General features: G+C 46.8%; 2 protein-coding genes across 4 annotated transcripts in view; one reads left to right on the forward strand and one right to left on the reverse strand.

The window, feature by feature from the left end:
- Positions 1 to 4,820: 4,820 nt before the first annotated feature.
- LOC140720945 (NACHT, LRR and PYD domains-containing protein 3-like) lies at positions 4,821 to 60,532 on the reverse strand. Its single transcript, XM_073035791.1, has 18 exons — positions 60,394 to 60,532; positions 52,507 to 52,672; positions 49,623 to 49,697; positions 48,977 to 49,095; positions 44,843 to 44,935; positions 23,961 to 24,048; positions 21,637 to 21,803; positions 20,556 to 20,727; positions 20,406 to 20,456; positions 15,368 to 15,460; positions 14,335 to 14,501; positions 13,365 to 13,536; positions 13,200 to 13,265; positions 7,186 to 8,923; positions 6,216 to 6,302; positions 5,890 to 6,060; positions 5,600 to 5,767; positions 4,821 to 5,435 (listed from the first exon to the last, which is right to left on the reverse strand). Exons 5-18 carry the CDS (start codon positions 44,933 to 44,935, stop codon positions 5,348 to 5,350), a joined length of 3,321 nt encoding a protein of 1,106 aa, XP_072891892.1. The 5' UTR covers positions 48,977 to 49,095; positions 49,623 to 49,697; positions 52,507 to 52,672; positions 60,394 to 60,532; the 3' UTR covers positions 4,821 to 5,347.
- Positions 60,533 to 66,962: 6,430 nt separating this feature from the next.
- LOC140720936 (uncharacterized) overlaps positions 66,963 to 72,089 on the forward strand; it is a 184,325-nt gene continuing 179,198 nt past the window's right edge. Inside the window, exons 1-2 of one of the 3 annotated variants that reach the window (XR_012097283.1) lie at positions 66,963 to 67,013; positions 69,268 to 69,435. The gene's annotated coding sequence lies outside the window, so the exon portion shown is untranslated. Of the gene's footprint in view, positions 67,014 to 68,022; positions 68,131 to 69,267; positions 69,436 to 72,089 lie in introns of those variants that run through there. The other 2 variants (XR_012097282.1, XM_073035788.1) reach the window with 2 other exon arrangements.

The raw sequence follows: 72,089 nt of genomic DNA on the forward strand, positions 1-72,089 counted from the left end.
AGAGTTATTGATGGTGCATCAATTAATGCTGCCCGCCCAGCTGCATTCATCCAGCAATTCCCTGTGTGTGTGTGCGCGCGCGTGTGTGTTGCCTTGGATTTTCAGCATCTGCTGAATTAGTTGTGTAATAAAATTTGAAATGGATGAAGTCGCACACACGAGTGAATTATTCAGAAATAATTCACGCAATCATCTCTACTCACAATCTCTGCAGGAATAAAATTCAGCACAAAAATAAACAAAGGTGTATCGCGTGTTCTGCTCCTAACAGTGATGGATTTTATACGAACGACAAAATACCCTGTAATAACGCAATACCTCACAATGGAGGGGCACCTCAAAATAAAACAGAAGCTGTGACACTTTACCAGCCCAGGCTATTTCAGCTTACGGAGTGGTAAAGAAATATTGTAAGTAGTGTGCGAGGAAGCGGAGGCTAGGTGAGAGGGCAGGAGTCCGTACCAGGAAAAAAGTAAGCCCGAGCCAGCCGGCTCTCCCGTCCATTCCGCTCTCAAATGGACATTAAATTGACTACACCTGTGGCAACGAAATACTCCGCGGGAGTACAGAAACGGACGGAATCCGGGGCGCCGCCATTCAGCTGATTTTTCCGTTACAGATTTGCCCCCAAGCCATCCGACTACCAACCTACTGACCTCTGCTGTGCCTATTGTCTTGTTTATATTTATTGTAATGTCTGTACTGTTCTGTGTACTTTATGCTGTCCTGGGTAGGCCTGTAGTCTAGTGTAGTTTTTGTGTTGGCTTACGTACTTCAGTGTAGTTTTTGTATTGTTCATGTAGCACCATGGTCCTGAAAAACGTTGTACCGTTTTTACTATGCACTGTACCTGCAGTTATGGTCGAAACGACAATTAAAGAAAAACAACTTGAACTTGCAATCTACCAATTTGTAATCTCTGTCCCACAGAGCAGAGTCATCAGATCCGAATGCAAACAAGATCAAAGGCGAATCAGCAATACATCCCGGCAAAGAAACAGCGCCCAGATGGAGCAATGCGAAACATGATTTCAGCATCTTAGGCTCCAGCACCGCGGGCCGAGAAAGCATCTGTGGTTATGGAGCATTTGAGTCTGGCTTTAACCACGACAATAATAAAGCTTCACGGATGCGGAAACAAAAATGTGTTGTGTTGAAGTGTTTCTCATTCATCCCCGTGCCGCTGAGAACTTGGATCAGATTCCCACATGGCGGATGGTTCTCTCCCTGCCACTGGCGAGAATTCGGATTCTCTCAATTCGGATGGCCCATTTAGAAACTAAATCATTTCGAAAGTGATACCTGGAATATGCGGGATTGTGTTCCACAGCTAGAAGTTTCAGCCAATTTTCCAAGTAGAGTGCGGGGAAATATTTTATAAATTATGGGCAAATCTACCTGAGTTTCGCATGTACAAGTTAACATAATTTGCATTCGAGGTGAAAATTGCAAATCACTGGACTAGTAAATTGGGCAGAGAACCAACTGGATTGTAAACGGCATAAACCGTGTCACGAGTACAGTTAATTTAACCACTTCCGCTGTAACGACGACAGATACAAGAAACAAGAGGCAAATAGAGGGGTTGCATTGGAACCAGTTGGACACAAACATAATACCTCAATGGCCAGACCAAGGGGGCCGTATTTTCATTACTTTAAATCATATGTCAAACTCAAGGCCAAATTGGCCCGCGAGATAATATCTAATTACTATTAAAGCTGGCCCCAGTAATCGAAGCGCCTATGGCGTATGATATGGCTAATGCTGAGTTTATTCAGGTACCAGGTTTTCAGGGTTTTTAGTGTTTATTCGGCAGTCTTCTTCATAAGAAACGGAATTTGTAAAGTGAAACACTTTGTAGTTATAGCCCAGACTGAGACACATGAGAGCAGGCTGAAAAAACGGAGGCAACGAAAGCTGCGTTCGCACGCGTCCGACTGATCCGGCCCGCACGAAGCTGCATTTTGCTCAATCCGGCCCGTGAACTAAAATGAGTTTGACACCCCTGCTTTAAATAGTCAATCAGATATAGGTTTGAGTGGGAATCTCTTCACTGTGCCGCAGTAACGGGAGCACCATATTTCATACAGTATTCCTCACAAGGGTTCCAGAGATTTCTGTTTTACCCGATTAGTTGCGAGGGTGGAATTGTCCGCCTTCCAGACACCAATCACACTAGTTTCATCACGTGATGCCCGAACTCAGGCACCCGATTCAATCACTGAGCCACTCTCCATGCGGAAAAGCACGGAGTTAGTTGGTCGAAAGCAAAGTCGGTGCATCATACCGACTTCCCCCATGTCTACATTTCAGAAGGTCGGTTGTTCCTCTGTGGTTTTACATTACTTTCACATTCCGCAATCCCGTCTCCGAAAGTGACAGGATTTCCTGAACCACTGGATCTGCAGGTCGATTCCTTGTTTTCCTGGTCACAGCCTGTAATTCAGACAGTATCCTGGTAAAACACTCTTTCAAAAGCTGCCGCATACTCATTTCCCATAGGGGTAGAACCAGACAACTGCAGGCTGACAAATGTGATTCCTCTGTTCAGGAAATGGGGAGAAGATAGCACTGAGAATTACAGATCAGAGTCTTACTTCAGCGGTGGCTGAATTATTGGACGGACAGGATTTACTAGTATTTGGAGAAACATTGTCTGATTAAGGATTGTCAACATGGCTTTCTAAGGATCATGTCAAGAAACACGAACCTGACGAATTCTGTGATGATGTGAAGAAGCAAATTTTTTTATTATTTTTTTTAGATTATGAGGACACTCAGTCCTCTTTTATTGTCATTTAGAAATGCGTGCATGCATTATGAAATGATACAATGTTCCTCCAGAGTGATATGACAAAATAAAAAAAGGACAAACCAGGACTCACACATTGATGAAGGTAGAACAGTGCAGGTGGACTTTAGTAAGGTGTTTGATAGGGTTCTCCATTGTAGGGTCAGCCATAAATTCTGGTGGCATACGAGCTGAAAATGTGGCTGTGTGAATACAGAATTAGCTTCCACAGAGAAGTCAGAGGATGGTAGTATTTGGCGAGTATTTCGCTTGGGGGTCTATGACCATTGGTGTCTTCAGGGAAATCTGCTCTGAAACCACTGTTGCTTGCGACTTTTAAAAATGGCTTGGTTGGGGTAGTGGGGGCGGGATTGAAAGTTATCAGACGATATGACAGTTGACTAAGTGGTCGTTAGAGTGGAGGAATTTCATTTAGTTGGACCGGAACATTGCTGATCGGTTCGAGCATCAACGGATATGGGGAGGAGTCAGGCGAATGGGGTTGAGTGGGATCTAGGATGAGCCATGATGGAATGGCAGAGTTCACGCAATGGGTTGAATGACTTGATTCTGCTCCCATGTCTTATGGTCTGTACGGGTTTGATAGAGGCACGGTCGCTGTACAGAGAATGTGGGGTGCATGGACCGCTCCCATAGAGGCGGATACACTGGGGGCATTCACAACTCTTATTTAGGTACATTGGTGATATAAATAGCAGGCTGTGTTGTAGCGGATGGTTCGATTTATCTTAGGGTAGATTCAAAAGTCGGTACAACGTCGCCGGCCGTTGCGCCTGTGATGTGCTGTCATGGTCTATGTCCTATCCTCCAAGTAACTGTCATTGAATACAAAACTGTAACTGAAATCCTACCGAAGGTTTATATGAATTCCTGACTATTCCACTCACTCACCTTCCCACTGATAGCAAACATGCCACATGCGCTTATAACATCCGGCCAGCTTGCGTACACACTGTCAGTGAGCTCGGTATTTCGGCGGACAGATTACTCTGTAAAGCAATAGTGGGCAATTCTGTTAGCGGTCTGTCATTGATCGCATACCTTCACTTACAGTAGAACTCCAAGGACAGCCCCCGCACTTGCCTGGATTCAACTCCATCAGGCACGTCCAGAACTGATCTTTATTGTCTAAATACCAAGCAACTGGTTTAGCAATTTGTTACCCCTGTTCTCCCTCACACAACATTTATTAGCTAAGTTTGTCTTTCATTTCAGAAATATCTGCTGACCTTTATTTTTCAATCCATTTGACGTCATTCACATATTCTGTGCACTCTCCGATATATATCAGCTCCCCGCTTCCATCAGTGATTACGAATGGAAGGGAGAGGCAGGCTGAACAGAAGAAGAGTGCACGAGCAGTGTGTCAAAAGGCGTCACACGCCTACGTTGGTGTTCATTTCAGTAATGACTGATCTTTGCCGGCATGCATAGTCTTTCGATGCCAGTTCCAAAAAGCTCGCTATAGCTCTAACTTCAGGTTTTTTTCCAATGTGTACGGGCTGTTTCTGACGATCTGCTTCTCAGCGAACGCGGTGTCAATGCAATTCAATTAAAAGCAGGTTTTAGTCATGATGAGGTCAAACTTCAGTTGGAGGAACAACACCTCATCTACCGTCTGGGTAGTCTCCTGCCCCTTGGTATGAACATCGAATTCTCTAACTTCCGGTAATACCCTCCTTATCCCTTCCACCATCCCACCTTCACTCTGTCTCCTCCTCTAGCTGCCTATCACCTCTCTCATGATTCTGCCTTCTTCTACTACCCATAGTGTTTTCCCCTTAGATTCCTCCTTCACCTCTTCTGCCTATCCCCTCCTTGCATCCCCTCCCCCAGCCGTTGATCTTTGCTCTCATTGGTTTTTCACCTGGCACATTCCACCCTCCCCCCACCTTCTTTATAGGGCCCGTGACCCCTCCTTCTTTAGTCCTGACGGAGGGTTTCGGCCCGAAACGTTGACTGCTCCTTTCAACGGATACTGACCGACCTGCTGAGTTCATCCAGCTTCTTTGTACGTCAGAGATTTTATTGACTTCATCTTGACAAATGTTCAAAGCTAAATTAAACAATGTGTGAGCTGCTGACATGCGGGAATAAATAAGTTGCTCCCGACTCACTCACAGTCACACACAATTAACTGACCGGCGACAACGAGTGACAGTTTGAATAATCAGTCCCGTTTCTCACCATCACTCTGCATCGGGGAACCGATGATTATAAAATCACACTTCAGGGTCGTGTCTGGGATCGCTGCAGATCCAGGGTCACTGCCGAGGGATTTGTCAATTTAACATCATTAACATCATTATATTGGCCAGGATGTTCTCAAAGTGAGTAAAATGATTCTCTCCCAGGGACACTGGTTTCCCAGATCTAACCCGGCCCCCCGGGCTTTTCCTCTCTGTGTAATTCCCCGGCACGCCATTTGGAGCAGCTGTTGAATCGGGACACGCGCAGCTGGATAGGATGCGGAATTGCATCACTTTGGACGTCACAGAGTGTGCAATTGGAGCTAGTTCACCATTCAGATGTTCACAGATCAACTGTCAGTCCGGGTCTGGGTTCCTGCAGAGATCTCAGTTCCTTCCCCCCGGTCTGACTGAACTGATTCCTCCACAAGCTAAAACAGATGGAAGAATAAAGATAAAATAAACAGAATACACAACAGTGTCAGTAACAGTGGACTGGGGTTAACGTTTCAACAAAACTCACAGACAAATATCACCAGAAAACCCGCGGATCCACTGATATTTTATTACATTGAACATTAACACAGATACTCACTCGATCAGCTTCAGACTCGGGAGGGCCAGTATGAGACGGCGGAGAGCGGGGACAGATCGGTCCGTGAGCGAGTTGAATCCCAGCTCCAGCTCTGTCAGTGATGGGTTGGTACTGAGAGCAGAGGCAAGATCCTCGGCACCAGAATCTGTGAGACCGATATCCCTCAGTCTGGAGGTGAGGATGAAGGACACAGAGCGACAGGAGACTGTAACACAATTACTGATCACATTAATGTTCAGTGTCAGACACCCAGTGACTGTAAACACAATCACCCACAGTCTGGTACTTACCCCAGTTTCTCTATTCCACACTTGAGGTTTGTCAGAGCCACAGACACCAGCTTCACTCCTGAATCTCCCAGTTTATTATAACCCAGGCCCAGCTCCGTCAGTGATGGGTTTGTACTGAGAGCGGAGGCGAGATCCTCAGCACCAGAATATGTGAGACTGACATCCCAGAGCCTGGAGATGAGAGAGAGTGAGGATGAAGGACACAGAGAGACAGGAGATGGTACAAATCCCCAGTGTTTATTAGTAACACAATTACTGATCACATTAATGTTCAGTGTCAGACACCCAGTGACTGTAAACACAATCTCCCACAGTCTGGTACTTACCACAGTTTCTGTATTTTACACTCCGGGTTCCTCAGAGCCGCAGACACCAGTTTCACTCCTGAATCTCCCAGTTTATTCTGCCCAAGGCTAAACACAAACAGACAAATTGATGAACAAAGTGATTCAAACCGTGGGTCTGGGGGAATTTCTCTCACTCGGATATTTCAGGAAACATTCACCCCTTCAGCAAATCACTGATCGGAGTTCCCATCACTCTCAATGTCCCTCACTGCCCAGCTCCAGGGTATTCACCGAATATCAGTAATGTAGTCTGTCGGTGTGACCCTGTAAACTCCACATATTCTGTCTCATTCCCCGATGGCTAGAAAAATGTTCCTGATGTAAGAGCGTTGGGAGGGGCAGGGGTGAAGGATGATAGAAAGTCCCACAGTGAGGATAATTTGTGAAAGGGAAAGTGTCGATGGGAGTTGGTGGAAGAGACCCCACCTGAGGAAAAGAGGTAGGAAGAGAAAACCTGTAGGAGAAAGAGAGGAAATAGGAAACATCCCATAGGAGGAATGAGGATGAGGATGAGAGATTCCGCAGGAGTAAGGGATATGGGGAAAAGAAGATCCCGAAGGGAAAAATGAGAATGGGGAAGAGATCCCACAGGGGGAAAGGGGATGGGGAATACAGATCCCTCAGGAGGATACCAAAGGGAAGAGATAACTGCAGAAGATTAGAGGATGCAGAAATAGATTTTACGGGATGGGTCTTTCTGAATTGAGGACAACAATCGGGAGGAGATGCCCAAATGATCTGATGAAGTCTCCAACAACTGTTCACAAGGAACCACAGAACCCCCACCCCCCCCCCCCCCCCCGTCTTTGGAGAATTACTGACCGATCCCCTGGGCATTTGTCACTATTTTTCACAATCTGATTTACGACTGTTTAACCCAAATTGTTTTACATTGAAACAACACAATGGGACAGTTTCACAGTTCAGAGTGAGAGATAAATCAAGTTACCTCAACTCCTGGCACTTGTGGAGCCCGGGTCCCAGCCGTTGGATTCCTTCACACTGAAGGTGACAGCCCTGCAGGTCGAGGTGTTTTATTGTATCACAGAGTCCGATGACATGAGACAGGACCACGCAGTCAATCGGGGTCAGTGTCATTCCACTGAATGAGAGTTTTTTCACAGATCCCAGTGTATCTTGAGTCAGTCCACGATTCTGAGACTCAAACAGGTAGTGCAGTGTGTTCAGGAGGCTCCTTTTACCAGATGCAATCCTCGTGTTTCCACTCTGGCGTTTAACCTCCTCCTTCACCCAGTCAATCACCCGGCACGTTGTTTGATGAGGAAATGGACCCAGAAACTCCTCCAGGCCTCGAGCTGTCATTGGGGAGGAGAGACCAGCAACAAAATGGAGAAATACCTCAAATCGCCCATCTGTCGTGTTGTGAGCTTCAGAGAGGAATTTCAGGATATCCTTGGGATGTAGGGTCAGGAATTGTGCGACTGCTGCTACAAACTCTTGGATGGTGAGGTGTGGGAATGTGTACACCACACACCGGGCAGAATCCTCTCTCTCCAAAAGCTCCATCAGGAACCCGGACAGGAACTGGGAAGGCTTAAGATTGTAGCTGATCAAATCTCCATATGTAAATACGATCTTCTTCTCAGACACTCCTCTGAAGGCCATCTGACCAACCCTGAGTAACACATCACGGGGGTTCTCAATCTCACGAACGTGGTTTTTCAGGATGTTGTAAATATAGTAGGAGTACAGTTGGGTGATGGTTTTGGGAACTCGCTGTGGGTCCCTGTCTCTTTGTGTGAAGAAGGGGCCCAGTGCCAGAGCGAGGATCCAGCAGTAGGAGGGGTTGTAGCTCATGGTGTACAGGATCTCGTTCTCCTTCACGTGTTTGAAAACAGCTGCTGCCACCGATGGATCTTCAAAATACCTGATGAAATATTCCTTCCGTTCCTCACCAACAAATGCCAGGATTTCAGCCCAGACGCTGATCTTGGCTTTATCCAATAAATGCAATGCAGTGGGACGGGTGGTCACCAGCACTGAACACCCTGGGAGCAGCTTGCCCTGGATTAAACTGTACAAAATGTCCGACACCTCACAACACCACTCGGGATCTGGGCACTGGTGCTTGGGTTCTGTATCTCTCCGACTGTCAGCAAAATCAATTCTGTGCTCGAATTCATCCAGACCATCAAATATAAACAGCAATCCCTCTGGGTTCTTCCAGACATCTCTCAGGATATTCCCAAAGTAAGGATACTGATCCTGAATTAGTTGCCTCAGGTTTTTTCTGCAGTTAATAGTGTTTAAATCACGGAATTTGAAACTGAAGACAAACTGGAATTGTTGGTATATTTTCCCCATGGCCCAGTCATAAACAATCTTTTGTACCATTGTTGTTTTCCCGATCCCCGGGACTCCGGCCACTGCTGCCGAACTCCCAGATTTGGTTTTCCTCCGGGAAAAGCTGCTCTGGAACAACTGATCAGTCCGGATTTTTTCCAGCTTTCCGCGGAGATGTTTCTCTCTCCACTCCTCGTGGTCTCTGCCTCTTGCCAGCAGCTCATGTTCCACCAGTGTCCGATCTCGAAGAGTAGAAATGACCGTGAGCTCAGCGTATCGATCTACCAGCTGGAAAACCTTCACCTTCTCCCTCATCAGGATCGTGTTCGCTCTCAGTTTTTCAGTTTGTGCCCGCAGAGTCTCCTTGTGTTTCTGTTGAACATCTTCCATGGGAACAGACAGTGGACAAACTGTTAGATGCTTCAACTCAGAACTCAGTATTTAAGTAGCCAAGGATTAGCTCAAAGGTTTTGCATTATTTGAACTCATCACTGGATTTTCTTACACTAAATTAAGTTTGATTAACAGACCCCAAAGTGGATGGAAAGGCATGGGCCAGATAATCATCAGATCATCACATTTCCACATTAATTGTTCAGTTAAGTTGAGTTTTCCCTGGTAGTTTACTGAGCCCCGACTAGACAAACTCCCACTACTGCCACTTCTATCATGGTTCTGTGGAAAAACTTTCAAACCCCAGTGTTGATGTGGTCTTTGGAGATTGAGAAAATGATAGTGGGCATTCTGTCAACGGAATAGGTCACGGGAATCACAGCTCCCCCTCCCCTCTCACCATCACGGATTCAAAATAAAGAGAAATACATTTGTGGATCTGTGGTGTGGTAGAAGATTGGAAACTTGGAAAACCAACAGCACAATACAAGTCCTTCGGCCCACAAAGCTGTGCCGACCATGTACTTACCTTAGAATTTACCTGGGTTTACCCATAGTCCTCTATTTTTCTAAGCTCCATGTAGCCATCCAGAGGAGCCGTAAACAATCCTATCGTATCCTCATCCACCACCACCGCCGGCCGCCCATTCCATGTACTCACCACTCTCTGAGTAAAAAACAACTTACCCCTGACATCTCCTCTGTACCTGCTTCCAAGCAACATAAAACTATGCCCTCTGGTGCTAGCCATTTCAGCCCTGGGAAAAAGCCTCTGACTATCCACAAGATCAACGCCTCTCATCACTTTATACACCTCTATCAGGTCACCTCTCATCCTTCCTCGCTCCAAGGAGAAAAGGCTAGTTTCACTCAACCTATTCTCATAGGGCATGCACCCAATACAGGCAACATCCTTGTAAATCTCCACTGCACCCTTTCTGTAGTTTCCATATCCTTCCTGTAGTGAGGTGACCAGAACTGAGCACAGTACTCCAAGTGGTGTCTGACCAGGGTCCTATATAACTACAACATTACCTCTCACCTCTTGAACTCAATCCCACGGTTGATGAAGGCCAATGTGCCGTATGCCTTCCTAACCACAGAGTCAAACTCCGCAGCAGCCTTGAGTGTCCTATGTCAACCTACTGTCCATGCCAGTATATTTCCTGTAACGCTATCAGATTTTATCTTGTTAAGTAGACTCATGAGGTAACTTATAATACGCCTTATGAAAACCTAAATGACATCCACTGCATCTCCTTTGTCCACTCTGTTTGGAATTTCCTCAATGAACTCTAGCAGATCTATCAGGCAAGATTTCCCTTCATAGAAACTATGTTGACTTTGACTTATTTTATAATTAGACTGTAAATACCTCAGAACCTCAATCTTAATAATACTCTCACACTTCCCCAACCACTGAGTTTGGGCAAACTGGTCTATAATTTTGCAATCAAGAGAGAATCTGTAGATGCTGAAAATGCAGCAACACACACAAAATGCTGGAGGAACTTGGAAGGCCAGACAGCATCTATGGAAAAAAAGTATAGTTGACGTTCCGGGCTTAAACACTTCGGTAGGTCTGGAAACAAAATGCTGGGGAGTAGAATTGAAAGGTGTGGCGAGGGGGTGGGGGGAGGAGAGGGGAGAGAGAATTGCCAGACGATGGGTGAAACTTGGAGGGGGAGGGTTGACGCAAAGGGTTGAAGTTGATTGGTTAAAGAGACAGAAGGCCATGGAAGAAAGAGAAAATAAAACAACTTTTTTTATCTTATTCCTTGGCTTTTACCCAGTCACTAACTGTCTCCTAAGGTTCCCTTTACATTAGGCTCCCTGATAAGATCTGGATCTCACAATGTATCTGAAACCTGCCAGGGGTATGTGGCTTCTCTTAGTTTGTCAGGACCCAATCAGGGTTGTGTGGGGTCTCACAGTGTGTCAGGACCCTGCTGGGAGTGTGTGGGGTCTCACAGTGTGTCAGGACCCTGTCAGGCGTGTGTGGGGTCTCACAGTGAGTCAGGACCCTGCTGGGAGTGTGTGGGGTCTCACATTGTGTCAGGACCCTGTCAGGCGTGTGTGGGGTCTCACAGTGTGTCAGGACCCTGCTGGGAGTGTGTGGGGTCTCACAGTGTGTCAGGACCCTGCTGGGAGTGTGTGGGCTCTTAGTGTGTCAAGATCCTGCCAGGTGTGTCTGGGGTCCCACAGTGTGTCAGGACCCTGCCAGGAGTGTGTGGGGTCTCACAGTGCGGCAGGACACTGTCAGGTACGTGTGGGGTCTCTATTCAATCTATTCAGCTGTGATAGGCAACGTAGGAAAACATTGATCTTGCACATATTTAATTTAGAGAATGTGACACTGGTAGAAATGATGTTGTTCAATAATCAGGGAGTGCATCTGTTTCCTATTCAGAAATGGGTGTGGGAATGACAATGTCATGTCTGTTCCCTCTGTAAACCGGATGAAGGACAATGATGAACAAGCTTGTAGCGATTTACTAAACCCGTGTTCAGGGACACTGAGGGGTTTTATTGACCGGATGTGGACTGGAGCTGCATTAACAGAGGTGACAGAGACGTGAGTAGTTTGTAAACTTCCTGATTGGTCTATCTCTGGTACCAAATTTAAATTATCATCTTTGGGATTTATTCCTGTAAGTGAGAGAGACTGAACCAGGGTTCTGGCTGAGATTCCCTATATTTATTTTAAGAGCTTCAAATAATCAGATAAGACATGGGCTGATGCAATATTGATAAGTTTTGTGATATTTGTCTTTCCTACGCTCTCTCTTGTGTTAAATGTGAAGTTGAGTGATCCAACTCAGTCTGCGATGATGGAGCCTTACAATCTCTTCAGCCCATGCACTGCCCCGGGCTCCATTTTCACGGGCATGATGGGCTTATGGATGTAGTGAGCTTCTCATCCAGATGGTCACAATTTAACTAATTGCAATATTATTTATAGATATTTTCAGTCCTTTCCACATTCCTTGCAGCGATCCCACAACCCTCGGTTTCCCTGTCCTAATTCCCATCTCTTCACCTTCCACAGAGTCCAGCACACATCAACTTCAGCTTCTGTGAACTGCGCTGAGGAATTTGTCTCCGATCTCACCCTCAGTAATACTGTCTCACTGCTAGAATTCCCAGGATTATTGAGTTGGAAATTAAACTGGATATCTTTATCAATGTTTGCACTAAGGGAGTGCAGATGTGAAGAGAGCAGGGTTCATATGCTGCTTTTCTGATTAAAGTGACGTTATTATTACTATTCTGTGAATAGAACTTCAATGGATGAGCAACTCGAAAAACAAAAATAACCTGAAGAAACTGAAGTCGTTTAGAAAATGGTTAAGGATGAGGCTATCCTGGAGCGGATAGTCGCTGGCAAGAGAAGGATTTGACTTTTTGATATGAAGAAATATCCTTTTTTTTGTCATTCTCCAGATCCCCCCTTCTCCACTCAGACTCTGGTGGGGATCTGTAGTTTCAGGCCCCAGAGCGGTGTGAGCACTTTCCTCAAACTCGCCAGCTCTCTGCCTCTTTCCTCAAAATGTCCTTTGAAAACTCTCCCTCTAGCAAACACATTTCCCTGTATGTCACTATGGTCTCTGTCACAGTGCCAGTATTTACCTGGTCAGATCCTCGTGTCTCAACAACTGAACCGTCCGACGCAAATTACAAACGTTGGTGGAAACAGAGGTCAAGTTTCAACTTGATGAACTCTGCTTCAGTCTCATCTGGGCCACTGCGTACCGTTCTGATCACCTCACTACCGGAGGAATGTTGAGGCTTTAGAGAGGGAGCAGAAGAGGTTTACCAGGATGCTGCCTGGTTTAAAGGGCATGTGCTATCATGAGAGGCTGGATAAAATTAGATTGTTTTCTCTGGATCATCGGAGGCTGAGGGGAGCTCTGACAAAGGTTTGCAACATTAAGAGAGGCATACATAGAGTGAACAGAGAGAATCGGTTTCTGAATGTCTCAAATGCTATTGAAGGTGAGAGGGTGTAGAGTGAAGGGGGAAGTGTCATTGCTGTCTGGAAAGCACTGCCTGGTAAGGTGGTAGACGTAAATTTTTTTAAGCTTTTAAGAGACATTTGGTTAGGTACATGGATTAAGGAAGATGGAGGCATATGGAGATGGTGTCAGAAGGGGAGATTAGAGTTTGGGTATGTTTGATTTACTTGTTAGCTGTTTCAGTACAATATTATAGGCCTAATGGCCTATTCCTGTTATACTCTTCAATTTTCAACGCATGTTCACTCACCTTTCAACTCACTGAGAATCTTGAGTAAACCTTGAGTGGGATTTGATCGATGGGATGGATCAGAACCTGTTTGAATTTAAACACATTAAGTGGATAATTTATGGAAAATTGTGAAGTGTAATGTTTTGCAACTCAAATTTGAATTAACCTCTGATATTATCTCACCATACATCTGTATTTCCTTAAGTATTTTGTCCAAATTTGGGACTCCTATCCGCATTTTCACAAAGGTTTCCCACATCACCCTCCGGGCGCGGGAGCCTTTCCCCATCACCAGGCTCAGGAGGAGTTTAGAACTGTCCGCCCGCTCTCCCTTATCAGCGAGATCAGAGATTTTCTGTGAAGAGTAACAGTGAACATATTGGGGACTGACAGATTCACACAGAGAATGAGAAGTAAATGATGTGCTCTGTAACGGGATCACACTGAGCAGTCACCCGGACGGGTGCTGAACCTGTCTGGACATGGACTGTACATTCTGAGTGCAGAGCACACGGAGGGACATTCACCGTGAACCTGGTCCACCAGTCAGTGAGATCCTGGCTGGTCTGTGACCGCTTCATTGACGTGGCTCCAAATCCATAAATAATTCCTCACCGGATTTAACAGCGTAGAACAGAAATCAGAAAATAACCATAACAGATGAAGAAAGAAGTCAGGAGGGTTTTTATAACAGAGTGAGCAGTCTCGGAGAAGTTGCAGAAAAGATGATGTGATTCATCTCCTCAGTCCGCCAGTGTCCAACGTGACAGAGGATTACCAGCTTCACACCGTTTGCAATTTCCACTCAGAACAGAACACACTCGAGCTCCTGTGGCACCCACAGATGATGCCCCGGTTCTCACTGACATCCTGCTGTCACACTGCACGGTCTTCCCAAACCGAAACCTCCTGTCATATTTCCATTTAATGTCACTTGCTCAACTCACTCTGAACATTGAGCAGCCCCCCACCAGTCCGCGGGGTCTTTTCACCCTTTCCATCACTGGTTCAGATTCACATGTTTGTGATTGTATGTACAGTATTTATTTCCCAGTTGTTCTTTTATCTAATTTAATATCCAATGAGTCGGAGTTCTGACACCCATCAGTCCTGTGATGTGTGAAAATTCAAACTCATTCTCCATCCCACTCACCCGATGTTCCTCTCCGCTGAACTGATTCTCGGCCGTTAATGCCAGGCTCACTCCGTGCACCCCTCCTTCCATCGCCTGCTCCAGCCTGTCCCGGTAGAAGTGCATCAGCTGCAGCAGCTGGGAATCGTTGCAGCTCGCCAGGAGCTCGGTGATCACTGAACTCGGACCTGTGAAGCACAATGGAGAAAATTAAAGAAATTACTGACCCCATATTCGGAGGCAACTTTCTCTCTGGAACCGTAAGATGGTAAACCAGGTCACCAAACACAGTCCAAGATATATATAAAGGGTGCGAGGGAGGAATAAGTGGGGTTGGTGAAATGAGCGCAGGCTGGGTGGGGGTTCAGATCGAGCAGGGTTGTGGTGGGGCTTGGCTCCATCTGTTGAAAGCTGCCCTTTCTAGTCCCCAGGAATATACCTCTCTGTTTGGAAAGGACTCTGCTTATTCCTGAGAATATAGTAACCCATCACCATCACTCTCCTGGTACTGCCCATCACCACCGCTTTGCTCTGGGTTATGTCTGCCTGCCTGGTCAACCCCTTCCTCAGCAAATCTCTGGCATATCTCACAAAATGCTGGAGGTACTCAGCAGGTCAGGCAGCATCTATCGAGGAGAATAAACAGCCAACATTTAGGGTGCTTCATCAGACTGGAAATGAGGGGACAGAAATTCTAGATATTGCCACATTATTTTCTATATTTTGTGGTCCTGATCTGAAACATTAACTGTTTATTTCTCTGCATGGATGCTGAGTTCCGCCAATATTTTGTGTGTCTTTGTGTTGCTCAAAGCTTTCAGCATCTGCAGAATGTCTTGTGCTCTGGAACACCTCACTGTTTTATTGTGCATCACTGTCTGTTTGAAGAGCAAAAAGCAGACAATAATTGTGCTCCTTCCACGTGTGACTGCTAACTCTCAGTCTCATCTCTCTGCTCAGTTTTTACAAATATTTTGTGAATTGCTGATATTGGAATAAACTCAGACACAGTGTCAAGGAAATATTTAAAAATTAAAATAATTTGCTAACATACCCATGTCCTTTCCTGATCTTAACATCACTGGAACTTCTCTCCTGCCCACTCCTTGAGCCATTTTGAGGACAGTTGTGCTCAGATTTTGATGCTCTGTAACAAACAAAATTAACTGTAGGGTCAGATATTAATTGAGGTGTAAAGCAGAACACTGTTTTGTTTTTCAACTGAGGCAAACATTTCCAAATATCTTGGACCTATCCACTAAAGGCTTGACACAGCCAGATCCACCCGCATCCATCCACCCACAGATCGATCTCCCCATGGATTGTGCACCGTGCTGGGATTCTCTGGGGTATCTACTCACTATATTGCAGGCAAATCCCTATTAGGTAAAAATCTTGTGCCCTGGAGGGATGTGTCAATGGAATGGCGAATGTGGTCATCCTACCACAGTTTAACATTGCCTGGCATTGACACCTATGGCAATATATGATTTGACTCTATAGAGAAACAATCTGACATCCTGAACAATGCAGTCTCACCCACAGTATCATAATATCTTGTCCTGAACCACTATCATTTTTCCAGCAGGACTTTAAGATCATTATTAGCACTAAAACTCGGTTAAGATTTCTATAAGCATATCACCTGGCTATTATCAGATAGTTAGTTATATGACACCCTGTCAGGTGTGTGGTCTGACAGTGTGTCAAGACTCTGCCAGGGTTATGTGGGTTCTCACAGTGTGTCAGGACCCTGTCAGGCGTGTGTGGGGTCTCACAGTGTGTCAGAACACTACCAGGGGTGTGTGAGGTCTCACAGTGTGTCTGGACCCTGTCAAGGGTCTGTGGGGTCTTATAGTGTGTCAGGACACTGCCAGGGGTGTGTGGGGGTCTCGCAGTGTTGTCAGGACCCTGTCAGGGGTGTGTGTGGGTTCTCACAGTGGTTGGGACCCTGTCAAGGGTCTGTGGGGTCTCACAGTATGTCAGGACCCTGTCAGGGGTGTGTGGGGTTTCACAGTGTGTCAGAACACTACCAGGGGTGTGTGAGGTCTCACAGTGTGTCTGGACCCTGTCAAGGATCTGTGGGGTCTCATAGTGTGTCAGGACACTGCCAGGGGTGTGTGGGGTCTCGCAGTGTGTCAGGACCCTGTCAGGGGTGTGTGGGGTCCCGTAGTGTGTCAGGACCCGGTCATGTGTGTGTGGGCTCTCTCAGTGTGTCAGGTCCCTGTCAGGGGTGTGTGGGGTCTCACAGAGTGTCTGGACACTGTCAGGGGTGAATGGTGCCTCACAGTTTGTCAGGATCCTGCCAGAGGAGTGTGGGGTCTCACAGTGTGTCAGGACCCTACCAGGGGTATGTGGAGTCTCACAGTGTGTTGGGACCCTGTCAGGGGTATGTGGAGTCTCACAGTGTGTCAGGTCCCAGTCAGGGGTGTGTGTGTTCTCACCGTGCGTCGGGACCCTACCAGGGTTATGTGGAGTCTAACAGTGTGTCAGTAAGCTGTCAATGGTGTGTGGGGTCTCACAGTGTGTCAGGACCCTGTCAGGGGTGTGTGAGGTCTCACAGTTTGTCATGACCCTACCAGGGCTATGTGGAGTCTCACAGTGTGTCAGGACCCAGACAGGGGTGTGTGGTGTCTCACAGTGTGTCAGGACCCAGACAGGGGTGTGTGGGTTCTCACAGTGTGTCAGGACCCTGTCAGGGGTGTGTGGAGTCTCACAGTGTGTCAGGACCCTGTCAGGGGTGTGTGGGGTCTCACCGTGTGTCGGGACCCTGTCAATGGTGTGTGGGGTCTCACAATGTGTCAGGACCCTGTCAGGGGTGTGTGAGGTCTCACAGTTTGTCATGACCCTACCAGGGCTATGTGGAGTCTCACAGTGTGTCAGGTCCCAGACAGGGGTGTGTGGTATCTCACAGTGTATCAGGACCCTGTCAGGGGTGTGTGGGTTCTCACAGTGTGTCAGGACCCTTTCATGGGTGTGTGGGGTCTCACAATGTGTCATGACCCTACCAGGGCTATGTGGAGTCTCACAGTGTGTCAGGACCCTGTCAGGTGTGTGTGGGGTCTCACAGTGTGTCAGGACCCTGTCAGGGGTGTGTGGGGTCTCACAGTGTGTCAGGACCCTGTCAGGGGTTTGTGGGGTCTCACAGTGTGTCATGACCCTACCAGGGCTATGTGGAGTCTCACAGTGTGTCAGGACCCTGTCAGGGATGTGTGGTGTCTCACAGTGTGTCAGGACCCTGTCAGGGATGTGTGGGGTCTCACAGTGTGTCAGGACCCTGTCAGGGGTGTGTGGGGTCTCACAGTGTGTCAGGTCCCAGACAGGGGTGTGTGGGTTCTCACAGTGTGTCAGGACCCCGTCAGGGGTGTGTGCGGTCTGTCAGTGTGTCAGGACCCTGTCAGGGGTGTGTGGTGTCTCACAGTGTGTTAGGACCCTGTCAGGTGTGTGTGGGGTCTCACAGTGTGTCAGGACCCTGTCAGGGGTGTGTGGGGTCTCACAGTGTGTCAGGAACCTGTCAGGGGTGTGTGCGGTCTCACAGTGTGTCAGGACCCTGTTAGGTGTGTGTGGAGTCTCACAGTGTGTCAGGACCCTGTCAGGGGTGTGTGGGTTCTCACAGTGTGTCAGGACCCTGCCAGCAGTGTGTGGGGTCTCACAGTGTGTCAGGACCCTGTCAGGGGTGTGTGGGTTCTCACAGTATGTCCGGACCCTGTCAGGGGTGTGTGGAGTCTCATAGTGTGTCAGGTCCCAGACAGGGGTGTGTGGGTTCTCACAATGTGTCGGCACCCTAGCATGGGAGTGCGGTGTCTCATGGCAGGTAAGGACCCTGTCAGGGAAGTGTCGGGTCTCTCAGCGCATCAAGATCCCGCCAGGTTTGAGTGGGGTCTCACAATGTGCCAGCACCCTTCCGGCGGGGGGGGGGGGCGGTTTGTGTTTTCACAGTGTGTCAGGACCCTGCCAGGGGTGTGTGGTGTCTCACAGTGTGTTAGGACCCTGCCAGGGGTGTGTGGGTTCTCACAGTGTGTCAGGACCCTGGCAGGAGTGTGTGGTGTCTCACAGTGTGTCAGGACCCTGTCAGGGGTGTGTGCGGTCTGTCAGTGTGTCAGGACCCTGTCATGGGTGTGTGGCGTCTCATAGTGTGACAGGACCCTGTCAGGTGTGTGTGGGGTCTCACAGTGTGTCAGGAACCTGTCAGGGGTGTGTGGGGTCTCACAGCGTGTCAGGACCCTGTCAGGTGTGTGTTGTTTCTCACAGTGTTTCAGGAACCTTCCGGGGTGGGGGGGGTATTGTGGTCTCGCAGTGTGTCAGGACCTTGTCAGGGGTGTGTGGGTTCTCACCGTGTGTCTGGACACTGTCACGGGTGTGTGGGGTCTGACAGTGTGTCAGGACCCTGTTACAGGTTTGTGGGGTCTCACAGTGTGTCAGGACCCTGTCAATGGTGAGTGGAGTCTCACAGTGTGTCAGGACACTGCCAGGGGTGTGTGCATTCTCACTGTGTGTTGGGACCCTGTCAGGGGTGTGTGGGGTCTCACAGTGTGTCAGGACCCTGTCAGTGGTGTGTGGGGTCTCACTGTGTGTAAGGACCCTGTCAAGGGTGTGTGGGGTCTTACAGTGCGTCAGGAAGCTATCAGGAGTGTGGAGGGTCTCACTGTGTGTTAGGAACCTGCCAGGTCTGTGAGGTGTCTCACAATTTGTCAGGACCTGTCAGGAAGTGTGTAGGCTCTCCAGACAATGTACTCGGGTGAAACAGGGAGCGTACGAAAACATTGATTGTTGAAATGTTTACTTTAGCGAATGTGACAGTGGGAGAAATAATTTTCTTCAATAATCAGGGAGAGGTGAAGAATAAGTTTCCCAGGAAATTGTAGAAAATTACCAAATCCTTAGTGCAAGGGAACGGAGGGGTTTTATTGTCTGAATGTAGATGGGAAAAGCATTATCACAGGTGACAGAAACGTGAGCAGTTTGACAACTTCCTTTGGTGCCGTTTGAATATTAACATCTTTGGAATTTGTTCTTGGAAATGAGAGAGGCTGAATAAGGGTTGTGGTCTAGATTCTTTATATTTCTGTTCAAGGGCTTTGAGAAATCAGGTAAAACATGGGCTACTTTAAGATTAATAATTTTTACGATATCTGTCTTCACCACGCTGTCTCCTCTGTTAAATGTGCAGTTGAGTAATCCAACTCAGTCTGTGATTATGAAGCCTTGCAATCTCTTTTGTCCATGCACTGCCTCGGGCTCCATTTTTACAGACACAGTGTGCTTACAGATGTACAATAGTGAGTTTCTTATCCAGACGGTCACAATTTAATGGATTGCTATATTACTTACAGATATTTTCAGTCCTTTCACCTTTCTTGCCACAATCCCACAACTCTCGGTTTCTCTGTCCTAATTCCCATCTCTCACCCTTCCACAGTGTCCATCACACGTCACATCAATTTCAGCTTCTGTGGACTGAGCTGAAGATTTTGTCCCCATCACACCCTCAGTAACACTGTCTCCTGATGGGATTCCCAGTATTACTGAGTGGGATATTAAACTGGATAACTTTGGCAGTGTTTGCAGTAAGGAAGTGCAGATGTGTCTATAGTTGATTTCATATGCTGCTTTGGGGTTGAACAGACGAGTTGGGGTGCTACCTGCTTTTCTCATTATCATTGTTATTCTGTGATGAGAACTTCAATGGACTCCCGGTTCTAAAGATGATTTCCTGTAGGATCTGAGGGAATTAAGATGAGGCCTGTACCGGGGGTTGGGTGGTTGTAGGGAAAAAATTTCACCTTTCAGAATAAGACATTTCCCATAATTTCGGTCCTCAGATTGCCCTCTTCTCCATTCTGACTTGGGTGGAGGGATCTGTAGTTGCGGGACCCGGAGAGGAGTGAACTCTTTCAGCAAAGCCCCCATCTCTCTGCGTTGTTCCTCATGCTGTCCTGTGAAATCTCTCCCTCCAACAAAATATTTTCCCTGTGTCTCACTGTACTCTGTGTCACGGTGGAACATTTACCTGATCAAGTCCCCTTGGCTCAACAACGACATGGCCCTACATAATATCAACCTTCGTTGAAAACAGAGGTTTCTTCACTTACCTTTCAGCTCACTGGGAATCTCTGGTATGCATTGACGGACCGGAACACAACCTGTTCAGATTTAAAATAATTTCACACGTTTCAATTCCTCAAATTATAAGTATGTAATGTCTGAATACAAAATTAAATTAATCTCTGATACTCTCTCACCATGTTCCTGTATTTCTTTCAGTATTTTGTCAAACTTTGGGACACCAATCCGCATTTTCACAAAGGTTTCCCACATCACCCTCCGGGCGCGGGAGCCTTTCTCCATCACCAGGCTCAGGAGGAGTTTAGAACTGTCCGCCCACTCTCCCTTATCAGCGAGATCAGAGATTTTCTGTGAAGAGTAACAGTGAACATATTGGGGACTGACAGATTCACACAGAGAATGAGAAGTAAATGATGTGCTCTGTAACGGGATCACACTGAGCAGTCACCCGGACGGGTGCTGATCCTGTCTGGACATGGACTGTACATTCTGAGTGCAGAGCACACGGAGGGACATTCACCGTGAACCTGGTACACCAGTCAATGAGATCCTGGTTGGTCTGTGACCGCTTCATTGACGTGGCTCCAAATCCATAAATAATTCCTCACCCGATTTGACGGTGTAAAACAGAAATCAGAAAATAACGATCACAGATGAAGAAAGAAGTCAGGAGGGTTTTTATAACAGAGTGAGCAGTCTCGGAGAAGTTGCAGAAAAGATGATGTGATTCATCTCCTCAGTCCGCCAGTGTCCAGCGTGACAGCGGATTACCAGCTGACACCTGATGCCTTTTCCAGTGGAGGTTTATTCAGTGATTACACATTAGAACATGGCAGTATTCCCCGATTCACACTGTTTGCAGTTACAGATTGTAACACAATCATCGCCACACAGAACAGAACACACTGGAGCTCCTGAGGCACCCACAAATGATGTCCTGGTTCTCACTGACATCCTGCCGTCACGCTGCACGTTCATCCCAAACCGAAACTTCCTGTCATATTTTCATTTAATACTGTAAGCCCACACAACTGTTACCTGCTCAACTCACTCTGAACATTGAGCAGCCACCCACCAGTCCGCGGGGTCTTTTCACCCCTTTCCATCACTGGTTCAGATTCACATGTTTGTGATTGCAGGTACCGTATTTATTTCCCAGTTGTTCTTTTATGTTATTTAATATCCGATGAGTTAGAATTCAACACCCATCAGTGCTGTGATGTGTGAAAATTCAAACTCATTCTCCCTCACACTCACCCGATGTTCCTCTCCGCTGAACTGATTCTCGGCCATTAACGCCAGGCTCACTCCGTGCACCCCTCCTTCCATCGCCTGCTCCAGCCTGTCCTGGTAGATATCCGTCAACTGCAGCAGCTGGGAATCGTCCCAGCTTTCCAGGAGCTCGGTGATTGCTGAGCCCGGACCTGTGATGGAGAATGAGGAGCATTAAAGAAATTGCTGACCCAATATTGGGCAGTAACTTTCTTTCTGGAACCTAAAGATGGTGTGGCAGGTCACCAAACACAGTGTAAAATAAGTACGGTAGGTGTAGAGAGGTCTGGAGACGAGAGTCAAATAGGGAGCGGTCAGAGATCCGGTGCTGAGGCGGGGCGGGTGGAGAGCCGGAGGTGGGATAGAAAGCTGGTAGGGAGAGGGAGGGCGAAGGGAAGGTGCGGAAGACGGACAGGATAGGGCAAGGGAAGGAGGGATGTGACGGAGAGGAGAGGGGGAAGGGAGGGGTTGGGAGAGACGGAGAGGAGAGGGGGAAGGGAGGGGTGGGGAGAGATGGAGAGGAGAGGGGGAAGGGAGAGGTGGGGAGAAACAGAGAGGAGAGGGGGAAGGGAGGGGTGGGAGAGAGGGAGAGAAGAGGGGAAAGGGAGGGATAGGGAGAGATGGAGAGGGGAGGGGAAGGGAGGGAAGTTGAGAGATGGAGAGGAGGGGGAGAAGGAGTGGTGGGGAGAGAGGGAGAGGAGAGGGCTAAGTGAGGGTTGTGGAGAGACTGAGAGGAGAGGGGGAAAGGAATAGTGGGGAGAGGGAGAGGAGAGTGGGAAGGGAGGGGTGGGTAGAAGGAGAGGAGAGGGGGAAGGGAGGGGTGGGTAGAGGGAGAGGAGAGGGGGAAGGGAGGGGTGGGTAGAGAGGAGAGGGGGAAGGAAGGTGTGGGGAGTGAAGTGGAGGAGAGGGGGAAGGGAGGGGTGGGCAGATAGAGAGATGAGGGGGAAGGGAGTGGTGAGGCAAAAGGGAGAGGAGGGGGAGGGGTGGAGAGACAGAGAGGAGAGGGAAGGGAAGGGTGGGGAGTGTCTGAGAGGAGAGGGAGAAGGGAGGGGTCGGGAGAGACGGAGAGGAGTGGGGGAAGGGAGGGTGGGGAGAAACAGAGAGGAGGGGGAAGGGAGGGGTGGGGAGAAACAGAGAGGAGGGGAGAGAGGAAGAGAAGGGGGGAAGGTAGAGACGGAGCGGAGAAGGGGAAGGGAGGAGAGGTCAGAGATGGAGAGGAGGGGGAAGGGAAGGGTGGGGACCGAAAGGAGAGGCAGAAAGGAGCGGTGGGGAGAGAGGGAGAGGAGAGGGGTAAGTGAGGGTCGTGGAGAGTGAGAGGAGAGGGGGAAGGGCATGGGGAGAGACGTTGACGAGAGGGAGAAGGGAGGGATGGGGCGAGAGGACTGGAGAGACGGAAGAGTGGGGTGTGTGGAGACGGAGATGAGAGGGGGAAGGGAGAGAGGAAGGGAGGGATGTGGCGAGATGGAGGGGGAAGGGATGGGTGCGGAGAGAGTGAGAGGAGAGGGCGGAGGGAGGGATGTGGAGAGACAGAGAGGAGTGTAACGGAGTGGTGGGGAGAGACAGAGGAGAGGGGAAAGGGAGCGCTGGGTAGAGACGGAGTGGTGGGGGGAAATGATTGGTGGGGAGAGGGAGAGTAGAGCAGGATGGGAGGGGTGGGGAGTGACAGAGAGGAGAGAGAGGAGGGGTGGGGAGGAACGGAGGGATGGGGAGGGGGAGGGAGGGGTGGGGAAAGACGCAGAGGCGAGGGGGAAGGAAGGGGTGGGGAGTGACAGAGAGGAGAGAGGGAAGGGGTTGGGGAGGAACGGAGGGATGGGGAGGGAGAGGTGAGGGGGAGGGAGGGGTGGGGAATGATGCAGAGGCGAGGGGGAAGGGAGGGGTGGAGAGAGAGAAGAGGAGGATGGGAGGTGTGGGGAGAGACGGAGGAGAGAGGTAACGGAGGGGTGGGCAGAGATGGGGAGGAGAGGGGGAAGGGACGGGTGTGGAGAGATGGGGAAGAGAGGGGGTAGGGAGGTGTGGAGAGTGAGGGAGAGGAGAGGGTGAAGGGAGGGGTGGGATTAGTTGGAGAGGAGTGAAGGTAGGGGTGGGGAGTGCTGGACAGGAGAGGTGGAACGGAGGGTTGGGCAGAGATGTATAGGAGAGGGGGAAGGGAGCGGTGGGGAGAGATGGAGAGGGGATTTTACTCCTTCCACGTGTGACTGTTCCCTTAGGGATGTTAACTCTCTCATCTCTCTGCTGATTTCACAAATATTTTGTGAAGTGCAGACACTGCATTAAACCCAGATACAGAGTCAAGGCAATTGCCGACATACCCGTGACCTTTCCAGATATTGACATCACTGGAACTCTTCCACTACCCGCCCGTTCAGCCATGTTGAGGACAGTTGTCGTGAGATTTTGCTGCGATGTATCAAACAGAATTAACAGTAGAGCATCAGGCATTAATTGAAGTATAAAGGAGAACACTGTTTTGTTGTTAAGCAGAACAACACACTTCCAAACATCTTGGGCCTATCCACTGAAGACTTGATACGACCTAATCGACCTGCGCCCATCCACCCACAATCACAGAATACCCATTTCCCCTCTATCCCTGGATTGTTCACCTTTCGGGGATTCCCCGGAGTATCTACTCGCTGTATTACAGGCAACTCCCTTTATAGAACCAATCTTGTGTCCTGGACTGTGAGTGATTTGTCAATGGAATGGCGAGGCAGATTGATCAGACAACACGCTCTGCTTTGGTCCTCCTACCATTGGTGGCGCTCTGGTGAGTAATGGATAGCTGTTCCAGCAGTGTTAGGTGAAGCATTTCTGCTGACCAATGGGACGTCTATTCCTCTCGTCACTGGATTATACAGATTTCTCAGTCACACCTGATTCTCACCGTCTCCTTTCAGTTTAACATCGGCTGGCATTGACACCTATGGCAATACATGTGGAGTGAGTCTACATAGAAATACTCTACATCCTGAACAATGCAGTCTTGTTCAATGAACAATGAATCCTGAACAATGCAGTCTATAGTCTTTTCTGGCATCTTGTCCAGAAACCACATTTTCTCTGGCAGGATTTTAAGATCATTGTTAGCACCTAATCTCTGGTCAAGATTTATTTTTGCATTCATCTGGCTATTATCAGATAGTTACATGGCACTTTGTTAAACACAATGCAGACCCACCATACATCAAAAACAGCAAGCTGGCAAAAACTGATTGATAATAACTAAAACAAAATGCTGGAATTATTGAACAAGGCAGACGGTACGTTGATACTTCGGGTCGAAGACCGTGTAATCAAAGCTGAGCCTATCTGTATCAGCCATGTATCTGCTCTCTGTCTGCATTGTATTCTGTGTAGCGTATTTATGATTTTCTTATGCTGTGGGGTGGGGTGGGGTAGGGAGGGGTAAAAGTGAAGGGAATCAGTTAAATATCTGTGCTTTGTTCACAGCTGGGAACTGACGGATGTCATACCTTTGATTATTATCCACTCCAATACACTGAATTTACACTCGGGTGGACTTGAGTTCCATCACTACAAGATTGCATGTTAACTGATTTCTAATAAAGGATCGAATACACCAACCTTTACAATCACCAACTTTTGCAATCGCTATTGGAGTTGAGGACACATCATACAACCATAACAAATCCTTGGGGGTCGCGAACAATGACAAATTTGTTTGGCTACACTCTCAACAAATGTTTCTCAATCTGACGATTATTTGAAATATAGGACCATAAGATATAGGAGCAGAGGTAGGTCATTCGGCCCATCCAGTCTGCTATGCCATTCAATCATAGACTGATCTAATTCTTCTAGTCATCCCCACTCCCCTGCTTTCACCCCATACCCTTTGATGTGCTGGTTAATCAAGAAGCTATATATCTCTGCGTTAAATACACCTAATGACTTAACCTCCACAGCCGTTCGTGGCAACAAATTCAATAGATTTACCACCCTTTGACTAAAGTAAGTTCTTCGCATCTCTGTTCTAAATGGATGTCCTTCAATCCTGAAGTTGTGCCCTCTTGTCCTAGAATCCCTTGCCATGGGAAATAACTTTGCCATACCTAATCTTCTCAGGCCTTTTGACATTTGGATTTTTCCTATGAGATTCCCTCCCTCATTCTTCTGAACTCCAGGGAACATAGCCCAAGAGCAGCCACGTGTTCAATAGACGGTAACCCGTTAATTACTGGAATCATTCTGGAGAACCTTCTTTGAACCCTCTCCAATGTCAGTATATCACTTCTAAATTAAGGAGCCCAAAACTGCACACAATATTCCAAGTGTGTCCCACGAGTATCTTATGGAGCCCCAACATCACATCCCTGCTCTCATATTCTATACCTCTAAAAATGAATGCTAACATTGTATTCGCCTGCTTCACCACGGACTCACCCTGGAGGTTAACCTTTTGGGGTGTCCTGCACAAGGACTCCAAGTCATTTTGCATCTCTGCATTTTGAATTCTCTCCCCATCTAAATAACAGTCTGCCCATTGATTGCTTCCACCAAAGTGCCTGACCATACACTTTCCAACATTGTATTTCATTTGCCACTTCTTTGCCTATTCCCCTAAACTATCTAAGTCTATCTATAGACTCTCTTATTCCTCAACACTACCAGCTCCTCCACCTACATTAGTTTCATCGGCAAATTTAGCCAGTAATCCATTAATCCCATAGTCCATATCGACATACATCATAAAAAGCAGTGGTCCCAACATCAACCCCTGAGGATCTCCACTGGTAACCGGCAGCCAGCCAGAATAGGATCCCTTCTTTCCCACTCTTTGTTTTCTGCCGATCAGCCTGCACACTCAAATTTCAATGTGAACTCGATCATATTGTGATTACTGTTCCCTAAGTGTTCCTTAACCTTCAGCTCCCTTATCACTTCTGGATCATTGCACAACAGCCAATCCAGCACAGACGATTCCCGACTGGGCTCAACAACAAGCTGTTCTTAAAAAAAAAACATCCCTTTGACATTCTACCATTTCATTCTCTTGAGGTCCAGTACTAACCTGGTTTACCTAACTCACTTTCATGTTAAAATCCCCAACGATTATCATGATATTGCCCTTCTGACAGGCCTTTTCTATCTCCTGCTGTAAATTGTAATCCACATCGCGGCTGCTGTTTGGAGGCCTGTATAAAGCTGCCATTAGGGTCCTTATACACTTTCCATTTAACTCAACCCATATCGACTCTACACCTTCCAATGGTATGTCATCCCTTTCTAATGATTTAATATTAGTTCTTCTAGACAGGGCCATATCACTCCCATATCTGCCTACCAATCTATCTCTCCGATACACAGTGTATCCTTGGACATTCAGTTCCCAATGGCAGCCATTCTTTAGCCAAGATTCAGAGATGGACACTACGTCATAGTTGCCAATCTGCAGCTGAATTTCAAGATCGTCCATTTTATTCCTTATGCTGCGTGCATTCAAGTACAACACTCTCAGTCCAGCATTTGTTGCTTCTGTTTTAATTGCACCATGACTCTATTGCCTGTAACTCATGCCATTGGCTGTGATTAAGCCTCAGCTCCTGCCTGTCATTTCTATCATCTCTAATACAGGTTATCTTCGATTTATTTCTGTTCTCCCCTTCCTCAGCCCAATCACTCCGGTTCCCACCCTCTGTTAAACCCTGCCTAACAGCACTATTAACCCTGCCTACTCAGATAATTTGACTTCAGGTGTAATCCATCCTTTTTGTACAGGTGGTCCCTTCCCCAAAAGAGCCCCCAATGAATCAGGAACCCTAAACCCTGCCCCCTACACCAGTTTCTCAGCCACGCATTAATATGCCAGATCATGACATTGTCATGGTCCGGTCCATGGAATCGGCATTCCGGTTCACCATCCCGTCCAAGTTCCTTATTCCAGGTTTTCCTGTTTCCTCCAGCATCCCCTTGTTTGGGCTGGCTTTGTAAACAGCTTCAGGATTCAGCCTCTGGCGGCTGGATTATTCCTGCCCAAACCCCCTGCCCCTATCCCTTCCCTTCACTTTCCTCCTGGTGCCTCAACTTGCCTCGCTGTACCATGCCTGGAGCCTAATTAATTAGTGAATTAATAACACTATTAATAGTAAACATTAATAGGAGATTTTAGAACACTATTAGGACACAATGCTGTGCCCATTTCTATTTTTAAACTTTCAATGTACGATCGAGTAGGGACAAGTTTTCAAGACATTCCTGGACTCCTAAAATAACTTCGAAAACCACCAGATCTTACTGTTTTTAAAAACAAACCTCATTGAAATTTGAACACCACTTGCAAGTAGAATGATCTCAGAGAACAAATATATAATCGTCCCTCACACAGCAACATCTGGAGGTGATATCCTTCTGTTCACAGTAAAACCAGTATAATAAGGCTATTTGGTCCATCCAGTCTGATCCAACCTTATTCTCCTACGTTCTTCCTTAAATCCTCAATCTCCTTACAGTCATGAACATAGTAGTCTCAGCTGTATCACAATAACAGCCTCCAACACCCCATGTGGAAACAATTTGCACAGATTAACCATTAGCCGAAGAAATTCCTCTCATCTCAGTTTTAAAGGTAAGTTTCTTTATTCTGAAGGTGCAACCTTGGATTTCAGACTCTCTGACCAATGGAAATATCCTCTCCACGTCCACTCAATTCAGGATATTCAACATTCAGAGGTTTAAGTAGGATCGCACCCTGTCCCGTCGCTCTGAACTCCACTGAGCACAGGCCCAGATCCATCAAACACTCCTCATAGTTAAAGCCTGTCATTCCTGTCATCATTCTTGTGAACATTGTTAGCAACACCTGTACTGAACACATTTTCAGGCAAATCGGTACCAGGAGAATTTACGGGAAACAAAAACAGTGATGATTTTATTGTTCTCGAAACATTACAAAAAGAGCACCTACGTACAATTATCAGGAGATTTAAATCATTCCAGAGTGAATGTAATTAAAAAAGTAATCTGCAATTATTTGAAACGGTCAGCAGGTAAGGAACAGCTGTGGGGAGAGGAACTAAGTAACAATTCAGGTTCCCAAACTTTCGGTAGAATGGCTTCAAACATTTTCCGCTTGTAGTGCGGATCTCCAGCGTCCCGACTTTCTCAAATCTAAATGTAACGCACACAAACTAGTGCAAGATCTTAGCAGGCCGTCCCAGCCTCTAAAATGTTGACTGTTTACTGTTCTTCATAGATTCTGTCTAGCCTGTTGAGTTCCTCCAGCATTTTGTGTGTGTTAACTTGAGTTTCTGTTTGATTTCCGCTGCCTGACAGACAGGTGACAGTGGGGGGAAATTTCCACATACAGTTTGAACACTGGACCGTGTCTATTTCTACTGTTCTAAACACAGAACAGCCCATTTAATCTCAGCATTTGGAACAGGAGCTTATCCTGTCCTCAGAAAAGCAGTCTTTGCTTCCAAAGGAACTTCAGAAACAAATATCTGAGCCCAGAAGAAAAACACCCGTTCAACACCTTAAGAAAACTTGGTGGCCCGATCCTTGGCTCCGTTTTACCTGGGTCAAAAACTGTGGTATCAGGATCCAGATATGCGATAAAACAGGAGCGGGAGATGGGATCACCACGGGTCACCCACCTGAACTGGTAATTTTGCTTCTCACCCCACAAACACTACCTACCCACTGCTGCATTTTCCAAATTATTTCATATTTACACAAGTTACATTTTAATTAAAATAAATTCCCTCTGTATCTTCCCCGATCCCTTCACTCCATCACCGGCTCACAGAGTTACCGGTTCGATTCACATCCCGGCACACAATTCAGACCCAAACAGGAAATATGCAGATTTCATTTAAATCACTTCTATGTGTACAAACACTAATTTCTATTCACATTCCTCCGGCCTCACTGAACAGGAACACTGAAACGTCAAGTGTGAAACAGGAGGAGGAGGCCATTCAGCCCCTCTAACTATCAACAAGATGGCGGCTGCTCTTCCATCTCAGCCACATGTTTCTCCACGATCCTCATTTCCTCGATCCCTTCGGTCTCCACACATCTGCCGATCTCTGTTTTACGTGAGGATGATCACTGAGTCTTCACCACCCTCTATGGTGGTGAATTACAGACATTCACCACCCTCGGAGTGGAGACATTCCCCCTCAACTCAGTCCCGGACAGTCCGCCCCTTTTTTCAGAGACTGGGATCCCTGTTTCAACCAGTAAGGATGTTGTGCATTTCAATGTGTCCACCTCTCCGTCTTCGATTCTCTAAGTCTAAATGAAAGGGTTATCACTTTTGATCTTTCTTCATATGATGATCCCACCATTCCAGGGATCAGTCAGGTGAATCCTCTTTGCACTCTCTATAACAAAGACTCTCTTACCTCTTTGTTAATCCTCTATGGAATTAATTTCCATCTTCTGCAGCCCCGTATTGCCCCAACCACTCACCTCCCACCCCTGTCACTATTTCCACCTTCCCACCTCCCCCTCACCTGGATCCACCTCTCACTCCCCAGCTCTTGCCCCATACCCACCCCTCAGCTCTTTTCTCTGACTATTTCCCGTCCACTCTCAGTCCAGAGGGACGGTCTCAGCCCGAAAAATTTACATCCACAGATGCTGCCCGACCCACTGAGTTCCTCTGGCAGTTTGTTCTTTGGTTATGGGGAGCGGGATTTTACACCATATTCCAGGTACAATCTCAACAAAGCCCAAATAATTGTTAAAGTCATTTCACTCTGATATCCAATAACTTTTACGATAAATTCAATGTAGTTTTGACTTCCTTCCCCACCCACTGCACCTTAGTCCCTCACCATTTAAACCATTTAGTGTTTCTGTTTCTCCTACAGAAGTGGGTGATGTCACATTTCCCACATTGGACCAGCTGACCTGTTGTTCCCACTCACTCCTTTTGCCTCAGTTACGCTGAAATCTCTCGAGAACAGACACAGAAAATAGAACCGTACAGCACAGGAACAGGCCCTTCGGCCCACAATATTGTACTCAACCAATTAAATTTTTTTACCGAAATGTTAACCAATCAAATCCCTTCTGCCTACAAAATTTCCACAATACTTCTATTTTTCTCACATCCGTGTGCCTATTGAAACGTCCCTGAGAAGTCCCCAATGTATCTGCCTTTACCACCACCCCAGGCAGCACATTCTAGTGACCCACCACTCTCTCTGTAAGAAACACTTGCCCTTGACATCTCCTTTCAAACTACCCCTTTACTCCTTGAATGTATGTGTTAGACATTGCTACCATTGTAAAAGATCTTGTCTGTCTACTCCATATATGCTTCGCATAATCTTATAAACATCCATCCAGTCCCTCCCTAGCCTGAGCCGCTCCGGAGAAAACAACCCAAATTTGCCCAGCCTCTCGTTATAGCTCCTGCTCTCTAATCCAGGCAGTATCCTGGTAAACCTCTTCTGCGCCCTGTCCAAAGCCCCGACATCCTTCCGAGAATGGGAGCGATCAGATCTGTCTGAAACACTCCAGATGTGGTCTAATCGAGTTTTATGAATTGTGAATGCAATATCTTGACTGATAAAGGCAAAGATGCCATTTGCCTTCTTAACCACCCTGTCAATCTGTGCAGTCTCTTTCAGGGAGCGATGAACTTGGATTCCAAGATCCCTGTGCTCATCGACATTTTAAGGGTCTTACATTTAACAGTGTACTGTCTCTTTACATTCCACCTACCGAGGTTCCAATATGATCATCACTAATCAAATCTCCCTGAGTTTTCTCAGGTCCTGTTGAATTTATTGTCAAGTGTACAATAGAAACATAGAAAATAGGTGCAGGAGTAGGCCCTTCGGCCCTTCGAGCCTGCACCACTATTCAGTATGATCATGGCTGATCATCAAACTCAGAACCCTGTACCTGCTTTCTCTCCATACCCCCTGATCCCTTTAGCCACAAGGGCCATATCTAACTCCCTCTTAAATGTAGCCAATGAACTGGCCTCAAACTGTTCTCTGTGGCAGAGAATTCAATAGATTCACCTCTCTCTGTATGAAGAAGTTTTTCCTCATCTTGGTCCTAAAAGGCTTCCTTCCCCTTTAACCGTAAACTGTGACACCTCGTTCTAGACGTTCCCAACATCGGGAACAATCTTCCTGCATCTAGCCTGTCCAATCCCTTTAGAATTTTATACGTTTCAATAAGATCTCCCCTCAATCTTCTAAATTTCAGCTAGAATAAGCCAAGTCGATCCAGTCTTTCTTCATATGAAAGTCCTGCCATCCCAGGAATCAATCTGGTGAACCATCTTTGTACTCCCTCTATGGCAAGAATATCTCCTCAGATTAGGGGACCAAAACTGCACACAATACTCCAGGTGTACTCTCACCAAGGCCTTGTACAACTGCAGTAGAACCTCCCCGCTCCTGTACTCAAATCCTCTTGCTATGAATGCCAACAAACCATTGGCCTTTTTCACCGCCTGCTGTACCTGCATGCCCACTTTCAGTGACTGGTGTACAATGACACTCAGGTCTCGTTGTACCTCCCCTTTTCCTAATCGGCCACCATTCAGATAATAATCTGTTTCCCTGTTTTTGCCACCAAAGTGGATAACCTCACATTTATCCACATTAAATTGCATCGACCATGAATTTGCCCACTCACCTAACCTATCCAAGTCACCCTGCATCCTCTTAGCATCCTCCTCACAGCTAACACTGCCACCCAGCTTCGTGTCATCCGCAAACTTGGAGATGCTGCTTTTAATTCCCTCGTCTAGATCATTAATATGTATTGTAAACAACTGAGGTTCCAGCACTGAGCCTTGCGGTACCCCACTAATCACTGCCTGCCATTCTGAAAAGGTCCCATTTATTCCCACTCTTTGCTTCCTGTCTGCAAACCAATTCGCTATCCACATCAATACCATACCCCCAATACCGTGTGCTTTAAGTTTGCATACTAATCTCCTGTGTGGGACCTTGTCATAAGCCTTTTGAAAATCCAAATATACCACATCCACTGGTTCTCCCCATCCACTCTAGTAGTTACATCCTCAAAAAATTCTATAAGATTCGTCAGACATGATTTTCCTTTTACAAATCCATGCTGACTTTGTCCGATGATTTCACTGCTTTCCAAATGTGCTGTTATCACATCTTTGATAACTGACTCTAGCATTTTCCCCACCACCGTTGTCAGGCTAACCGGTCGATAATTCCCCAGTTTCTCTCTCCCTCCTTCTTTAAAAAGTGGGGTTACATTAGCCACCCTCCAGTCCTCAGGAACTAATCCAGAATCTAAAGAGTTTTGAAAAATTATCACTAATACATCCACTATTTCTTGGGCTACTTCCTTACGCACTCTGGGAAGCAAACCATCTGGCCCTGGGGATTTATCTGTCTTTAATCCCTTCAATTTACCTAACACCAGTTCCCTACTAACAAGTTTTTCCCTCAGTTCCTCCATCTCACTAGACCCTCGGTCCCCTACTATTTCTGGAAGATTATTTATGTCCTCCTTAGTGAAGACAGAACCAAAGTAGTTATTCAATTGGTCTGCCATGTCCTTGTTCCCCATGATCAATTCACCTGTATCTGACTTTAAGGGACCTACATTTGTCTTAACCAATTTTTTTCTTTTCATATATCTATTAGAGCTTTTACAGTAAATTTTTATGTTTCCTGCTAGGTTTCTCTCATAATCTTTTTCACTTTCCTAATTAAGCCCTTTGTCCTCCTCTGCTGGACTCTGAATTATTCCCAGTCCTCAGGTATGCCGCTTTTTCTGGCTAATTTGTATGTTTCTTCTTTGGAATTGATACTATCCCTAATTTCCCTTGTCTGCCACATGTGCACTACCTTCCCTAGTTAATTCTTTTGCAAAACTGAGATGAAAAATTGTTGTAGTTCATCTACAAAATGCGATCTTTAAATGCTTGCCATTGCATATCCACCGTAAAGTATCATTTGCCAGTCTATCTTTGCTAATTCACGTCTCATACCTTCAAAGTAACCCTTCTTTAAGTACAGAACCTTTGTTTCTGAATTAACTATGTTACTCTCCATCTTAATGAAGAATTCCACCATATTATGGTCACTCTTACCGAAGGGGCCTCGCACGACAAGATTGCTAACTAATCCTTCTTCGTTACTCAATACCCAGTCTAGAATGGCCTGCTCTCTAGTTGGTTCCTCGACATGTTGGTTCAGAAAACCATCCCGCATACATTCCAAGAAATCCTCTTCCGCAGTACCCTTACCAATTTGGTTCACCCAATCTATATGTGGATTGAAGTCACCCATTATAACTGGTGTTCCTTTATTGCACGCACTTCTAATTTCCCATTTAATGCCATCCTTAACCTCACTACTACTGTTAGGTGGCCTGTACACAACTGCCAACAGCATTTTCTGCCCCTTAGTGTTATGCAGTTCGACCCATATCGATTCCACATCCTCCAGGCTAATGTCCTTCCTTTCTATTGCATTAATCTCCTCTCTAACCAGCAACACTTCCCCACCTCCTTTTCTTTCCTGTCTATCCCTCCTGAATATTGAATATCCCTGGATGTTGAGTTCCCATCATTGGTCACCCTGGAGCCATGTCTCTGTCATCCCAACTATATCATATTCATTAATAACTATCTGCACATTCAATTCATCCACCTTGTTATGAATGCTCCTTGCATTGACACACAAAGCCTTCAGGCTTGTTTTTACAACACTTAGCCCTTATACAATTATGTTGAGAAGTTGTCCTTTTTGATTTTTGCCCTGGATTTTCCTGCCTGCCACTTTTATTTTTCAAGTTACTACTTTTTACTTCTACCCTCATTTTACACCACTCTGTCTCTCTGCACTTGTTCCCATCCCCCTGTCACATTAGTTTAAATCCTCCTGAACAACAGTAGCAAACGCTTCCCAAAGGACATAGGTCTTAGTCCAGTCCAGGTGCAGACCGTCCTGTTTACACCGGGCCCACCTCTCTCAGAACTGGTTCTAATGCCCCAGAAATTTGAATCCCTCCTCCTTGCACCATTTTTGAAGCCCCGTATTCAGGAATACAGGAAAGTGCAGGTATAGAGGAACACTGACTTCTAGCAGCATCGCAGGCAAGTACATCCAGATGATACACGAACATAAATTATACAAAACCTCTGTCAGTAACATATAAAATATCTTTTTTATGTTGTCAAGAATATACAGATTTTTGTGACGTGGCCAATTTACAGGTCAGCAGTCCGCTGGTGTTTGTGCACCAATATGGTTAACCCCTCTGCTCACCACCACCATCGGCTCGGACATTTCCACAGATGAGTCCCTCCTATCCCCACTGGGGAAACCATCCTCTCCGACACCTCTAACACCATCTTTATCCTTTCAATAAAATCCCCCCCACTTCTTCAGGCGGGATCTCTCGCACCCCGGGGAGCCGGCATCAAACCGATGGACAAGCGGTCTCCTCCTGCCTCTCAGCCATACATCAGACACCTGCTGCAGAAGGTGGTTCACAAACACCCCCAACTTCCCTCGGAAGGAAATGGAGATAAACAAAAAAGGGGGCATTTACTTTGAGGTTTGTTCCACTTTGACGGGGAGTTTGGAATGGGAGTGGGAGACCGTTCTGTGGTGGTACCACCCTCTCGACTGGTCCGCCTCCACTATTGGGTGTAACCAGTAATTGACATCTCTTCGCATCAATGAGAATAACGTAGCTTGTATATGCTCTGTTGACAGCGCCGGTGGGTGTGGGCTGACGTGATTGGTACCTCAGCCGTTAACACATCTCAATGCCAGCCGGGCAGCGCTGTTGAGTGAACTCGGCCTGTTCTCCTTGGAGCAACGGAGGATGAGAGGTGAACTGATAGAGCTGTATAAGATAATGAGAGGCATTGATCTTGTGGATAGTCAGAGGCTTTTCCCCAGCACTCAAATGGCTACAACGAGAGGGCATAGTTTTAAGGTGGTTGGAAGTCGGTACAGAGAAGATGTCACGGGTAAGTTTTTTACGCATAGAATGGTGATTGCGTGGAATGGGCTACCGGTGATGTTGGTGAAGGCAGATACGATAGGGTTGTTTAAGAGACTCTTGGATAGGTACATGGAGCTCAGAAAAATAGCGGGCTATGTGCAAACCTAGGTAGCTCTAAGGTAAGGACACGTTCGGCACAGCTTTGTGGGCTGAAGGGCCTGTATTGTGCTCTAGGCTTTCTATGTTTCTATTAGTGCGACGTAAAGTACCACACACGTGTCGGTAGGTCATGGTGTGGGAGGCACTTGTATTTTAAAACACCCGAACGGCCGTTTATTCTGGTTTCAGAGCGACAACGAAATCAATCCTGGGATTTGCTCGGCTGTGCCGTTGTTGGAGTGTGTAGCACGCTATTTGTCTCGAGTTTGGTCACAAAATCTTGACTGATTTGGGAGAACTATCGAGGCTGATCTGGTTTCGAGTAGATTAATCAACGCAGAGATTCGCTGTTCAGTATTTTGAAAAAAAAAAACACATCTGTTTTACAAATGTAAAGCAGAATTGCCAGCGGAGTCCAAACAGTGTATCAGTCAACAGAAAACCTCTCGTCCCTGCAGTCTTTGTCTCCTGGTAAACTCAACACCCTGACAGTGTGGACCATAGGTAACCTTTCCTCCAAAAGCCAGGGGATCACTCAGAGAGCTGGTTGCTGAGAGGAATTATATTTGTTAATTGTTAAAATTTGCCCAGAGTCAGATGGATGGAGTTGATGTGGAGATTGGGAGTGTCGCACAGAAAGGGCCGGACAGCTGAACCCTCTCCATTGTCCATCCGACCGCTGACAAATGGTGGGTCCACGGGGATCTTCGGCTACTTGTGGCCACCCGAGGTCCCCTAACCTCTAAAGTTGCCGAGGGGTCTGTGTTGGGGTCGTGGAAAGACACACGGAGTCTGCAGCAGGATTAACATGGAATCAGGAGCTCGCCTTTCGGTTTAACACCATGATGCCCAGCTCACCGAGTTACTCATAAATTCCATCCCCTGACGCTGGGGCATATACTTAAAGCACAAAGTTGGATGTAAATCGTTCATCTATTTAATGCTTGTTTTCAGCTCACCATATAAAAGAAATTATATCTCTCTTCGAATGCAGTCATTATACCAGGTTACATTATTTAAATTGTCAGAGCTTTTCCAGTCAATATAACAATACTATACACATAAATGGACCACACATCCCTCAAAACTGATGCTGCAGGTAATGAAATCACGGCTGATCTGATCTGATCTGAAATTTCATTCCATATTCCCCCATGTCCATCCCTGTAAACTACTGTTTATCAAGAATCTCGGCCTTCAACAGAATCAAAGGCTTTGCTTCCACTGGCCATTGAGGAGAAGAGTTCAAAACACCCTCAATCAACACATGAACCAATAGATGTATCTGTCTGAAATTAGAAATTCTGAAAACGGAACAGGTGTTTGCTGTACAGATCCCGCACCTTCGCTTTGAAGCAGGTGGCCATTGTTCTAGAACTGTTCTTAATCTTTACTAAGCCTGTGGAAAATGTCAATCGTGCAAACAGTTAACATAGAAAAACATGGAACATAGAAAACCTGCAGCACAATACAGACCCTTCGGTAAACAACGTTGTGTCTAACGTAAACCTATCTTAGAAATTACTAGGGTTACCCATAGCCCTCGATTTTTCTAAGCTCCATGTACCTATCCAACAGTCTCTTAAAAGAGCCTATCGTATCCGCTTCCACCATCGTTGCCGGCAGCCCATTACACCACTCACCACTCTCTGTGTAAAAAAAAGTTACCCCTGACATCTCTTCTGACCGACTCCCAAGCACCTTAAACATGTGCCCTCTTGTGGCAGCCATTTCAGCCCTGAGAAAAAGCCTCTGACTATCCGCACGATCAATGCCTCTCACCATCGTATACATATCTATATGGTCAACTCTCATCCTCCGTCGCTCCAAGGAGAAAAGGCCAAGTTCACTCAACCTGTTTTGATAGGGCATGTTCTTCAATGCAGGTAACATCCTTGTAAATCTCCTCTGCACCCTTTCTATGGCTTCCACATCCTTCCTGTAGTGAGGCGACCAGAACTGAGCACGGGGTCATATATTGCTGCAACATTACTTCTTGGCTCCTAAATTCATTTCCACAATTGATGAAGGCCAATACACACCGAATGCCTTCTTAACCATGGAGTCAAACTGCACAGCAGCTTTGAGCGTCCTATGGACTCGGACCCCAAGATCCCTCTGATCCTCCACAGGGCCAAAAATCATACCATTAATACTATATTCTGCCATCATATTAGACCTACCAAAATGAACTATTTCACGCTTATCTAGATTGAACTCCATCTGGCACTTCTCAGCCCAGTTCTGCATCCAATCAATGTCCTACTGTAACCTCTGACAGACCTCCACACTACTCACAACACCGCCAGCATTTGTGTCATCAGCAAACTTACTAACCCATTCCTCCACTTCCTCATCCAGGTCAATTATAAAAACTACGAAGAGTAAGGGTCCCAGATCAGATCCCTGAAACACACCACTGGTCACCATGCAGAATATGACCCGGCTACAACCACTCTTTGCCTTCACTGGGCAAGCCAGCTCTGGATCCACAAAGCAATGTCCCCTTGGATCCCATGCCTCCTTACTTTCTCAATAAGCCTTGCATGTGGTACCTTATCAAATGCCTCGCTAAAATCCACATACACCACATCTACTGCTCTACCTTCGGAAATGTGTTTAGTCACAACATCAAAAAATTCTAACACTAGGAACAGAAAAAACAAAGCTGCCAGAAGTGGCTCAAAATAAACAAATATCTCCTTGAATGCTGATACAATTCAGAGACAACTTGTTGTTTGGAAATAAAGATCCGAAATAAATATCTGAAACTGAATTATTCTTAAGTCAATTCCCCAAGAGTGTGAGAGTTTTCTGACAGTGTGAATACTGTGTACCGTTTCTTACAAATAATCCCGCCCACAACCCCACACATATCACACGTAACCATGGCAACACACAGAGTGCTGGGAGAACTCAGCAGGTTAGCCAGCATTTACTGATGGGTGTAAGCAGTCGATGTTGTGAACCGAGTCCCATCATCAGGATTGGACTGGAAAGGGGAGGAGGGCAGATGATTGACTGATTTGGAAGGTGCGGTTTGTTGTTCTGTGAGACTCGGTGCTCAGGGTCTGCGTGCAAGCAGCTGCCTGTCCGTGCACATTCCTCAGAGCAGGGAGCGGCCTTTCTGTTGAAATCAAATCCAAACTGGTTCGACAAAACACTGTCATTCAAGCGTGAAGAAAGGTTAATATTGCATTTAATCCCTTCTTCTACAGGAAAGAGCAGTAGAACCAAAGGCACAATGTAAAGAACATTACTGGGCTCTCGAATGTCCACTGTACTATTTTCCATAGATGCTGCCTGGCCTGTAGAGTTCCTCCAGCATTGTGTGTCTGTTCATATGATGACCCCACCACTCCAGGGATCAGTCCGGTGAATCTTCATTGCACTCTCTATAACAAATACTCTCTAACCTCTTTGTTCATCCTCTATGGAATTAATTTCTATCTTCTGCAGCCCCGTGTTGCCCCAACCACTCACCTCCCACCCCTGTCACTATTTCCACCTTCCCACCTCCCCCTCACCTGGATCCACCTCTTACTCCCCAGCCCTTGCCCCATCCACACCCCTCACCACTTTTCTCTGTCTATTGCCCATCCACTCTCAGTCCAGAGGGAGGGTCTCGGCCCGAAATGTTGATGTTCCATTTCCCTCCACAGATGCTGCCCGACCCATTGAGTTCCTCTGGCAGTTTGTTATTTGAATGTTGAGCAACTGAAACTTTTTGACTAAGCTCCCAAGTGGAACCTTGGCAAATGCCTTGCTAAAATCCACACAGTCTTTTATAAGAATGCTGAGACACGACCTACCAGGCACAACGCCATGTTGACCATCCTGGATCAGTCAAAGTCTATCCAAATAGTCATATATCTGGTCCCTTAGAATAGCTTTCAATAACTTTCCCACTACTTACATCAGAATTCCCGGCCTCTCATTTGCTGGTTTATTTTTGGAGGTTTTTTGAAGCAGTGGAACAATATTAGCTATCTTCCAATCTTCCGCTACCTCACGTTTCGCTACGGATGATTTAAATATCTCTGCTCTGGCCCTGCAATTTCTGCACTTGCCTCCACACCATCGAAGGGAAGACCTTGTCAAGTCATTGTCCCTAATGTGCTTTGAGGCAGCAAATAACTCCTCCTCTCTAATCTGTATAGGGTCCATCTATTACATCGAGTCATTTTGCAGTATGGCCGTCCCCGTCCATATGAGAAAAGTTAAAATCACCTACCATCACAAATTATGTTTCTACAACAGTCTGCAATCTCTCAGCAAATCTGCTCCACTAAATCCCACAGACTGTTGGTGATCTGTAATACAGCCCCATTAATGCGGTCGTATCATTCTTATTCCTCAGTTCTGCCCATAAAGCCTCAGCAGAGGAGATCTCCAGGCTTTCCTGACTGAGCACTGCCAGGACATTTTCCTGGAGTACTCCCCCATTTAATTCCACATGCACATATGCATTTAAAACAACGGAAATACAGAGCAGCCAGCCCTGCTCCTCCTGCAACCAAGTCTCACAAATGGCTAAAATGTCATAATTCCACGTGTTGATTCATGCCTGAGCACATCTGACTTTCCTTTAATACTTGGTACATTGAAACATACGCAGCTCAGAACATTAGTCGCATCATGGTTACCCTGCGATTCCTGACTTTGTCTGCTGTCCTAACAACATCTGTTTAAGAAGATTTCTTCTGCTGGCACTCAGTAGAAACCACCCTGGAGAGTATTTGTAACTGACAGAAACGGCATCGTTTCTCTTAATCCATTTGGACAGTAATTGACTCGTTAACATGAACATGTCAGGACTCCCTTCTCCCACTAAATTCACTCCCAATCTCGACCAAAGGTGAGCCTCGCTGTGAACGCTGAATCGTTGTGCAGAATCATAGACAACACTTACCTCTGATGTTTAACTGGACGGCGTTCAGTGTGCTCCCGGGAAGTCCCTGTGACTGATAATGGTCCTGCACTAGTGTGCTCACCGTGTACGGAGAGTTGAGTCTGAGCTGCTGCTCCCGAGGCCACTCGGCTGTGATGTGTCCGTCGCTCATTACAGATGGACAGGGCCGGGTGAGCCGGGGTAGAGTGGGACTGCCGCGGTCCGGGTCACACTAACTCTCACCGGCTCAGGACGGGTCTGACAGCGGGAGGAGGCGGGAGTGGGATCAATGTAGCAACCCCAAAGTGGAAAACAAACAGGCTGCGTTAACCTTTCTGTCCGGATTTCCATGTGGATCTCTCCTTTTTCTTTCACCGCAACCAATGGAGCGGAGTTTCTCTGTTTAACTCAGCAAGTACCAGTCTGCGAATTTGATCCAGTCCGGGTTCTGGGAATGTCTGAGCTCCGCCCTCTGTGTAAACAGGACTGCCCGGCGTAGGTACAGTTTCAATTCAAACGTCCCTCATCTGTCCAGGTACAGGGAGACACCTTTCTGGTAAAATTAAACCAAGCACGTTCAGCTATATATTCACGCTCAACTGGGAAAGATGATTGCATTTCCATGCAAACATCTATTGTCACAAGAAACCCCCTCGCCAATGGCTAACAGCAGAATTCATTTCACAAGCCGCAGATGTTGATCCACACCCTACAAGAAATACTTCTGGAATTTGTTTCTCTTAAAAGTCATTTATTCCAAATGGCCAGAATTTTTACCGAGGGTGGGAGTGACGCACTCACTGAAAATTGTCACATTCCCTCCCTGTCGTTAAAATGGTCGACAGGGAGGGAATGATGCACTGACTGAAATGAGCATGGGGGGAGGGGGGTGTTGTTTCCTGATTAAAAATGGGACCCTCACTCCACTTTATCCCCTGACCTAACCTTCACTATCACCATCTCTCCACCCTATCTATACCGCTCATGATTTTGTAGACCTCCATCAAATCTCCCCCAAATCTTCTGCATTCCAAGGAACAAAGTCGTAACCTATTCAATCTTCCCTTATAACTCAGGCTCTCCAATCGCAGCAACATCCTTGTAAATTTTCATTATACTCTGTCAACCTTATTTACATCTTTCCTGTGGGTAGGTGACGTAAACTACAAACATGCTCCAAATTAGGCCTTATAACCATCTTATATCATGCAGTCTCCTGTACTGAATACTTTAATTTATGAAGGCCAATGTGCCAATGATTTTTTTACTACCTTATCTACGTGTGCCGCCACTTTCAATGAATTGTGAAACTGTATTCCCAGATGCCTTTGTTATACCGCACACCTCAGTGCCCGACTGTTCACAGTGCAACACCGACTCTGGTTGATCCTACCAAAGTGTAACAGCTGGCAGGCCGGCATTAAACTCCATCTGCCATTATCAGCCCATTTTTACAACTGGCACAGATCCCACTGCAAGCTCTGATAGTCTTCTTTGCTGTCCAATACACCATAAACCTCGGTGTCATCCGCACATTTGCTGATCGGGTTAATCTAATCATCATCGAGATCATTGATATAGATGAGAAACAACAACGGATATCAGCACCGATCCCTGCGGAATTCCACCAGTCACAGGACTCCAGTCAGAGAGGCAACCATCTGCTACCACTATCCACCTTCCTCCTGTATGCTAATGTCTACTCCCATTTACTACTTTACCTTGAATGCCAAGGGAATGAAATTTATTGGTCAACATCCTATGTCAAATGATCTTGTCAAATGCCTTGCTAAAGTCCACGTAGAAAGTATCCAGTGCCCTGCCTTCATCAACTTTCCTGGTAACGTTCCTCATATCTTCTGCAAAAAACTCAATAAGATTGCCCAGAACACACAAAGTCATTTTGTTTTATCAGTCCTGTTTATTTAAATACTCCTATAACCAGTCCTTCCAATGTCTTCCCACAACTAATGTTGGGCGCACTGATCAATTATTTCCTGGTTTAATTCTGGGGCCCTTTTTAAACAGCGGATCAGCATTAGCTAACCTCCAATCTCCTGTGGCTGAACATAATTTAAGCATATTGGCTACGTCCCTGCAATTTCCACACTCGCCTCCATCGGGTTCTGAGGGATCAACTTGTCAGTCGCTGGAGATTTATACACTCTAATTTGCCCAATATGCCAAACACTTACTTATCTATAATCTGTATAACATCCATGCCCTCACTTCTCCCTTGCCTCACTTCTACAAATATTGTGTCCTTTTCCTGACTGGAAAATTCCAATTGAGAATTCCTCTATCCTCCACACATACATTACTATCCAGACAATCAGTTTTGTCCACTGCAATCCTATTGCCTTCCTGGTTTCTTTCTCCAGTTTCATCTTGCATTTCCGTGACTCCATAAGTACCTCATTTAATTCCGTTCTGCGTACACCTATTATGCACCCCGTATTTTCTTTGCCTTTTTTTTGCCTCAATATCTCCTGAAAACCAAGGTTCTCAAAAACAGGTATATTTAACCCTTTATTCTGATAGGCATATAAATGCCGTGAAGTCTATAAATTTTATATTTCAATGTCTCCACATACAAGTACACATTTGCCAGAATACAACCTGTCCCTATCCACACAATTCAGATACTTTATGATACCATCAAAATTGATCTTTCTCCAATTTAGAATCTCAACCCATGGACCAGAGCTAGCGTTGTCCATACTTCCTTTGAATCTGATGACATTGTGATCACCAGCTACAAATAGTTTCCCTACACAGACTTCTGGTACATGTGACCCGTCTCATTCCCTACTCGGACAGTAAGTGTCACACGCTCTCTCTTTGGATCTTCAACTTACCCATTAAGGAAACTTTCCTGAAGACATTTGTCAAATACATCAGTGCCTCTACTCAATTTACAGTATGAGCGAGCCAGACTATATGTGGAAGCTTAAAATCAAACTACAACAAATTATGTTTCTTGCAATATTCTGTGACATCTACTAATTTATTCTCCTAAATCCCACGCTCCCAGTAACCTGAGATTACACTTGTAGTGTGGACGGTGTTGCCGCAGCCTGGGGGATATCAGGTCATGGACTCAGACACTAGAAGTTCCCTCATTTCATACCTTTCATGATTATTTCCCCCCAGAGCAGTGAAAGTAAAATTGCTGTTTGGTGGTCTTTTTTTTCTCAAATGTATTTGCATTTAACTTAAGATGTTAACAAACTACCCAGAGACTAATGTTGTGATAGAAGGAAGGGACCAGCACTGCAACTTCTGAGAGTAACTGAGACGTGAACAAGGATGAACTCATCGAACCACATCCCATATCACGCCTTCCCTCCTGGAAATTCCTCGACCGCCGACTGCTGGCCAGTGCCCCAGTGCGACAATTCCCATACTGAGAGGAATGGCGGCGGATATCAGGTGTGGGGTTTGATAATGGCCTCTTTCCCTTTGTGTCCACGGACTGGAAGTATCTAACTAAGCTGATGATCCTACCGCCTTTCCTAATGCCTGAGGAAGCCCGGCATCAATGGGAATGAGAGATAAACCCAGCTCGGTGGCCTCCCCCTGTGAACGGAGCATGCGCCTGGCATACAGGGGGGTTTGCACCCAGGCACGGACTGAGTCATTCTGCTCCCTCACATATAGAGAGGGACTGAATGATCCTAGTCCTGCCTCCCTGCAGGGGCAGTGGTTGGGAATGATAATGTGACAGGAGGAGCGGGGATAAGGCATTATTGAGGAAGAGGTAGATACAGATAGACTTACAGATGGTGAAACAGCTCATTGAGCCAAGACACACATTACACACTCTACAGGTGCCAAGTAACACGGTGTCTAATCCCTCATTACTCTAGTATTAAACCCCATGTCCGGACACTCCGAAACCTGCGCACAGCATCCCAGCCGGTCCTGTTTCACAATTGTGCTGTCATTTCAGATCTAGCTCATGCCGTGACGGGTCTGCAGATCGCTGGAGGCCCGCTGACTCAGCAGCACTTGAAGGAGCCTGATCCAGCAGCATAGAGCATTCACAGTATTTCAAAGGGAAAAGCAAACGCAAACAAACCTTTTCCCCGTAGGTTAGTAACATACACATTAAGAAGCAATGTGCCAGACTCAATAAGTTGTGAAAGCTTTGGCAATTGCTTGTCTCTCAATATGAAATGCACACCTTCAAATGCAACTTACGTTTGACCAATTGAGAGATCTTAGCTTGGATTCTCGACACTGTTCCCGTAACAACAACAAAATCCCGGAGGAAATTAGCAGGTCAGGCAGCATCTGTGGAGAAATACAAACAGTCGATGTTTTGGGTCGAGAAATTCCTTTCCATAGTTGGTGTCTGAACTTCTGGATTATTCCAGCAAATAGCATGTGTTACTCTGGATTTCCAGGCTCTCTTATGTTTACAATCGATAGTCTGATTTTCAAATCACACCCATTCTGCAGTACTGCTACATCTGTATCAAGATTGAAGAATATTCGGATTCCTTACTAAACATCTGCGCTGCCTCCTGCCCTTGGAGCTTCCGTTCCTTCACAGCATCGTGCAATTTGTAATAATAAGCACCCAGTCCCGGTCATCTGCAAGCGCTATTTGGCCGGATTCAAACATGACGCTTTCTGAATAGTAAAGAAAACTATTGAGGCTCCAGATGGATACCCGCGAGCCTCGGTCTGACCTCCTTAAATTGATTTACAATCACTCTGTGGTCAGAGCTTTTCTTGTAAACATAGCAGGAGTAAATTGGCTACTAGCCCACCGAGCTTGCAGTGAAATCATGGCTTTCATTCCGCAATGCCACACGCTGCTTTCTGTAGCCGGGCACCTCCTACCGTTTGATATGTATCGAGTCTTTGAACAGAAGCAAAGTCTTTGCTTCTACAGGACTTTGAGGAGATCAGCTCAGAAACACCCACAATGAGCACAATCTCAAAGGGAAAACAACATTCATTAATTTGAAACGGCAAGTTCTGGTAAAAGGGAACTCATGTTTCCTGAACAGCTCTTCGCACGCTTGCTTTGCATTTGTAACACCCGGTTAGAGAACTGTTCCTAATCTCAACCATCTCTTACAGACTCTCTGGTGTACATTCTTTTCGTAGCATGATTTCCCCGCTGACATTGATTTACAATCGCGCCCACTTTGCATTATTTCTGCCGTATATCAAAATTTGAAACACTCGGAACCCTCACTTAACGTCGATGTTGCATCTTTGATTTGAGCTGCTGGTCTTTCACAGCATTCAAGTGATCTGTAATAATGAGCACCCAGCCCCGGGCATCTTACAGCCGTATCTCCCTAATCACTATCTGGCCAGTCTCAAATATAATGCTTTCGGAATAGTAAAAAGAGATCTATCGAGGCCTCTATATTGAAGAACATAGATAAAGTTTTGCATAACATATAGCTGACACTAAAAAGAGCAAAACAAAGTAGGGTTTTGATTTTGAGAAACACAGAGGACGTTAACTGGGAAGTGCAGAAAACAGTGTGTGAATGGGGAGAGGGCAGGGAGAACAGAATTAGATAATAATAGTTCTCGTGGCGAAAAGGGTGCCTTAGTAGGGTATATAAATGCTCCAAATCTATTCTGGTACTGCTCCCCAACTTTTCCTTCACTACATTGATGACTACATTGGTGCTGCTTCCTGCACCCATGCTGAGCTCGGTAATTTCATTGACTTTGCCTCTAACTTTCTCCCAGCCCTCAAATTCACTTGGTCCATTTCGGACACTTCTCTCCCCTTTCTCAATCTCTCGGTCTCCATCTCTGGAGATAGACTGCCTACTGACATCTTCTGTAAACCCACTGACTCCCATAACTACCTTGATTATACCTCTTCCTACCCTGCCAAATGTAAAAATGCTATTCCCTGTTCCCAGTTCCTCTGTCACTGCCGCATCTGCTCCCAGGATGAGGCTTTCCATTCCAGGACATCTCAAACGTCCTCTTTCTTTAAGTATCATGCCATCATCAATGATGCCCTCACCCACATCTCCTCCATTTCCCGCACTTCAGCACTCACCCCATTCTCCTGTCACCGCAACAGGGACCGTGTTCCCCTTGTCCTCACCTACCAACCCATCAGCCTCTGGATCCAGCATATTATCCTCCACAACTTCCGCCACCTTCAACAGGACCCCACCACTAAGGACATCTTTCCCTCTCTACCGCTCTCTGCTTTTTGCAGGGCTCGTTCCTTCCATGACTGCCTGGTCCACACATCCCTCCCCACAGATCTCCCACCGGGCACTTTTCCCTGCCAGCGTAAGTGCTACACCTGCCCCGACACTTCCTCTCTTACCACCATTCAGGGCCCCAAACAGTCCTTCCAGGTGAGGCAACACTTCAGTTTTGAGTCTGTTGGGGACACCTATTGCATCCGGTGCTCCCGGTGTGGCTCCTGTACATCGGCGAGACCCGACGCAGATTGGGGGACCGCTTCATCAAGCACCTTCGCTCTGTCTGCCACAACAGACAGGATCTCCTGGTTGCCTCCCACTTCAACTCTGCTTCACACTATCATTCAGAAATGTCCTCCTCTACTGCTATGATGAGGCCAAACTCAGGTTGGAGGAGCAACACCTCATATATTGTCTGGGTAGTCTCCAGCCCCTTGGCATGAACATTGAATTCTCCAGCTTCCGGTAATTCCCTCCCTCTCCCTTCTCCATTCCAGTTTCACTCTGCCTCCTCTTCCAGCTTCCTATCACCTCTCCTATTATTTTGCTTTCCTCTATCACACAGTGCTTTCCCCTTAGATTCCTTCTTCACCTTTCCTGCCTATCCCCTCGCTGATTCCCCTACCCCACCCCTTGAACTTTCCTCTTATTGGTTATTTCACCTGGCACCTACCAGCCTTCTCCTTCCCACCCTCTCCCCCTCCCTTCTTTATAGGGCCCCTGCCCCCTCCCTCTTCAGTCCTTATGAAGGGTCTCAGCCAGAAACGTAGACTGCTCATTTCCACGGATGTTGCCCTACCCGCTGAGTTCCTCCAGCTTGTTGTATGTGCTGTTTGACCACAGCATCTGCAGTGTACTTTTTGTTTATGATAACAACCTTGTTGCATTGGCACCTTTCCAAACACTACCAAGTTGCCTGCTCCTTATTAACCTAGTGGCTTTGGGGGAGTCGGATGTAATACTCCCGGAATGATAGCCCCCTTCCTGTTTCCGACTTTCACCCACTCGGAGACTGTCGATGGTCCCTCCATGATGTTCTCTGTCACTGTGATATTATCCCTGATTAGTAATTTTAATTGTCCCCCTTTCACCTCCCTCCATATGTATTCTGAAACAACTAAAACCTGGAGCATCAAACAACAAACCTGCCCTTGTAAGTCAAGTCTATGTAATGGTGATAACATGTACCATCCATGTACTGAACCATGTTCTATGTTACTCTTATTCTTAATACATATTGTATTAAATTAAACACATTTCCAACTGACTACATGACACCCTGTCCACAACCGATCCTTCCACAGTCTCTCTGAACATCACATCTACCTTTATATATACTCTTCTATCATCTGACCAAACACTCTGGTTCCCACCCCGCAATGACTGAGAGTAAACAGACTCTGGCAGCTCCAGCAGTCCTGGCTGCAAGAACATCTGTTCATCTCAAGTACAGATATAACCCTTGCCTTTGGTACAGGGTCAAATGGGAACATAACTTCATTGCAAAACCTATTTCTGCTTATTCACAGATTCGTAGGTTCTGACAACTTTATCGTAGAAAAGTACTTGATGACGACAGGCTACGTAAATGTAAATTATTGGTTGGCATTTGCTAGTTCGGACTGAATGAAATGTGGTGCTGGGACATTTGGCTTCAAGAGGGTTTGCTCTTAGGCTTTGACATTTAGGCTAGACATTTGGCTTCAAGAGGCTTGCACGACGATATACTCAAGGGCAGGTGTATCATTGCAGCTTGCAATAGACAGAGGAGTCAATGACATGTTGCTGTAGTTCATGGAAATTCCACATTTCTGCAATCCCTACAGCAGGAAACAGTTGCGGCGACTTATAAAGGGAAGAAATTCTCAACGTAGTTTGAGATTATTATAACGTAACACAGACAAGCAAGGAAAGATCAGAACTGATAAGAGTTTGAAATGGGCAAACAATATGAGGAAATGTGCGTGGCTTCACAGAGCTGGGATGCTGACAGCAATTAGAAAATCTGGAGTGATTACCATTGGGTCTGACAGAGGCATAACTGGTATTGATAGTCTTACTCAGTCCCTCTCCAGCTATTTCCTACCTTCCTTGTGAAGTCTAAAGGACCAGTGTTAGAGTAAATGAGACTCACCAAACTCCGAATCAGAAGGGTTCTCGCCAGTCGGTGCTCTCAGTCCTCAGACTGGTTCACTTGTTCCCTTGTCTTCAGTTGTGGGCTTTTCTCCAATAAATCTCTCACTGCGGGTCTAACTTTAACCAGACAGGTAATGACGTATGTTACTAATACAAACGAGACCATAGCATTAACCTGAAAATTAAATCCTGAATGCATATATAATGACCCAAGTGAAGAAATCTGTAACTGTACCTCACACTTTACAAAATATTTGTGGTATCACAGGATCCAACCTCATAGGGTGACAGTCCACAGTGAGAGCCTCGCACATCTCACACAGGGTGGTGTAATCAGAGATATGTATCACTGAGGTGGCTGGAAACAGGTTCTGCAGGTGCAAAATCAACGGATGGATTTAGTCCCGGCATCACCACCTCAACCCCTCCTGCAGCCAGATCAACGGCTCATCCGAGGTGATTCAGTGTAATATTTTGACAATCCGGACCAACCCCGGCAGGAGGTATCCAGGAAGCGGAACGAGACCTCAGTTTGGGGTATTAACGCGACTCACTGCCCAACATCAGGTCTGCCCCCTCGGGATACCTCACCAATGGGAAATCGTCGTTCTCGTTTTCCCCTCCAGACTGGCCTCAATACTCACCCCTGGGAACTTGGCGTACTTGCCGCGTAGACAGCTACCCGTCCCCCGGCTCCCCGCCGACAATCCGCTTCAACACTGAATGGAAAGAAAACCACCTCTCATCCGGGGACTGGAGTATTTGCAAAGTGATAGTCATCAAAGCGAGCGTGCGGTCTCGGAAGCAAAACTCCGCAGACGCTGCAGATCTACGTTTGAAATGGGAGTGACTAATGGGATCACGTGATGTGTGGAGGGTCTCCCACCTGAACCGGTGACTCTACTCTCCTTGCCCGTCACCTGCTGCCTGACTGTATTTCCCACACTATTTCATATTTACACCAACTACATTTTTAAAATTCCCTGTGTATCTTCCCCATTCCCATCGTTCCACCCACTCCATCCCCCGGTCTCAGAGTTATGTGTTCAATTCTCATTCTGGTCCAACACACAATTCAGACCAAAACAGGCATTGTGCAGGCTTCATTGAAATCACTTCTATATTTATAAATGCTAATTACTATTCACATTCCTCTGGGGCCTCAGTGGGCAGGAGCACTGAAACATCAAGTGAGAACCAGCAGGAGGAGGCCATTCAGCCCCTCTAACCATCAACATGGTGACGGCTGCTCGCACAACACGCTGGAGGAACTCAGCAGGTCGGGCAGCATCCGTGGAAATGAACAGTCAATGTTTCGGGCCGAGATCCTTCGTCAGGACTGAAGAGGGAGGGTTTAGGCGCCCTCTAAAGAAGGTGGAGGGAGAGTGGGAAGAAGGCTGGTAGGGGGCCAGCTGAAAAAAACAGTAATGTGAAAGATCAAGGGGCGGGGAGGGGAAACAGGGAGGGGATAGGCAGGAAAGATGAAGAAGGAATGTGAGGAATATAGCTTTCTGTCAATAACACACTTATAAATGTCGCATTTTGTCCCTCAGATAAATCGCTAATTCAGTCAGAGCAACCATACTCCAAGTGTCTGTCCCCACAACACCCAGTGGGACAGCCTGCTGGCCCGAGGTGGGTCTGTTTACTCTGTTCGTTAAACTCAGACACCTCAAACAAAAGGCAGCCGCTGTGTCCCTCCAGCCCATTGTGTCATATAGTAAGACTGTGACTTGCTCTCAAAATCACTCCCCTCCCCACACCGCACTTGCAGGGCAACACTTTACCGGTGTTGGCTACAAATACTGTATACTGAAGCACTCTTCATCCTCGCTAGTTCTCCCACTTCAATCCATCACCCCTGCAGCTCCGCCAACTCCTTGGCGAGGAAGAGTGTCATGAAAAAAACGAGCTTGTTGGATCTTTCCCGGGAGTCAGGTTAGGAAACACGTGGTGGGGTCTACGGAGGGAACACCTTAATGATGAAACCCATATTCCCATTGGTTGGTATGCTAAACTGGCATTTGCTCCCACCAATGAGAAACAAGTAAATCTCATGTCACTTCACGAGAGATATGGGGCATGCACAGCATGCTTAAATCGTCTCAACATCAGCCCCGGAGCACGATGGTGACAAAGCTCCACGAGAGGGCGCGCATGGGCATAGGCAGGGTGGTGAGCTGGTGCGCGTGGTAGATGGGGAGACTGTAGAGTCGGTAACAGGGAACGTGTTATTCGGTCCCGTACCACGCTGGCCAGATTACCGAATGAGTCATGGTCGATCTGCAACCGGCTGGGGTACAACATTAATGCACAAATCTCGATGCATATAGTTAATCAATGTAGTGTTTCTTTCTAGTTTAACAATATAATTAATATGCAGAAGTTATATTGGTTTACACTAATTAAACTTTCAGAACTTTTCTGATCAACGCACCAAATGCATAAGTGGGCCACTCGGCCCTCCAAACCTGATACTGATCTGATTTAAACTTTCATTAGGCATTCCCTTATGTTCACCTCAACAGCACTTCAACCACACTCTTTATAAAGAAACTGGGCTTTGAATGGAATCAAAGGCTTTACTTCCACTGGTCAGTGAGTAGAAAGAGTTTGTAACTCCCATGATTAACACCGGCCAAAAAATGGGAGGGTGATAAGGGGAGTGAGGGGGGGTAGAGGGTGGGTAAACTGTTGCTGCTTTTCACTAAATGATGCCCTGTCCACAGCCAATATTTCCACACTCTCTCTGAACATTGTATCTACCTTAATATCAACTGCTTCATCATGTGACCCAACACGCTGCTTCCCATCCTGAAATCACTGAGTGTAAACCAATTCCAGCAGCTCCAGCAGTCCTGGCTGCAAGAACATTCGTTCATCTCAAGCACAGGTATATCCCACGCCTTTGGTACAGGGTCAAATGGAAACAATGCCAAACCTATTTCTGCTTAATCACAGATTCATAGGTTCTGACAATTTATAGGCAGAAAAGTACTTGATGTTGCCAGGCTACATAAATGTAAATTTTTGTTTGGCATTTGCTAGTTCGGACTGAATGAAATGTGGTGCTGGGACATTTGGCTTCAAGAGGTTTGCTCTTGGCAGAGGCTTGCACGACGATACACTCGAGGGCAAGTATATCATTGCAGCTTGCAATGGCCAGAGGAGTCAATGACAGGTTGCTGTAGATCATGGTAATGCCACATTTCTGCTATCACTACAGCAGGAAACAGTTGTGGCGACTTATAAAGGGAAGAAATTCTCAACGCATTTTGAGATTATTATGACCTAACACAGACAAGCAAGGAAACATCAGGAGTGGCACGTTTGAATTGAATTGTTTGTACGTGTTAATACGAGGAAAGTGCGTAGCTTGACAGAGCTGATGCTGACAGATCTGGAGTGATTGCAACTGGCATAACTGGCACTTCTAGGTTTATTCAGTTTCACTCCAGCTTTTTCCTATTTTCCTGGGTACAGAATTGTAATGTCTAAAGGACCGGTGTTTGAGTAAATGAGACTCACCAAACTTTCTCCTGACTGAATCACTGGAAACTCTGAGTCAGAAGGGTTCTCTCCAGTTGATGCTCTCAGTCCTCGGGCTGGTTCACTTGTTGTTCCCTTGACTTCAGCTGTGATTCACTTCCAGTCGTGGGCTTTTCTTCCAATAAATCTCTAAACACAGTTCTAACTTTAACCAGAGAGATAATGAAGCAGGTTAACAATGGAAAGGAGAACAAAGATTTAAACTAATTGACATTGTAATCTGTATCTGCCCCTTACACTTTACAAAACCTGACATGGGATACAAAAGAACACACACAAAATGCTGGAGGAACTCATCAGGTCAGGCAGCATCTGTATGTCGACTCGACTCTCTTCCATAGATGCTGCCTGGGTTTCTCAGTTACTCCAGCATTTTGTGTGTGTTTCTTGGATTTCCAGCATCTGACGATTTTATCTTGTTTGTGATGGGATACACATACCGGGGCTCAGTCATGGTATAAGATACAAATCATAATATATAGGAGTAGAATTCGGTGATTCGGTCATTTCAGTCTGCTCCATAATCAATCATGGAAGATCTTTTTCTAACACGGTATTCCTGCTTCCCTGCTATAACACTCAACCTATTTAGCAATCCAGAACATGAATATACCCAACGACAGCCTCCACCACCCTCTGTGGCTTCAAATTCTATAGATCAACAAACATTACATAAAGTAATTACTCACATCTCAGTTTTAAAGTGATGCTTCTTTATTCTGAGGCAGCACTCTCAGATCTCAGACTCTCTGTCTAATCCAGACACCCTCTCCATTCCCAATGTATCCAGGCTTGTTGTTATTCGGTTGGTGTAAATAATCACCCCCACCCCCAACCACCATCCCTCTGAACTCCACTGAACACAGGCCCAGGGCCATCAAATGCTCCACATGCATAAAGCGCATCATTCCTCAGCTTATTTTGTGAACCTTGTCATCAACAATTGTAGTGAAAACATGTCGAGGATTAAAAGGACAACTGGTACCAGGATAATTTACAGGGAAAAGCTCTGATTTCTTTCCTGCTCTTCTATCACAAAACAAGCGCTAGTGCACTGCTCTGTTCACAGGAAATTTAACATGTTCCAGGGTGAATGTAATCAAGAGAAACTGGAATCACTACAAATGCTCAGCAGATAAGGAACTGCCGTGGGGAGAGGAAAAAAGTTAATGATACGGTTTCCTAACCTTACGTCAGAATGGATTCAAATATTATCCAGATTTTACTGGAGATCTTAGGTTGTTTTCCTTGGAGCGGTGGGGACTGAGGGAAGATTTAATAGAGGTTTATAAGGTTATCTAAGACATAGATAGAGTAGACAGGGTGTATCTTTTCACTGGTTAGAAATGTCCAATACCAGAGGACATGCAATGAAGGAGTGAGGGAATAGTTGCAAAGGAAATGTGAGGGTAAATTGTTTTACTCAGGGAGGGAGTGGTGAATGCCTGGAATGAGCTGTCTGTTATGGTGGTGGAAGACAATACATCGGAGTCTTTGAAGACTCGTTTAGATAGGCACAAGGGTGTGAGGAATATTGAGAGGATATGGACACTGTGTAAGAAGGACGGATTAGTTTTTTGTTGGGGGGGGTTTGATTTACTTTTCAGCTGGTTTGGCACACCATTGTGGCCGAAGGGCCTGTTCCCGAGATGTACTGTTCCATGTTCTGTTCTATCTTCAGCATCTCGAGTTTCTCTTTGACTCCCACTGGCAGATAGACAGGTGACAGTGATGGGGAATTTCCAAATGTGAATTGAATTCTGGAACCCCGGTCTATTTCTACTGGCGCAAACACAAAATAGAATATTTAATCACAGCCTCACCCTGTGTGGGATGGAATGGGAAGTCATTCTCTGCTTTGCTTCCAAAAAAACTTCAGAACCAAACACCTGAGCACAGAACAGAAATACTAACTGATAACCTCATAGACCCAGGTAACTTTATCACTGCATTCATTTTTATCTGGTTAGAAAAAACGAGTGGTGTCCCAGGATCCAACCTCACAAGGTCACAGCCCACACCGAGAGTCTTGCACATCTTTCCCACATTTCACACAGGTTGGTGTAACAGAGATTCCATCTGATAGTTTTCAACCAGATTTCCCAGTTCCACACAACTTTGCTTCCCAAGAGACTGAACTCCTTCCAAGGCGATGTACTAAAAAGCTGCAAACAAAATGAACACTCAACAGATGAAGATCACCTGTGGAAAGATGATTTTTCAGCTCCAACACCCTGTGTCAAAATGGCTTTCAACATTTTCTGAGTTGATTTCAGGTCTCCAGCATCTTGAGTCTTTCTTTAATTTCCAGCTGCTCACAGACAGGCGACAGTGAGTGGGAATTTCCAAACACGGTGAGGGTACTGACCCCAAGGTAGATAACCAACGATGCAAACACTGAACAGCTCACTCCAGATACTCCCTGCCTCTGTGTATTGAGATTACCTCTCAGGTCTCTCCGATCTCGCCGCTCTATTGTATCTGTGCTTTTTGGTTTGGACTCCCCAACCCTGGGAAACGCACACTGGTGGATGTGGCCAGGCATCAAGGGTTTACAGACTACACAAGGCTTGACTGTACCAATGACACTCCCCTCCCTGGCACTCCAAACAATGCTTCGAACCATGCAACACAAGCCAGCCAGGAAAGCTACTCCCCTCAGAGCTGAGCATACATTGTCTGTAACAGCAAAGTTAATGAGGACTCTGGCCAGAAAGCATCCAGGCTGAGCTCACAGAAAGAGTGTACATATGCGCGTTGTTGTCTTCACAGCCATTGTCAACACTTCACTCATCCAGGCTGCTGTTCCCACGTGCTTTGAATCATCCACCATCATCCCTGTACCACAGAACTCTACACATTCAGAACAAAGCACCTACTGCCCAGTGGAGCTGTTGCCAATTAGCATTAAGTGCTTTGAACGGCTGTTAATGGCACAGATCAAAAATTCCAATCCTGGTTCACTCGACACTCACCAGTATGCTTACCGACTGAATCGCTAAGTGGCAGATGACGTTGCATCTGTCATTCCCCTTGGCCTGACATGCCTAACAAAGAGACAATTAGGTCAAAATGTTGTTTCTGGATTTCGTTTCAGCATTCAACACCGTTGTCCCACAAACCTTGAACAAATTCCCGCTGTTATGGTCCGGTCCAGAGCCCGCATTCCAGTTCACGGACTCCGGATCTTGTAACCATCCCTCGTTTCACCCTTGAGTCCAATTAGTCACACCTTTGGATCATCTTGGCTTGTTTGGGCTCAAGGAGGTGCACCTGATACCCATCGGCTGGCGGTATAGTTAAGGGGCTCTGGGACTGAGTAGAGTTGGGGGTTGTCCTGTTCATCCTGGCTTGGAGTACGCACCATTATAGACGAGTTCTGCGAGTGAGTCTGGAAGTCACCCTGGACCGAGCTCCCTTCCTATCCCTTGCCTCCGTCGGGTAAGCCAGGCCGGACTGCCATTGCTCGGTGGAGGGCTCTGCCCCTTCCTATCCCTCACCTCTGATGGGTTGTGCCCCGCGACCTACCCAGGTGCCCCGTGACTTCCCCAGGCCCCCATGTTTCTGCCTGGGAGGTCCGGGCCCTGCCCAGGAGTTATGTGGCCTGCCCAGAAGACTGCCCCTTCCTATCCCTCACCTTTGATGGGTTGTGCCCCGCGACCTACCCAGGTGCCCCGTGACTTCCCCAGGCCCCCGTGTTTCTGCCTGGGAGGTCCGAGTCCTGCCCAGGAGTTATGTGACCTGCCCAGAAGACTGCCCCTTCCTATCCCTCACCTTTGATGGGTTGTGCCCCTTGACCTGCCCAGGAGCTATGCGGCCCACCCAGAGAACTCCAAGATCCTGCCTGAACCCCAGAACCACTTTGAACACCACATCCCTCACGCACGCCACAGTCTCCACATCTTGTCTATCGTTTAGTTGTTCCCGTCCTGTCCCTAGTACTTCAGTGCCTGCTTCCTGCATTTAGGTCCAGTCTCATGTCCCCTTATGACACCCACGCCTCTGTCTAAACACACCACTATGCAACTGGGTGGTGGACTTTCTAACCAACTGACGACAGACTGTCAGGGTGCACAACTGGTCCTCCCTTCCCATCATCGTCAACCTGTGATACCCTCAGCCTTGTCCTGAGACCACTGCTCTACACTCTGCTCACACACAGTTGCAAATCCAAACACCAGAACAAGGCCTACTTGTCATCAAGCACGTATCCACATAAAGCTGCTAGAAGAGTACCATAAACAGTACCATCAAGGGTCCCACACACCCTGGTCAGGGACTGTTCGTCCCACTCACATCAGCCCATCAGGGAAGAGGCTACATAACATCCACCCCAGGATAATCAGCCTCAAAACAGTTATTTCCCTAAACAATAAACCTGATCAACACCTTCACTCTCACCAAACCACCCCTCCATACCCTCACCACTAATTTAACATTCCCTATCAATCAACATATGCCCAGACACTGCTGTGCCTAACATCACTTTATGGATATACAATCAATGTTTTTTTAAAGCAATCATACTGTATGTATTGTGTTTTTTTATTATTATGCTCTCTATCATTTTGTTTTTTTTTCCTGTCCTGCTTCAGACCCAGAGTAACAATTATTTTGTTCTCCTATACACCTGTGTACTGGAATGATATTAAACAATCTTGAATCTTGAACCCTGGGGAAAATACCACGACCAACCACATTATCTAACCTCCCCCTTGACTTTATAAACTCCTACAATGTCACCTCCATTCTCCTCTGGAATGAAGATCCAGCTTGGCCAACCTCTCTCTATAACTGGGCCCTCTAGTCCAGGCAGCATCTTCAGCAATCTCTTCTGCACCATCTCTAGATTGATAATATCTTTCCTACAATAGCGTGAACACAACTATACATAATACTCTGTGCAGCCATACCAACTATTTACATGACTACAATATATTGCCCACAATCCAAAATGTGAAGGCCAGAATGATTAAAGACTTCATTTCCAGCCTCTATACCTGCATGTCCACTTTCAGTCCACAGTACACTTGTACTCCCAGGTCACTCCGTTCCACAGCACTCCATGCCCTCCCATTCACTATACCAGTCCCACCCTGGTCTGACTGTCCAAAATGCACCATCTTCTACTTGCCCACATGGAAAACCATTTGTCATTCCTCAGCCCATCTCCATAACAGACCCATGGTCCCTTTGAAATTCAAAGTAACCTGTCGCAATATAAAGCAGACTCCCGAATATCGTGTCAAACTTGCTAACCATGCTACGTACATTCATATCCAAACTAATGGCATGAATAATGAATTACAAAGGTCTCAACGTGACACGCACATTTCGATCATCACAGGGCTCCACTCGCTAGATCCAACTTCAACCATCACCCTCTGCTTCCTGTCATCGAGCCCGGTCTGAATCTACCTCTTCAGTTCCCCATGAATCCCATGTCACCTAATCTTACAGATCAGCTGCCATATGGAATCTTGTTACAGACTTTACTAAAGTTCAGATGAACAACATCACTGCCCAACTTCACCTATCCCCATAGTTACCTCTTCAAACATTTCCAGAATACTTGAGAGGTATGATGTCCCTCTGGGTGGTGTAGTTGGTGATTTCCCCATAACCAACGTCTAACCACCCGAGACTTCAGCTTCACTGCAGACTCAGGAAGTTCTGATCCCAGCTGCAGAATTACCAACCAGTGTACTGCAAGTTCCATATCCTCAGAATCACCAGACCAGTATTATAACCCACATACAGATTCCTCTTGGACGTTTTGGAGTTTGTAGAGTTATCTATCTGGACTGAAGCGTGTACACTGTCAGTTCTATATACTCAGAGACTCCATCCCAATATTATAACCCACACACAGACTCTTCTAGGACACTTTGGAATCAGCGATTTGCCATGGTGTTCCTGCCATTTCCTATTCACAAACTAAGGAGGAACCAGAAACTAATGACCCTCTGCCGGGGCCGGTGCTCAGGCTGGTTCACCGGTCTGCAGATTGTGAGAGGATGCGGATACACTTCAGCTTGTCTCCAGCAGCCAAACTGAGCACATTTGATCACTATATCATTGCTGTGAGGGATCTCACCCTGCACAATTGGCTGCCATGTTTCCCACAGTGTAACAGGAACAAAGTGTTTTTAAAGAAAAATCACAAAATAGAAAACACTGGGAACTCAGTACATCAGGCTACATCTGTGAAAGGAGAAATGGTGGAAGACCCAATTTCAGAAATGGGACTGTCCAAGATCCTGCCCGATCAGCTGAGCAATTCCAGTATTTTCTCCTTACTTTACATTTCCTGCAAAATTAGTTTTTTTTTCTTCTACTTGAATGCACAGATATTAACTGGTTGCAAAACGTTTGGGGCACCCCAAGCTGTTCAACAGATTTGTGTTAATGCCACCCCACTCCACCAATTTGTCAGTTTTCAGTTCCTTCTGACCCTGGTGTAACACATCCCATACAGTAAGTACTCACAGCATTCTTTCCTCCCACTATCATTCTGTTCCATTTGCTCCCGAGGCCACTGTCTCTACCCTGGGAGGCGGAGAACACAGAGCGATAAAATGTGCAACTCTTCTTGCAGCTCTGGCTGGCTGTTACCCTGGAAACGGAGGAAGTGACTCACCAAAAATAAATGGAAAAGGAAACACTGGAGCTCATAGCATAATATATTGAGATTATTATGACAAAGATTAACACTGCAATATTTTGTAACAGTGGAACTAAAATTGACATGGCGGTGTTTACCCTGCCACGTGCTGTACCAATGTAACCGCAATTAACCAAAAAAAATACACAATTCCTGGAAAACAGTGAGGTAAAACGTGAATGACAATAGGCAGTAGGTGCAGGAGTAGGCCATTCGGCCGTTCTAGCCAGCACCACCATTGACTGTGATCATGGCTGATCATACACAATCAGTACCCCGTTCCTGCCCTCTCCCCATATCCCTTGACCCCGCTATCTTCTACTTCGCAATGAAGACAAAGATTAGAGGAAAGTTTGCTGATATCATTGAGCTGATGGGATACACTCTGGACAAGACTGAACAGGATGGGCAGGGAATGAGCAGATAGAATCAGGTGGCAGAAGGGATCAAGAACAATCCCTGATGGTCCTCCAGCAAAACACAGCTACTGAATTAATAGTACACACTACTGTAGAAATGATTCTAAAATGACAACACTAGATCAAATAAGAACTTTGGCATCTACCCTTGCCCCTCACCAAATTTCATCAACACATCATAAAACGTATCCCATCCGAATACCTCACACCTTCATACAGCTGCTCTCTTCTGTTGGCTTCCAGAAACAGCAGAGAACTGAACACAGCTGAACACATCATGGAAACCAGCCTCCCCATGGACTCGCTCTATACTTCCCGCAGCCTCAGTAAATCAGGCAACATAGTCATCAGGAATTAAGTCTCACTGAGTTCTCTCGGGTCCTGTTGAATTTATTGCCAAGTCCACAAGTACGGGAAGGTACAGGTACAGAGAAACACTGACTTGTGGCAGCATCACAGGCAAGTACATTCAGATAACACACCGAACACAAATTATATAAAATCTCTGTCAATAACAATATGGAAATATGTTTACGTCATCCTGCTAACAGGGCCAGAACAACAAACGGTACGGTCTGAAGGTCTCACAACCCGGACCGACCCCGGAAGATTCTATGAAGGAAGCGAGGAGAGGCCGCCAGTTCGGGAAAGTTCATCCCCTCCCCTTTGAGGATTCACCGATCACCTTGTATTTCTCTCTCCCTCCCCACCCCCACCTTTTATTCTCCAGTTCTCTTGTTTGAATTCGGGACCTCCCCGCTCCGGACTTGTTTCAATACTCACCGAAAGGAAATTGTTGGTGTCGCCCCGCAGAGAATAATCCGTCCCCGGCTCCCCGCCCCTGCGGGCGAGGGCGAGGGCCCCCTCCCGATCCCGATGCCACCGCCGACCCCCTGCAACAAAGAACGAAAAACAACACCGCCCTTCCCGTACTGAGCATGCGCGATGTCGCCAGCCCGTCACCAGGTAAGTGGGCGGGGCCTCGGAACGAAGCTGTAGATCCACAAACCTGCCTGTCCAGGTAGACCCCATTGTCTCAGCTCGCTCTTGCCCCACCGAACTCATTTCTGCATACCTTGACGCTGTCTTATCCCTCCTTGTTCACCCTTCCCACCTATGTTCGTGACACTTCTCACGCTTTTAATTTTTTCAAAGATTTTAAGTTCCCTCGTCCCCGCCGCCTTATTTTCTCCATGGACGGGACGTCCTTATATACCTCCATCCCCCCCACCAGGAAGGTCTGGTCCATTTCCGACTCCTCCCTCCCCTGTCTTAAACTTTCTGTCTCCATCTTTGGAGACGGCCTATCTACTGATATCTACCATAAGCCTACAGACTCTCACAACTACCTGGACTATTCCTCTTCCCACCCTGTCTCTTGCATAAATGCTATCCCCTTCTCACAATTCCTCTGTCTCCGTCGAATCTGCACTCAGGATGAGGCTTTTCATTCCAGGACGAAGGAGATGTCTTCCTTTTTTAAACAAACGGGCTTCCCTTCGTCCACCATCACCTCTGCTCTCAAACGCATCTCTCCCATTTCCAACTCCCATGCCCTCACCCCATCCGCCCGCCACCCCACTCGGGATAGGGTTCCCCTTGTCCTCACCTACCACCCCACTAGCCTCCAGGTCCAACGTATAATCCTCCATAACTTCCGCCACCTCCAACGGGATCCCACTACCAAGCACATCTTTTCCTCACCCCCCCCCCCCTTTGGCTTTCCACAGGGATCGCTCCCTACGCGACTCCCTTGTCCATTCATTCCCCCCCCCCCCCCCCATCCCTTCCCACCGATCTCCGTCCTGGCACTTAGCCTTGCAAGCGGAACAACTTGGAAAGATCCAAGATGGCGGCGCGACGCAGCTTGCAGCGGCCACTCCGGAGCTGATTATCTGTTATTTGTAAAGTGGGGTGCCGTGCGCAATGATAATCGATTGAAAACGGACGTGGAAGCATGGAGAAACATCGGGAAATTCCAGGAAGACCTTCTTCGTTGCTGCTGCTGCTGTGAGGTCCTGGACTCTGCTGGGAAGAACAGGCCCCCAGTCCTCGGGGTCGCGTTGCCGATGGCCCTTGGCGGGGCCGTCTTAATACGCTCGGCAGAGGATGGTGCTCGGAGAAGTTGTGCCGGAGGGAATGGTCAGAGGCTCGACGGACTCAGGCCGCATTCGGTGTGTGCTGCGTCTGTGAGGCTGAGTCGGGCTATAGAAGTCCATAGCGGGGGTATTCCCTTCTGTGAAGGTGTGGGATGGCGAGTCTGTCGGGACCTTGGGGACTCGTGGAAACTGTGGTAATTTCTTTTGAACTTACAGTCCTTTAACATCTTGGACTATTTTTACTGTGCCCATAGTCTGTTTTTTTTTTTATCAATTATGCTATTGTTTGCACTGTTGTAACTATATGTTAGAACTATGTGGTTTTGTGCAGGTCTTGTAGCTTTAGATTTTCTCTTGTTTTTGTCTGGTGGATTTGGAGCTCCTTTCTGGGGAACGCACTAAGATGGTAGTGCGATATTAATACGCAGCAGCCTCTCCGGACTCTGGACTCGGGATTGCCAAACGTTACGTGGATTTTCTGGTGTAGTCTGTTTTGTCATGTGCTTTTGTGATATTCTGGGGGAAAGTTGTCTCATTTTTTAACTGCATTGCATTTGTGGTTTCTAAATGACAATAAACTGAATCTGAAGTGCTACACCTGCCCTTAAACTTCCTCCCTCACCACCATTCAGGGCCCCAGACAGTCCTTCCAGGTGAGGCGACACTTCACCTGTGAGTCGGCTGGTGTGGTATACTGCGTCCGGTGCTCCCGGTGTGGCCTTATATATATCGGTGAGACCCGACGCAGACTGGGAGACCATTTCGCTGAACACCTACACTCGACCCGCCAGACAAAGCAGGATCTCCCAGTGGCCACACATTTTAATACCACGTCCCATTCCCATTCTGATATGTCTGTCCATGGCCTCCTCTACTGTCAAGATGAATCCAAACTCGGGTTGGAGGAACAACACCTTAAATACCGGCTGGGGAGCCTCCAACCTGATGGCATGAACATTGACTTCTCTAACTTCCGTTAATGCCCCTCCTCCCCTTATTACCCCATCCCTGACATATTTAATTGTTTGTATTGTCTCTCTGCCCATCACTCTGCCTGTTCCCTATCTCCCTTTGGTGCTCCCCCCCTTTCTTTCTCCCGAGGCCTCCCGTCCCATGATCCTTTCCCTTCTCCAGCTCTGTATCCCTGTTGCCAATCACCTTTACAGCCCTTAGCTTCATCCCAACCCCTCCAGTCTTCTCCTATCATTTCGCACTTCCCCCTCCCCCCACTGCTTTCAAATCTCTTAGTATCTCTTCCTTTCAGTTAGTCCTGACGAAGGGTCTGGGCCCGAAATGTCGACAGTACTTCTCCTTTTGATGCTGCCGGGCCTGTTGTGTTCCACCGGCATTTTGTGTGTGCTGCAGATGCTGCGGATCCGCGGTAAAACGTGATCACGTGACGGGTGGAGGGTCTCCCACGTGACCCGGAGACTCCACTCCTTGCCCCTCACACGCTGCCCGACCTCCCCACCACATTTCCCATATTATTCCATATTTACTCCAGGAACATGTTTAATTTTTCCCTCCGTATATCCCCGTCCCATCCCTCCACCTCCCTGGGTCACAGTTACGGGTCTGAATCCCATGCCGGTCCGACAAACATTTTAGATCCAAACCAGAATTGTGCGGGTTTGATGTAAATCAGTCTGTGTTTATAAACACTAATTTCTATTCACATTCCTCCGGCCTCACTGGACCGGAACAATGAAACATCAAGTGAGAAACAGCAGCAGGAGGCCATTCAGCCCCTCTAACGATCAACAAGATGGCGGCTGCTCTCCCATCTCAGCCACATGTTTTTGCCCGATCCGCATTTCCTCGATCCCTTCGGTCTCCACACATCTGCCGGCCTCTGTTTTATGTGAGGACGATCACTGAGTCTTCACCGCCCTCTGTGGTGGGGATTTACAGAAATTCACCACCATCGGAGTGGAGACATTTCCCCTCATCTCAGTCCCGGACAGTCCACCCCTTTTTTCAGAGACTGGGATCCCTGGTTCAACCGGTAATGATGTTGTGCATTTCAATGTGTTCACTTCTCAGTCCTCGATTCTCTAAATGAAAGGGTTAGCACATTTGATCTTTCTTTATATGATGACCCCACCACCCCAGGGATCAGTCTGGTGAATCTTCATTGCGCACTCTATAACAAATACGCTCAAGCCTCTTTGTTAATCCTCTATGGAATTAATTTCCATCTTCTGCAGCCCCGTGTTGCCCCAACCACTCACCTCCCACCCTGTCACTATTTCCACTGTTATGAACCCCATAACTGGGTCACTTACCAGCAAAGATTGAGAGGTCCGCTGAAGTTTGATGGTACTATTTTTAAACGTTTTTATTTAAAAAGGGGCACAAGAGTAAGGTTAATACAAACATTCAGATAATATACGTCGTCACTACTCAATCTAAAGTGCGGGTATAGTAATAAGCAACAATAAGAAGTAGCTCTATCGTTTGTCTAGGGGTAAAAATATTGTCCGATGGAAATATCAAAGTCTCTGGAGTTCATGCAGGCTTTTAGCCTTTTCGGGACCGCTGGTTTTCACGTGTTGGAGAGAGAAAGAATTTTTGGTGAGAAAATAAACTTGCCAGCCTTTTGGACTCAAATCATTGAATCGGGAACGTGGGTTCCCCGTTGTCAGTTCAAAGTCCTTTTCGGTGTTATCAGCCACTCGTTCCCCAGGCTAGGGGAAACGAACTACACGTGGCTTCTGAATAGTTTCCCGTCATCACGGGAGCGATGAGCGATGGTGTCTCCTTCTGGTGCGTCGCTAGGGTACTGCCTCCTGCAGTCCCCTTTTTATCTTGACTTGCAGAATTGTAGATGTCAGTCAAGGTAGGGTGATACAATCCCCACCCTACATTGCCCGAGGGCGCCCATGTAGCCATGATAGCTGGCACGTAGTATAGAGTCGCTATCCACACAGGTGTCTCTAAGAACAATGGTCAAAATCCGCTGCATTGTCTCTCATTTCCTGAGTCCAAGGCCCGAATTAATAGCGATCTGGTGATTCTCAGGAAGGAGGGGACTTGTATCATAACACCACCTTCCCATCTCTCCCCTCACCTGGATCCAACTCTCACTCCCCAGCTCTTGCCCCATCCCCACCTCACCTCTTTTCTCTGACTATTTCCCGTCCACTCTCAGTCCAGAGGGAGGGTCTCGGCCCGAAATGTTGACGGTCCAGTTCCCTCCACAGATGCAGCCCGACCCACTGAGTTCCTCCGGCAGTTTGTTCTTTGGTCTGTGTAACCCGTGTTAGTATGGGGAGCGGGATTTTACACCATATACCAGGGACAGTCTCAACAAAGCCCAAATAATTGTCACTTTGTCCGGACCATTGGCCCCGCTTGCAGGGCAACAGTCTGCCGGTGTTTGCCTCCAATATGGTGAATCCCTCTGCTCGGCACCACCGTGGGCTCAGACATTTCCACAGAGGAGCCCCTCCTGTCCCCACCGGGACAAACATCCTGTCCGCCCCCTCTCATACCATCTTCATCCTTTCAATAAAATCCCCCCTCTCCCTCCCTCCCTCCCAGGGGAACCGGCATCAAACCGATGGGCCGAGCGGTCTCCTCCTACCTGTCAGCGATACACCAGCCGTTCAACCGATAAAGCTCGAGCACAGCAGCTCGTGGGTGACGTAAGACACTACGCACGTGAGGGCAGATCCCGGTGTGGGGAGCCCATGTGTGACATCAGGCACGTGGGGAGCTGTGTGATGTTACCTGTGGGAGAGGCTGGCATTGAAAAGCACCTTAATGGACTTTTCAGTGGGACAACAACATTAATCACGGGTTTCATCACTGAATCCAGTGTTGTGGGATGTAAAGTCCCCTGTTATGTGTCCGGCTGTGCCGTGTTGTTGGTGGAGTGGGCAGCGTGGTGTTTGTCTCGATTCGGGTCACAACACCAGAACTCCAGCGGGGTCCACGCAGAGTGTATTAGTCAACAGAAAACCTCCCGTCCCCGCAGTCTTTGTCTCCTGGTGAACTCAACACCCTGACTGTGTGGACCACAGATGCCCCTTCCTCTCAGAGTCAGGGAATCACTCAGACAGCTGATCGCTGAGAGGAATTACATTTATTGGTCATTAAAGTTCACCCAGATTCGTTTGGACGGATTTGATGTGGAGTTCGGGGTGTCACAGTGAAAGGGCCGGACGGCCGAACTCTCTCCGTTGTCCAAACATCCTTCCAGGTGAGGCGACACTTCACCTGTGAATCTTCCGGGGTCGCCTGTTGTGTCCGCTGCTCCCGATGCGGCCGCCTCTACACTGGTGACACCGGCTCCTCCGCAGTTGTGCGGGGTAGGAGTGTTTTTTGGGGTTGATGATAGGGATGCTGTTCTTCTTGATGCGGGGGGTGAGGTGAGAGTTCGATTTTTTTCTCTGAATGACTTTCATGCTTTTTCTTTCTTTCATGGCTCTCAGGAGAAGAAAAAAACTTGCAGTTGTTTATGGATACCTGATTTGATAATAAATTTACCGTTGAACTCTCTGCTCCGAGCAGGACTTCCCAGTGTCCAAGCATTTTCATTCCGATGCCCATTCCAGTTCCGACATGTCAACCCATCGTGTCCTCTTGTGCCAAGATGAGGCCACCCTCAGGGTCCAGGATCAGCACCTCATATTCCGTCTGGGTACACCCTTCCTCAACTTGATAGCATAAGTATCGATTTCTCCTTCCTGTGAACAAATTTCCCTCACACCCCTCCCTCCCACTCCCTGTCTGACTTTTCACGTCCTCTCACCTGCTTCTCTCTTCTCTCTGGGTCCACTGCTCCATCCCTTTCTCCTATTCTCCACTCTCCTCTCCTGTTAGACTCTATTTTCTTCTGCTCTTGAGCTTTTCCAGCTACCTGGCTTCACCTGTCACCTTCCAGCCAGACATTTCACGCCCTCCCCGATTTTATTCAGATTTTCCCCCCATTCCATCTCAATCCTGAAGCAGGGTTCAACTGGGATTGATTCTTTTCGATAGATGCTGGCCGGCCTGCTGAGTTCCGCCAGCATTTTGTTTGTGTTGCTCTGAATTTCCAGCATCTGCGGACTTCGTCGTGTTTGTAATTTACCTCTCCGTTGTCCCTCCAGCCTTCGGCCAGTTGTGGCTCTGCATGGGGCTCCAGAGACTGGTGGCGCTGCATGGACCTCCGGGCACCGGTGGCGCTGTGCGTACCTCCGGCCACCGGCGACGATGAGAAGACCTCCGGGCACCGGTGGTGCTGCAGAGAACCTCCTCATAAACGCATGCGGTTTGCTCACTGCAGCTGCTGTTGGCGTTTCTCCGATTCGAGCGGGGGTGAGTCGGAGTTGATCCCGAGATTGTGTGAATCTGGGCCGGTTGCATTGAGCTCTGCGGCTGGAGCAGGGGTGCATTGCCAATTTTTTGCTGCCGAAGCTGTATGAGGGGTGATTGATAAGTTCGTGGCCTAAGTTAGAAGGCCTGAAGTTATACAGCTCTCGGTACTTGTACGTGCAGTTCAACTCTTTGAGTGATTATGCAGAAAGTTTGAAATTAATAACTTTTGTGGTATTTCTGTTTCAGATAATTGAAAATAGCAAGGTTTTGTAAACACGAGGAAATCTGCAGATGCTGGAAAGGTTTTGTAAAATTGACTTCTTCCTCCTTCAGCCAGGAACTTATCAATCACCCCTTGTATGTCACACCCAATTTTTGTACCTGCTCATTTCATGTACTGAACAACTTCCTTGCCCCATTCACGTAACATATATGTAATGAGCAGGTACACAAGTTCGGTGTCACGCACTCACACACACACACGTGTGTATGTGTGTGTGTATATACAAATATATGAGAATATGGCTTTTTATAATGTCTTGCACTATACCAAGATGAAAGAAATATATATGAATTCCAGAGCTCCACAGAAATATAGTGATAGTTAAGACATAAGTTAAGATTATAGCCAATCACAACATTTCAGTATATAACTGGTACAATAAAACATATAATACTTGATTTAATAATATGACAAAGTAGCGCACGGTTGCATTCACTAATTATCACAAAATATAATTATCAAGCAAGTTAACGTTGTTTGCTTAGAAGCCATAGGGTTGGTTGTGAGATAAATTTAGTTTTGTATTAGCAAGTAATCCACGGATCACCACAGTCGCAGCTCCTGGATTTCACCAAAAACAATCAAATATCCTATCCTCATGTTATTAGTGGTATTTTCCCCACCAGCCACCAACCCCTCTCCCCAACCCCCACTTCTGTAAGTTTCCCTCTATTTAATATGCGGCCGCTGTTAAATTCCCCGCTTGTTTATTTTGACTGTTTTTTACAGAGGTGCTGGAGTGGCGTTCCGGTGAGCTCCGGCAGCACTGCACCCCTGTTAGATCCAAGTAAAATGGACCCGGGGATCAAGCTGCCCAGGTTTATGAGGTGTTGAGTGAGTATTTCTGGTCTGGGATCAGATGTTTGTTTCTGGAGTTCCTTTGGAAGCAATGACTGCCAGTCTGAGGAGGGAATGAGTTCCCATTCCATCCCTCACAGGGAGAGGCTGTGATTAAATGGGCTGTTCTGTGTTTGAACCAGTAGAAATAAACCTGGGGGGGGGGGGTGTTCAGTGTTCGGACTGTGTTTGGAAATTCCTCCTCACTGTCACCTGTCTGTCAGACAGTGGAAATCAAACAGAAACTCAAGTGGCTGGAGATCTGCACTAAAAATGAAAAATTCTGAATCCATTCTGACAAAAGATTGTGAACCTGAATCCTTAACTTTGTTGCTCTCCCCACAGCAGTTCCTTACCTGTTGAGCGATTCTGGTGATTCCAGTTTCTTTTTATTACATTCACTCTGGAGTGGTTTAAATTTCCTGATTGTCTGTTATACTTGGAAATGTGCTCAGTGCAGTTGTTGGTAACAAGGTTCACATGAATAATCTCAGGAGTGATCGGCTTTATGTATGAGGAGCATTTGATGGTTATGGGGCTGTGCTCACTGGAGTTCAGACGGGGGTGAAAGGGGACGGGGTGGTTAAGTAAACCTACCGAATGCTGAAACGCCTGGATACAGTGGACGTGGAGAGGATGTTTCCATTGGACGGGGAGTCTGTGATCTGACAGCACGGTCTCAGAATAAAGATGCTTCCCTTCAAAACTGAGATGAGAAAAATTTCTTCAGCCAAAAGATGGCTGATCTGTGGAATTTGTTGCCACAGAGGGTAGTTGAGGCTGCCATTTGGGTATATTTATGGCAGAGATTACTATATTCATGATTGCTAAGTAGCTTCAGGGTTACAGGAGGAAGGCAGGAATATGGTGTTGGGATCAATCTCAGGCATGGTTGAGTGGTGGAGCAGACTCGATGGATAGAATCACTTAATTCTGTTCCTGCATCTTATATCTGACCATGACTGAACGATGACTCCTTCTGATCCCATATCAGGTTTTGTGACGTGTCAGGGACAATTACAGATTTGTTCACTGAGATCATTATATTTGTCTTCAATGTTTAGATTTCAATGAGCAGAAATATTTTGTTTTCCTTTGCATTGTTAACGTGCTTCATTGTCTTTCTGATTAAAGTTAGACCTGCGGTGAGAGATTTATTGGAAGAAAAACCCCAACTGGAAGCAAACCATGACTGAAGACGAGGGAACAGCAACAAGTGAACCAGCCCGAGGATTGAGAGCAACAACTGGAGAGAACCCATCTGACTCAGAGTTTCCAGTGATTCACTCAGGAGAAAGTTTGGTGAGTCTCACTTACTCAGACACTGGTCCTTTACACATTACATATCTATACAAAGTAAGGTAGGAAATAGTTGAGGTGAGAATGAATGTGCCCAGAAGTATCAGTTATCTCTGTCAGACCCAGTTACAATCACTCCAGGTCTGGTAATGTACAGTCAGTGTCCCAGCTCTTTAAAGTCTCTCACATTCCCTCAGTGTTTGCTCATTTCAGGAACTTTCATCTTCTGAAGTAGGTTTTGGTCGGTTCTGAGTGTGGAGAGGGAAAGAGGGGTGTCTATATTTACTATCTTGCAAAAAGAAGTAATTGTTTGAAATTACCTGCTGCAAGCTCACTACCCATATCCTGTACATTCTCAACCAGATTATTGACATCGATGACAAGTAGCAATGGGTGTTACCCTGGGGAGCTCCAGGAGGCACAGGCCGTGACTCCAGTAAACTGCCTCTCGTCATCACCATCTGCTTCCTACCATCGAGCTGTTCCCAGACTCTGGGCTCTGTGACAAACACAATGTTAGCAGCAAGATTAGACAGTGATTAATGTAAAGAGAGATGTGTTGCTTCCTGAAAGCTGTCTGATGCAATGGACCAGATCCTCCTTTGCTTACAACTTAATCTGCCATAGGACCCATCCTCCCGGGTCACACTGTGTCCGATAACCCACATCCCCAACGTCCTTCCACTCCACCAGTAGCCCCACAACTTCCCCACCAATTACCCCACACTCGTACACGTAAACAGATCCACGTTACTGTTGTGCTGACTGTCTAACACTGCCTCCCATATTACCCCCCACCTTAAATACCTCCATATACCTGTCTAGTAGTCTCTTAAATTTCACTAGTGTATCTGCCTCCACCACTGACTCAGGCAGTGCATTCCACACACCAACAACTCTCTGAGTAAAAAACCTTCCTCTAATATCCCCCTTGAGCTTCCCTCCCCTTACATAAAAGCCACAACCTCTTGTACTGAGCAGTGGTGCCCTGGGGAAGAGGCGCTGGCTGTCCAGTCTATCTATTCCTCTTAATATCTTGTATACCTCTATCATGTCTCCTGCCAATTTCCTTCTCTCCAGGGAGTAAAGCCCTAGCTCCCTTAATTTCTGATCATAATGCATACTCTCTAAACCAGGCAGCATCCTGGTAAATCTCCTCTGTACCCTTTCCAATGCTTCCACATCCTTCCTATAGTGAGGCGACCAGAACTGGACACAGTACTCCAAGTGTGGCCTAACCAGAACTTTATAGAGCTGCATCATTACCCCATGACTCTTAAACTCTATCCCTCAACTTATGAAAGCTAACACCCCATAAGCTTTCTTAACTACCCTATCTCTGTGAGGCAACTTTCAGGGATCTGTGGGCATGTACTCCCAGATCCCTCTGATCCTCCACACTCCCAAGTACCCGGCCATTTACTTTGTACTCTGCCTTGGAGTTTGTCCTTACAAAGTGTACCACCTCACACTTCTCTGGGTTGAACTCCATCTGCCAGTTCTCAGCCCACTTCTGCATCCTATCAATATCTCTCTGCAATCTTCGACAATCCTCTACACTATCCACAACACCACCAACCTTTGTGTCATCTGCAAACTTGCCAACCCACCCTTCTACCCCCACATCCAGGTTGTTAATAAAAATCACAAAAAGTAGAGGTTCCAGATTAGATCCTTGTGGGACACCACTAGTCACAACCCCCTAATCCAAATGTACTCCCTCCACCTTGACCCTCTGTTTTCTGCAGGCAAGCCAATTCTGAATCAGTTAATGTGATCAACTAATTTCCGAGTATGGGCTGCACATTTAATAACAGCCAAAACTCGAGGTAGCTGTAGACCGGTGAGTCAGTTGTCTACAATGGTGGCATTACTAATGGGGTGGCCAGAGGAAGTCAGGAATCCCCAAAGCCCCGTAGTCATGTACAATTCCAAATGCATAAGCTTCAAAAGAGGCCTGTTCAATTACTTCACTGTCCGTCACTATCACATCGTTTTCCTGCTGGATCCACAAAAGAGCTTCCATCCTCGGAAAATGTTGCCTCAGGTATGGGGACCACCAGTCCTGTCTGTCGCCAAAGGAAATCCGGAACGTCGGCCAGTAATGCTATGCCCTCTCTTCCTTTAACCTCTCCAATCACCGTGACTGGGAACTTCTCTCCCTCAGTGACGCACCCCGTAGGGTCATAGCACAGAGTCACGTAGGGCTCGGCCGCTGGCAGAAGTGGTTCAAACGCAGTGGAGTCCAGATTAAGTGCCCACCACTGGGGATTCGGAAACTGGGGAAGCTGTCGGTTGTTCACTAGTCCCAGGGTGATACCCTTGTCCATACATAAAATCTCGACTTCCAGCAGACAGAGCAAGTCTGTCTCTGATAGATTACACCCCCGTCTGTTGGTGACTGTAAATGAAACCTCACACTGGTTCCCCTGGAATTCCACCTGCAGTGGCTGGGTTCGTGAATACGTACGTTCCCTGCCTTCGAACCCAGACAGAGTGATGGTAGCATCTGATAGCTGGAATCCCTTTTCTGATACTATTTCCTGATCGAGAGTGGTTGTGGTTGCCCTCATATCAATCATAAACGGAATTGGAATTCCAGCAACTTGCAATATTACACTGGGCTCTTCCTGAGGGGTGGTACTCACGGTAGGAAG

Source organism: Hemitrygon akajei, unplaced genomic scaffold (genome assembly GCF_048418815.1).
Source record: "Hemitrygon akajei unplaced genomic scaffold, sHemAka1.3 Scf000048, whole genome shotgun sequence".
Classification (NCBI taxonomy): domain Eukaryota; kingdom Metazoa; phylum Chordata; class Chondrichthyes; order Myliobatiformes; family Dasyatidae; genus Hemitrygon; species Hemitrygon akajei.

Coding starts and splice junctions, on each gene's coding strand:
- LOC140720945 (XM_073035791.1), bottom strand. CDS start 44,935: ATGCTGCCTGACCTGCTAATTTCCTCCGGGATTTTGTTGTTGTTACGG. Junction 8,924..13,199: donor GATTCTCAGTGAGTTGAAAG/GTGAGTGAACAT, acceptor TTCCCATGGAAG/ATGTTCAACAGAAACACAAG. Junction 5,436..5,599: donor CCGAGTCTGAAGCTGATCGA/GTGAGTATCTGT, acceptor CATCTGTTTTAG/CTTGTGGAGGAATCAGTTCA.